Here is a 72089-nt window from a genome sequence, read left to right as displayed (position 1 = left end):
CATTCTGAGATTATAATCACTCTCCAGAATCAGGAGAGGGACACTATTCTCAGATTATATATCACTCTCCAGAATCAGGAGAGGGACACATTCTCAGATTATAATCTCTCTCTAGAATCAGGAGAGGGACACATCATTCTGAGATTATAATCACTCTCTAGAACCAGGAGAGGGACACATCATTCTGAGATTATAATCACTCTCCAGAATCAGGAGAAGGACACATCATTCTGAGATTATAATCACTCTCTAGAACCAGGAGAGGGACACATCATTCTGAGATTATAATCACTCTCTAGAACCAGGAGAGGGACACATCATTCTGAGATTATAATCACTCTCTAGAACCAGGAGAGGGACACATCATTCTGAGATTATAATCACTCTCAAGAATCAGGAGAGGGACACATCATTCTGAGATTATAATCACACTCTAGAACCAGGAGAGGGACACATCATTCTGAGATTATAATCACTCTCTAGAACCAGGAGAGGGACACATCATTCTGAGATTATAATCACTCTCCAGAATCAGGAGAGGGACACATCATTCTCAGATTATAATCACTCTCTAGAACCAGGAGAGGGACACATCATTCTGAGATTATAATCACTCTCTAGAACCAGGAGAGGGACACATCATTCTGAGATTATAATCACTCTCCAGAATCAGGAGAGGGACACATCATTCTCAGATTATAATCACTCTCTAGAACCAGGAGAGGGACACATCATTCTGAGATTATAATCACTCTCTAGAACCAGGAGAGGTACACATCATTCTGAGATTATAATCACTCTCCAGAATCAGGAGAGGGACACATCATTCTGAGATTATAATCACTCTCTAGAACCAGGAGAGGGACACATCATTCTGAGATAATAATCACTCTCCAGAATCAGGAGAGGGACACATTCTCAGATTATAATCTCTCTCTAGAATCAGGAGAGGGACACATCATTCTGAGATTATAATCACTCTCTAGAATCAGGAGAGGGACACATCATTCTCAGATTATAATCACTCTCTAGAATCAGGAGAGGGACACATCATTCTCAGATTATAATCACCTTCTAGAACCAGGAGAGGGACACATCATTCTCAGATTATAATCACTCTCTAGAATCAGGAGAGGGACACATCATTCTCAGATTATAATCACTCTCTAGAATCAGGAGAGGGACACATCATTCTCAGATTATAATCACTCTCTAGAATCAGGAGAGGGACACATCATTCTCAGATTATAATCACTCTCTAGAATCAGGAGAGGGACACATCATTCTCAGATTATAATCACTCTCCAGAATCAGGAGAGGGACACCATTCACAGATTATAATCAAACTAGAATCAGGACAATAGCAGGTGGGCAACATATGAAATACATCTGTAAACCTGTTAGTCAAAATGAGAGGAAAGGTAAACAATCAGAATTTATTTGATTTGTTTGCATGAGTGGGTTGATGCCTATCATCACACCGAATTAGATTAGTCTCATAGCCTAATCCTCTCAGGCATTTAAGAGACCCAAAGAATTTGAGGAATCCTCTTTACTCTCGTCCTGTACTACAAATAGGAGGCCCACTGTGGGCAGGTTGTCAAGTATTACGAATTAAACAGTTCCATAAATATGGATACCCCCCTACTGGTTTCAAATCATAGAGGGTTTGGACACACCTGGACACATCGTCCCAAACCACACCATAGTCAAAAGTTTCTGTTATCTTCATTTTTTACTATTTTCTACAATGTAGAGTAATAGTGAAGACATCAAAACTATGAAATAACACATATGGAATCATGTAGTAACCAAAAAAAGTGGTAAACAAGTCAAAATATATTTTAAAGTTTAGATTCTTCAAAGTAGCCACACTTTGCCTTGATGACAGCTTTGTACCCTCTTAGCATTCTCTCAACCAGCTTCACCTGGAATGCTTTTCCAACAGTATTGAAGGAGTTTCCACATATGCTGCACACTTGTTGGCTGCTTTTCCTTCACTCTGTGGTCCAACTCGTCCCAAACCATCTCAATTGGGTTGAGGTCAGATGATTGTGGAGGCCAGGTCATCTAATGCAGCACGCCATCACTCTCCTTCTTGGTCAAATAGGCCTTACACTGACCAGAGTACCTTCTTCCATATGTTTGGGGAGTCTCCCACATGCCTTTTGGTGAACACCAAACGTGTTCGCTTATATTTTTCTTTAAGCAATGGCTTTTTTCTGTACACTCTTCCGTAAAGCCCAGCTCTGTGGAGTGTACGGCTTAAAATGGTCCTATGGACAGATACTCCAATCTCCGCTGTGGAGCTTTGCAGCTCCTTCAGGGTTATCTTTGGTCGCTTTGTTGCCTTTTGGATAAATGCAGTCCTTACCTGGTCCGTGAGTTTTGGTGGGCGGCCATGTCTCTTCACAGGTTTGTTGTGGTGCCATATTCTTTCAATTTTTTAATAATAGATTTAATGGTGCTCCGTGGGATGTTCAAAGTTTCTGATATTTTTTTATAACCCAACCCTCATCTGTACTTCTCCACAACTTTGTCCCTGGCCCTGTTTGGAGAGCTCCTTGGTCTTCATGGTGCCGCTTGTTTAGTGGTGTTACACACTCTAGGGCCTTTCAGAACAGGTGTATATATACTGAGATCGTGTGACACTTAGATTGCACACAGTTGCGATACTTAATTGGTAATTGGTGGCACCAGATCTTATTTAGGGGCTTCATAGAAAAGGGGGTGAATACACACGCACACACCACTTTTCTGTTTTTATTTATTACAATTTTTTTAAACAAGTTATTTTTTTCATTTCACTTCACCAATTTGGACTATTTTGTGTATGTCCATTACATGAAATCCAAATAAAAATCTATTTACATAGTTTTGTCGGTACTATTTAATGAAGCTGTCTACAGGGAGGAGGTGAGGGCCCTCGGAGTGTGGTGTCAGGAAAATAACCTCACACTCAACGTCAACAAAACAAAGGAGACGATCTCCCTGTAGAGCTGTCTTAGGTGTCTCACAGTACGTCCATTACCATTTATTGCCCTGACCACATCTGCAGTCCTCATGCCTCCTTGCAGCATGCCTAAGGCATGTTCACAAAGATGAGCAGGGACTCTGGGCATCTTTCTTTTGGTGTTTTTCAGATTCAGTAGAAAGGCCTCTTTAGTGTCCTCAGTTTTCATAACTGTGACCTTAGTTGCCTAGTGTCTTAACGACCGTTCCACAGGTGCATGTTCATCAATTGTTTATGATTCATTGAACAAGCATGGGAAACAGTGTTTAAACCCTTTACAATGAAGATCTGTGGAGTTATTATTTGAGAATTATCTTTGAAAAACAGGGTCCTGAAAAAGGGGACATTTCTTTTTTTGCTGAGTTTATAAGCAGAATTCAATCATTCCCATGCAGGAACCCAAAAATGTTTTGCGATTTCAACTGCCCCCTTAGTCACTTTATCTTGGTGCCGGTAATGTTTATACATACAATACTTCAATGGTGCTCCGTGGGATGTTCAAAGTTTCAGATATTTCTTTTATAACCCAACCCTCATCTGTACTTCTCCACAACTTTGTCCCTGACCCTGTTTTGGAGCGCACCTTGGTCTTCATGGTGTCGCTTGCTTGGTGGTGCCCCTTGCTTAGTGGTGTTGCAGACTCTGGGGCCTTTCAGAACAGGTGTATATATGCGGAGATCATGTGATACTTACATAAAGTCCACCTGTGTGCAATCTAACTAATTATGTGACTTCTGAAGGTGATTGGTTGCACCAGATCTTATTTAGGGGCTTCATAGCAGAGTGAATACATATACATGCACCAATTTCTGTTTCTGTTTAAATTTTTGAAACAAGTCATTTTTTTCATTTCACTTCACCACTTTAGAGCTAATATTCTATAAAAAGAGGAACAGGAGCACAAACAGAACATGTTGAGGTGCTGATACTAAGATCCGATGAGATCCTGCCCAAGTCAAGGACTACCCATAACATCAAAGATCACCGCCATATTTTATAGGATTAGCTTCTTTCTCTTTTCCCCCAGACATATGCATTGTTCTTTCAAAGGCCAAACCCACTATTTTCATGTAATCTGACCATCATTTTTATACAGTAATTCTCATCTTTATCAATGAATGCAATAATTCCAGACGCCATTGTATATGTCTCTAGTACTGACACTGATGAACTACAAATCGGTTGCCACAGCGACATAAAATGGTGGTCGCAATAAATCACTAACACAGCCTTACGTATGACAATGAGAGACAGACCAGAAAGACAGAGAGCGACAGAGTGTTAGTCTAGTGGGTGAGACGAATACTGTGGGCTGAGGTGTTTGGTATTCATCACAGAGTAGAACAGAGCAGAGAAAGGCATGTGAAGCTATAGAAGCGTGAGTCATTCCAATCAGACGAGAGAGAACACCACTCTGAACACACTGTGTCGGTCTCCAAAATGGCACCCTATTCCCTTTATCGTACCCTACTTCTGAACAGGGCCCTGGTCAAAAGTAGTGCACTAGAAATGCAATAGGGTGACATTTTGGGGCACATCCTGTGACACACAGACCATGAATATTCAGCAGCAGGCCCTGCAGGGTTCATTAAAGGCTCATCGGACAATACAATACAGAAGCAGGAATAGACACACAATACAATCCGAGCAGGAAGCAGCTCTGAATGTCATAGTGAAGCAGTGTCATGATGACAGACGGCTGGTTGAAAGCAGAATGAATAGCTCTAGTCGTGAGTATTTCTGTCTAAGCAACCCTGCACAAAGCAGCAGATGACCTCCGCTCATCCAAATGAACCTCTAACAGTCTAAGCTGTTGGAGGGGGGGGGGGGGGGGGGGGGGGGGGGGGGTTCTACTAAGCTAACATAGATTTTTTTTTTTAAGATGGTCATAACATGGATAATTTTGCTAATAAATTTTATATTTTAGGAATCAAATATAAATATATAATAAATATATAAAAATGTTATTTTAATATTGAATTTGGCCTTTACTACTAAATGGCAAAAAAAAGACAGCCTAAGCATAAGGTTTTGAATTGTCTGTTTTTTTGGACATATTTAACCCCTTATTTTTGTTGGCACAAAAACTACCTCCAAACTTCCATTCATTAATATGGGTTACCTACAGACATTTTAGTGAGAGTACAGATGTTCGTGATGTCTTATGGTCGGACAAACACAGCTGTAGCTCGAACACCTCCCACCGCAGAGGCGGAAGGCCGACATAGGCGGATGGGGTAGATTTACATATCGCTAGCTTCAACTGATGGATTTTGATGGGGATTTTTTAAAATTATGATACTTAGGATTGACACACTGGTGCCTCAAAAGACATGAGGATTTAAGTTATGAGATATTCAGCATTTGAAGATGTGAGATATTCAGCATTTGAATATGTGAGACTTACCTCAACAGGTGACTAACTGAATACATTGACTCTGATTATACAGTACCTTCGGAAAGTATTCAGACCCCTTGACTTTTCCACATTTTGTTACGTTACAACCTTATTCTAAAATGTATTAAATTGTTTTTCTCCCTCATCAATCTACACACAATACCCCATAATGACATCACAATACCCCATAATGACATCACAATACCCCATAATAATAATAATAATATTATTCATAATATATAATATATTCATATATCATAATAATAAAAAACGGGTTTTTAGACATTTTTGCAACTTTATAAAAACAAAATATATATATTTACATACGTATTCAGACCCTTTACTTAGTACTTTAACAGCGATTACAGCCTTGAGTCTTCTTGGGTATGATGCTACAAGCTTGGCACACCTGTATTGGGGGAGTTTCTCCCATTCTTCTCTGCAGATCCTCTCAAGCTGTCAGGTTGGATGGGGAGCGTTGCTGCACAGCTATTTTCAGGTCTCTCCAGAGTTGATCCATTGGGTTCAAGTCCAGGCTCTGGCTGGGCCACTCAAGGACATTCAGAGACTTGTCCCAAAGCCACTCCTGTGTGATCTTGGCTGTGTGTTTAGGGTCATTGTCCTGTTGGAAGGTGAACCGTCACCCCAGTCTGAGGTCCTGAGCAGGTTTTCATCAAGGATCTCTGTACTTTGCTGCCACCATCATGCTTCACCATAGGGATGGTGCCAGGTTTCCTATATACGTGACGCTTGGCATTCAGGCCAAATAGTTCTATTTCATCAGACCAGAGAATCTTGTTCCTCATGGTCTGAGAGTCCTTTAATTGCCTTTTGGCAAACTCCAAGCTGGCTGTCATGTGCCTTTTTACTGAGGAGTGGCTTCTATCTGGCCACTCTACCATAAAGGCCTGATTGGTGGAGTGCTGCCGAGATGATTGTCCTTCTGGAAGGTTCTCCCATCTGGAGCTCTGTCAGATTGACCATCGGGTTCTTGGTCACCTCCCTGACCAAGGCCCTTCTCCCCCGGTTGCTCAGTTTGGCCAGGCGGCCAGCTCTAGGAAGAGTCTTGGTGGTTCCAAACTTATTCCATTTAAGAATGATGGAGGCCATTGTGTTCTTGGGGACCTTCAATGCTGCAGAAATGTTTTGGTACCCTTCCCCAGATCTGTGTCTCAACACAATCCTGTCTCAGAGCCCTACAGGCAATTCCTTCAACCTCATGGCTTGGTTTTTGTTCCAACATACACTGTCAACTGTGGGACCTTTCCAAATCATGTCCAATCAATTGAATTTACCACAGGTAGACTCCAATCAAGTTGTAGAAACATCTTAACGATAGTCAATGGAAACAGGATGCACCTGAGCTTAATTTCAAGTCTCATAGCAAAGGGTCGGAATATTTATGTAAATAAGGTATCTGTTTTTTATGCATTTGCAGAAATGTCTAAACCTGTTTTCGCTTTGTCATTCTGGGGTATTGTGATGTCATTCTGGGGTATTGTGATGTCTTTCTGGGGTATTGTGATGTCTTTCTGGGGTATTGTGATGTCTTTCTGGGGTATTGTGATGTCTTTCTGGGGTATTGTGATGTCATTCTGGGGTATTGTGATGTCATTCTGGGGTATTGTGTGTAGATTGATGAGGAAAATGTTTTATTTCATCCATTTTATAATAAGTCTGTAACGTAACAAAATGTAGAATAGTCAAGGTGTCTAAATACTTTCCCGAAAGCACTGTCATTTTAAAGGATCTTTGAGACGTATAACTTGATTTAAAGACATTGAAGAAAGCATATTCATTTCTGTGTCAATCAGCACTAGAAAACATGAACCTCCGAACTGAACTGTACAGTGCATATGAATGATCCATCTGTCTCATGACAACTGCAGCCCCTGAGTGAGAAGGTTAGAGGTCAAATCAATGTGTTCTCATGGTCTGTCCCATATATCAGAGGAGCAGAGAGAAGAACATACACACACACACAAATAGATGGAAAGTAAAACAGCATGCTATCAATGATCTTTCCCAGCCTTTTAGATGGGAACATTGAACCACACATACCTCTCTTTCTTGCAGCCGAGCTTGTTTCCTGTATACTGGTCCCCAATATACAATCAGATTGAGTTGGCAGGAGAACACATTCACACGGTTCCCCACAAAGAGGTCCTCCTGGTGAAGGTCCTCCTGGTGAAGGTCATGGCATGTGGTCCCCCTCAACAAGGTGCGCTGGTTTTTCACATCAAACTGGAAAGAAAAGAAAATCCCATTTCTAGCAAATCCCCAAAAAGTAACACAAGGCAGGAGCATTCACTGAGGAAAAATACAGACCTGTTTCATTCTTCAATTCGAGACATTATTGAGCAACAAGTTTTCTCAGAGGAATCTATCAAAATGGGGATATCTTGTAAACAAGGTAGTTAAACATTAAACGAACATGCACTTTGTATGTTACATGTAAATGCCCTGACGTTGTCCCTTCAGCATCAGTGTTGCAACATGTAAACATCAAGTTGAAGGGACAACTTCAGGGTGTTTACAGGTATCTGGATGTGATACCCTGGTTGGTTCCATGGACCCTGCTACATTGTCAAAAAAAAAGAAGCTACTATTCATTTTTATGTATTTAAAGGGGGGCTGAACTTCCCGATTTAGCCTCGGTTTCAATTCCCCTTATTAGGAGATGCGACAGAATGAGATTTGGGTCTTGGAGGTGTGCTTTGATGTAGGTGTCTCGTGTGTGTTTGAACATGCCAAAACAGTACACAGTCACTCACCCCTCTAGATGACTTGAAACAGTCTAACCAGGTCTTGCCTGAAAGTAGCCTAGACTAGCTAGTCAACTTCTTTCACCAATTAGCTTCAGCCGGCCGGTGTGTGACCGTGGCACAGTTGGTTTGACCTTGGATAGCCTTGCACTGGAGCTAGTTAGGGATCGTCAATAAATTACACAATGTAAAATGTGACAATACTTTTTACGTTGCACATATTTTTGTTCTTAAATGTTTTCAATAATTGTATATTAATTGCTACTATTTATAGTTGGTTTGTAGTCATTGAAATTTGGAACTATTGACATAAATTGACTATTGACTATTGACATGTAAAAAAATATTGTCGCCCTGTACATTGTGTGATTTACTGATGGTCCCTAACTATCCCCAAAGGGATATTGAATGTCAAACCAAATTGATCATGGGCATTACGATCTGGTCGCTTGCAACTGTGCTCAGAATTGATGATTACTTGGGTGCTGTCAACTGTAGGCAAGATTGAAACAAACCCAAGCCAAGGAAACCTGTTAAAAGGTACCCTTCCTTTTCCTAATAATCTTGCAAATCAAAATGTTGGATAAGACTGAAAATGATCCTATTTACAGTTTATAGTAAATTTTGACATTAGTGTCACAGGCCGTTTTCCACTAGAGAGGTTTTCCTTAAGTTACTCTTGAAAGTAACTTCAGGGTACACTTTGCACAGTTTATAAATCATACAGGACTGAAGCTCAGACAATAAATATTTAGAGGACAATATGTAGTTGAGATTTAAAAAAGGGCAAGTAGAAAAGGCAAAAAGACACTTTTGGTGCTCACAATCTTCAAAACATCCTCTGGTATCAGTATCCTCCCCACATTCAGCCCCTGGCCTGCCTACTCCCATGGGTCATGTGATTATCTTGCCTAACGCTTACCATCTCCACAGAGCCATCTTTCTGGTAGAACAGCAGCTGATAGCAGCTCAGGAGAGCAACACTTGAGTCATATCACTCTGTCAGGAAGGGAAACAGAGGGATGTAAGACAGTGATCTAACACAGGTTAAGGATGCAGGGTACAAGGGATTAGGGTACAGGACACTAACATAGGTAAACAGTTTACGGTACAACTGTGCAGGAGGACACTGAACTGACCTTATAGACAGGGCCTAAAACGAACACCTGTCAAATGCGGGTAGATTTTGGAATTGGTGGGTAAAGATGTCTATTTCACCAACCACGTTGTGGGTGGTCAGGGCTCAACGGTGCGAGCATTTCACTCGCATTTGTGAATAAAAAGTTAAATATGATGACATTTATAGTAAAATAAATGCTACAGTATTTCTGTTTTGTTTCATAGCTGCTAAATTAAATCGCACAAAGTCAAAGAACTACCAATCCTATAGCCTATCCTGCTTCGCACTGCAACACTGCCTGGCTGGGGGTTGTACGCACCTGAAGAGCTGAGTGAAACATTCATTTTTAGAAGTGCTGTGTACAGGCATAAAAAAAGTTAGTCTAATTTACTTGAAATGAAACTTTGTCCATGTGTTTCTTGGCTATTAACAAATGTTTTGTTCACAAGGTTGTTTTGAGTTTCACCTGTTAGGGAAGAGAAGACAATGCGGCTACTAGTCAGACTCGAGTCGCGTTACCTTCTTCTGTGGTATATGGGCGATCGCCACCTACTGTGCGGGATAGAAACAGGATTCCAAAAAATGGAACAAAATGCCCCCAAAAAATAACCAAGCTAAAAAAATTATGTTTAAAAAAATAAATCCAACTGAAGACCACTCCTGGTCACTCTGACAGACTACTTTTCCCAGCGCATACTTCATCATTCGACACCTCAAAACGGGTCTCCCACATATGCATATTTACTCAACAAACTAATCCCAACAAGTGATTCATTATCATTCATACAAGAATCCTTCTTCCATACACATACAATTTCCTTTGCGTTTCAGTTTTCGATGCTACTGTTGTCCATTCAGAACATTCGTCTTCACCAACTTTACTTGACGCGTTGCTTGATTTGAACTCATCATCCACTTCCGCCATCTTTCAGGCGTATCGGTCCAAAGAGTCGCGTTACCACGGTAACCTCCCACCCTTAAAAATGGGATGTTGAACATTTTTTGTCTCGTCTGTGATCTTTTGGTTAAATGACTCCACAGTGGTCGGGAGGACCAAAACGTTCATTTTAAGGCCATGCTTATAGATCATTACATCTGTTAGCCTGAAGAATTACAAATGAAGGCCTATCATGACAATGTTCAATTATTCAAGATGGTCCAATATAAAGTACATGTCTTTCATACATTCAGTGCTTAGACATCATTGTTAGTCTTGCTTTTGACTTGAGAGGACAAATAGAGTTGGGGAGGCTATTTTTACCCTGCCATCATCAGCATGGTGGTGACAGAGCTCAGCTGACAAAAAAAAAATCCCTCTTTACAAACACAGTCTGGAAGCCATAATCTCCATCACTATACACCAAAGTTATATCAACCCTTGCATTTGGAAAGCTGCTAAGCTATGATATTTGAAGGCTGAATAGGAAGAGCAGGTCATATCTAGTGATGGGGGAAGTTGATACAGTATATATTATTTGTGACAATATATCAATTGTTTGACATCAAGTATTGATTGGCTCTCTGAAAACGTAGTTAAGATGAGCTAGTGCTGGTCGGCTGTAACTCTGCCATAGCTCAGATTTTTTCTCACTCTGCCTTGTTCTCCATCTTGTTTTTAGCTGCTGAGATAAACAAGTTTCCATCACTTATTTCCATGACTGATCAAGCTTTGCTTTCTCATGACTCTCTTGTCCCTCTGCAGCAGACATGATGAAAAATATCTTTGGAACATCAGATCGCTTTCAAACATTCGATAGATCAAGAATCCTTCCTCGGGACTCCCGGGTAGGCGCAGCGGCCTAAGGCACTGCATCGCAGTGCTAGAGGCGTCACTACAGACCCGGGTTCGATCCCAGGATGTATCACAACCGGCCGTGATCGGGAGCCCCATAGGGCGGCACACAGTTGGCCCAGTGTCGTGGGATAGGGGAGGGTTTGGGGGGGGCTTTACTTGGTTCATCGCGCTCTAGTGACTCCTTGTGGCGGGCCGGGTACCTGCAGGCTGACCTCAGTCGTCGGTTGAGCGGTGTTTCCTCCGACATTGGTGCGGCTGGCTTCCTGGTTAAGCGGGCGCGTGTTAAGAAGCACGGTTTCGGAGGACACATGACTCAACCTTCACCTACCGAGACGTTGGGCGGTTGCAGCGATGAGACAAGATTTGAAATTGGGGAGAGATTTTTTTTTTAAATACATTTTTCTTTAAAAATCTGTGCCTCACACAGGGGAGCATTTATCCTTGGGTTTACTATGGCAGAGGGAGACACATTAAGATTATGGCAGAGGGAGTAAAAATAAGGCAGAAGTCACAGGACCGGATTAGATTTTTTTTAAATGTCCCATTGTTGGGATCATAAATAAGAGATGCTAGTGTAGTGAATGTGATCTGCTTTATGGCCCAGAGGTTACACAGTTCAAGGCATTCAATTAACATTTGTAATTTCATTCTGATTGGGTCAAAGTACCTGCTAACATAACACTGAAGATAGCCTTTGTGTTCAGAACAGTGAATCATCACTGACTAATCATAACTAGAGCTGTTGAATTGACAGGATCAATGACTCCCAGTGACTTTACAGAATGTATGGTTTTGTAGGCCTGTGTCTCCTCTCCAAACTGAATCACTGAACTAAAACTAACAGCTGTACTAGCCAGGCCAAGTTGTGATCGCTAGATCCATGTGGTCTCCAGCCAAGCAGAGCAGAGCAGGACCTTCATTTCAGCCAGCTCTGGGAAGAGAAAGACCATCTCAGACACCTGCTGTCTCACAGTACTATCAATGGAAACATCTGTTGCTGCCTGCACTAAACTAAAGCAGATCAATATTCCTCACATAAAGAATCACGTACAGCTATAGGCAAGAAGAAATCGTTACACAGTCAGTAATACAAAAATGCTGCTTATACATTGACAGTGGAGAAAATAAACTTGTTTTAGAAAATTATATTGTTCTGAGGTCACAAGGCGTCTCAAAGTAGAAGTGCTGACCTAAATATGGGGTGCCTCAGTCCTATTCATTATGAACTAAAATGCCGACTTGATCGCAGCTCAGTACTCCTACACTTTGTGAATATGGGCCATCTCAGTACTCCTACTCCGAGACACTTTGTGAATATGGGCCAGCTCAGTACTCCTAATCCGAGACACTTTGTGAATATGGGTCAGCTCAGTACTCCTACTCTGAGACACTTTGTGAATATGGGCCAGCTCAGAACTCCTACACTGTGAATATGGGCCAGCTCAGAACTCCTACACTGTGAATATGGGCCAGCTCAGAACTCCTACACTGTGAATATGGGCCAGCTCAGAACTCCTACACAGTGAATATGGGCCAGCTCAGAACTCCTACACTGTGAATATGGGCCAGTTCAGTACTCCTACACTGTGAATATCGGCCAGCTCAGAACTCCTACACTGTGAATATGGGCCAGTTCAGTACTCCTACACTTTGTGAATATGGGCCAGCTCAGAACTCCTACACTGTGAATATGGGCCAGCTCAGAACTCCTACACTGTGAATATGGGCCAGTTCAGTACTCCTACACTTTGTGAATATGGGCCAGCTCAGAACTCCTACACTGTGAATATGGGCCAGCTCAGTACTCCTACACTGTGAATATGGGCCAGCTCAGTACTCCTACTCCGAGACCCTTTGTGAATATGGGCCAGCTCAGTACTCCTACTCTGAGACACTTTGTGAATATGGGCCAGCTCAGTACTCCTACACTGTGAATATGGGCCAGCTCAGAACTCCTACACTGTGAATATGGGCCAGTTCAGTACTCCTACACTGTGAATATGGGCCAGCTCAGAACTCCTACACTGTGAATATGGGCCAGTTCAGTACTCCTACACTGTGAATATGGGCCAGTTCAGTACTCCTACACTTTGTGAATATGGGCCAGCTCAGAACTCCTACACTGTGAATATGGGCCAGCTCAGTACTCCTACACTGTGAATATGGGCCAGCTCAGTACTCCTACACTGTGAATATGGGCCAGCTCAGTACTCCTACACTGTGAATATGGGCCAGCTCAGTACTCCTACACTGTGAATATGGGCCAGCTCAGTACTCCTACTCCGAGACCCTTTGTGAATATGGGCCAGCTCAGTACTCCTACTCCGAGACACACTGTGAACATATTCATTAGTGTGTCAATGTGCTTCTGAGCTAGTCTACAATCATGCTGGCATACACCCTCTCGTACTCCCTGTTCACCCACGACTTCGTGGCCACGCACGACTCCAACACCATCATCAAGTTTCCTGACGGCACGACGGTGGTAGGCCTGATCACCGACGGCGATGAGACAGCCTATAGGAAGGCAGGAGACATGGCGTTTGGTGCCAGGACAACCTCTCCCTCAACATCAGTAAGACCAAGGAGTGGACTACAGGAAACGGAGATCGCACACCCCCATCCACATCCACGAGTTGTAGTGGAGAGCTTCACTTTCCTTGGCGACGCTAAGGACTTAACATGGTCCACACCACTGCACAGTCGTGAAGAGAGCACAACAGTGCCTCTTCGCCCCCATTTGGCATGGGCCCTCAGATCCTCAAAAAGTTTCTACAGCTGCCCCACTGAGAGAATCTGAGAGTCTGGCTGCATCAACACCTGGTATGGCAACTGTTACCACCCTTGATCGCAAAGAGGGTGGTGCCGTGCGGAAGGCCCAGTAAATCATTGGGGCCGAGCTCCCTGTCATCCATGATCTCTATATCAGGCACAGTCCTCCACAAAGAATGTAAAGGGGCACTGCGCCACCTTGTGGACTGGCTGTGCCACTACGTAAAAAAGAAAAGGGAACTGTGTCAAGAACAGCAACGTTGCTGGGTTTCAATCTCAAGTTTCCTGTGTGTATCAAAAAATGGTCCACCACACAAAGGACATCCAGGCAACTTGACACCTGTGGGAAGCAGTGGAGTCAACATGCTCCACTATCCTTGTGGAACGCTTTCAACTTTTTGTTTCTACACCTGCATTGTTTGCTGTTTGGGGTTTTACATTTCTGTACAGCACTTTGTGACATCAGCTGATGTCAGAAGGGCTTTATAAATACATTTGATTTATTGATTTACACCTTGTAGGAGTCCATCCCCTGACAAATTGAGGCTGATCTGATGGCAACTCAATATTCTGAAGGTGCTCTTAATGTTTTGTCCACTCACACACATCACACACAAAGCGACGCCACACACACACGGGCGTCAGGCAGCCTAGTGGTTAGAGCATTGGACCAGTAACCGAAAGGTCATCAGTTAAAAAATAAAAAAAACACATCCAATTCACACATGCATATAATACACACTGATGACGAGTCACTTTACCCTGCCTTCATGTACATATCTACCTCAAATACCTTAGAATTCACTATATCACAATTCCTGTGGGTCAGAAGTTTACATACACTAAGTTGATTGTGCCTTTAAACAGCTTGGAAAAATCTAAAAAATGATGCCATGGCTTTAGAAGCTTCTGATAGGCTAATTGACATAATTTGAGTCAATTGGAGGTGTACCTGTGGATGTATTTCAAGGCCTCATCTTCAAACTCAGCCAAGAAAAAAGAAATAAAATTGTAGACCTCCACAAGTCTGGTTCATCCTTGGGCGCAATATCCAAATGCCCGAAGGTACCACGCTCATCTGTACAAACAATAGTACGCAAGTATAAACATCATGGGCCCACGCAGCCGTCATTCCGCTCAGGAAGGAGACCCGTTCTGTCTCCTAGAGATGAACGTACTTTGGTGCAAAAAGTACAAATCAATCCCAGAACAACAGCAAAGGACCTTGTGAAGATGCTGGAGGAAACGGGGACAAAAGTATCTGTATCCACAGTAAAATGAGTCCTATATCGTGGGAGGCTTGCAAGACGAAGAACACCATGTCAGCATCATGTTGTGGGGGTGCTTTGCTGCAGGAGGGACTGGTGCACTTCACAAAATAGATGGCATCATGAGGGAGGAAATTTATGTGGATATATTGAAGCAACATCTCAAGACATCAGTTAAAGCTTGGTCACAAATGGGTCTTCCAAATGGACAATGACCCCAAGCAAACTTCCAAAGTTGTGGCAAAATGGATTAAGGACATCAAAGTCATGGTATTGGAGTGGCCATCATAAAGCCCTGATCTCAATCCTTTTGAAAATGTGTGGGCAGAACTGAAAAAGCGTGTGAGAGCAAGAAGGCCTACAAAGTTGATTCAGTTACACCAGCTCTGTTACACCAACTTATTGTGGGAAGCTTGTGGAAGGCTACCCAAAACTGTTGATCCAATTTAAAGGCAACGCTCCCAAATACTAATTGAGTGTATGTAAACTTCTGACCCACTGGGAATGTGATGAAAGAAATAAAAGCTGAAATAAATCATTCTCTCTACTATTATTCTGACATTTCACATTCTTAAAATAAAGTGGTGATCCTAACTGACCTAAGACAGGGAATTTTTACTAGGATAAAATGTCAGGAATTGTGGAAAAACTGAGTTGAAATGTATTTGGCTAAGGTGTATGTAAACTTCCAACTTATACCTCAGCACATTGATCTGGTACTGGTACTCCCTGTATATAACTCAATTTCTGTGTAATTTAGTAATGTCTTATTATTTGCATTGTTGGGAAGAGCTCGTTAGTAAGGATTTCACACTAAACACACCTGTTGTATTTGATACAGTCAGTGCGTTATCACACAGAGTTGGTTAACTGATTGCTTGACAGGCAAGCCTAATTTTAAATCAGTTTATCTCAAACTGTGTCATACTTACTGTACTGATCTCCTAGTTGGACGTGGAAGGATGAGGCCAGCCATGGAAAATAATATGAAAGACAAAATGCATGGTAACAGAATGATGCGGAGACTCGGATGTTTCACTTTAAAAATGTATGTTAAAAAGTCATCCTTGTGAACAGAGTTGAATGGTTGATTTAACTTTGCAATCATTCTTTTTTTTGTTTGGCATACATTTTAAAGTGAACAATCTGTCATCTGCATCATTCTGTTAACATGGAATTGCCCTGAAACCATCCTCTTCCCACAGATGCCTTCGTGGCAGTTATAGAGGATGAATATTGTGCGGCGTTTGTTAGAGGTAGACAAATCTAATTCATAGAACAAACATGTTTCCACTCTATTTCCATTTCTGACCGTCACACATCCTGGACAAAGCATTGTGGGGAAATTACGCCATCTTCCGGTAGGAGAACCAATGATATCAAGGTAGCAAGCAATTTAGTCTAAATGTAGCTAGACAACTATGTCAACTGACTAAACTACTTGTCTAGTTTTGTTGGATGTCACAATTAACAACAACCACACGAGTAAATGTCTGTCTACGTTAGCAGTTCACTTCGCTAACAGTTCACTGATACCCATCTAATTAGCTACCTAAATAAAAAGCTCATCGTAAAACATTTCAAACAGTTTTAGCAAGTAATTTTGTATTACCTACATTAATAAAATAATGAAGGTAAAGCACCGCTAGCGCTAGGTTATCATTATTTTAAAGAAAAGCTAACGTTAGCTAGGTAAGCGTCGTTTAACAACCGTTATCACCATAGCAACATGAGCACGACTATTTTAAACACGGGCAAAAGGGGACTTTATAGCTAGCAACAAATAGATAACTTAAAAAACGTAACGTTATACAAATGTATCTAAATTAATTCCCACAGAATTAACAACTGATACATAAAAAGAAAACGCTAAAATATTTCAGATGTTGATCCTGGGAGTACAACTATGACGACCCTGTTGTCGACGAAGATGATGAATACACTGACAAGATACATCTATCTCCGCACTAAACAATATGGAAGTCCACATAGGCAACATGGCGGGCAATCTAATAAATGAATAGTCGATGAGGGTTGTTGACGTCACCCGCCTGTATTCAACGGATAGAGGTAATATGCTTACTAGCCTCATGTCATGAATATGCATTGCCATCTCGAAAGAACCAATATAGTTTTTTTTTCTTCAAATCAGTACACGCTCGTTACAACTTAAGCATTACGAACCTTCTATTATATCAAATAAACTTCACGTAGCAAATGAGCCATTAATTGTTTTGTTGTTGACCAAATTCGATACTTTCTCATTTACCTCCATACAAAAACTCCTTGCCTGGTAGGCGCAACAACGAAAAACCGCCGCCTGCTGGACGGAGACATATTTTCCCCCGAGTTGTGCCTCTCTGTCTTCCTCTTCCTCTCTAGTTGTGACTAGACGGAGTACAGCTACAACCGGAAGTGTCTTTTTGTAGCTGGTTAATGCCGCATTTCAAAGAACTGGGAACTCGGAAAAATACGAAGTCACGACGGTCAGTGATCTACAGGTCGGAGCTCAACACTTTTTCTGAAAGATGTTAACCAAATTCACTTATCGATCAATGTGTTTACAATCCTTTTCCAACGCGTTTGGTCTATATCTTAACATTAATAAATGTGAACTCATAGCTGTCAAAGATTGTGTGACACCTTCATATTACGGTATTCCAGTAAAAGAAGAACTTCCATATTTAGGCATAACCATTACAAAGGATCAGAAGGATCCTTGTCATGGTCCTTCATTTATAAACATAATTTTTCTCCACACAGATATTATATATGGAATAATTGGGATATATTGTATAAAAATACTTATTTGTTTTTGGAAAATTGGTTTCTAAATAATATCCTGTTGGTGCCAACTGGTAAATGCAGAGGCTCTCTTACTCAGTTATAAGGAATTCTTATCAAATCAAATCAAATTTTATTTGTCACATACATATGGTTAGCAGATGTTAATGCGAGTGTAGCGAAATGAATTTATCCCTTTACAAGGTCCCTGTAACACCTAAAGATTTTGCAATTGTTTTAGATGCCATTCTCTCAGGTGTTGCTCTGTTATTCAGGAACGTGTCAAGACCCTCAGAGCCTACCTTCTATTGACCCTGTTGACTCATCAGTAGGAAAGATTTGTTTATCTTTTGGTCCATTCAACAGAGCGATACAAACCTTGTTTCAGCAGGATGTTGTCACGCCTTATTGGAATGGATTTATTGATAATATCTGTTGGAAAAAAGTTTGGATGTTGCCACAAACATAGCTACTTGTTAACAAAATTAAGGAAGTTTCCTTTAAAATCATTCATAAATATTATCCTGCCAACCTATATGAAGTAGTTTAAGGAAAACATCAACTCAAATTGTACATTTTGTAATGACCACCCAGAAACAGTGTTGCATCTTTTTTGACAATGTATGCATGTAAGAAAACTGTGGCAAGACATCAGTAGATTTATAATTGAGAGATGTACTGCTTGGATTCTTTATCTACGATAGGAATAAGCTGAAACATTTTTATGTAATTAATTTAATTATTCTTTTGGCCAAATTTCATATTCACAAATGTATATTTACAAACAATTTTTTTTTTCTTACCCTACAAAAAGAAATTGAACTGTATTTTAAGACAATTAAATACTCTACTAACAAAAAAGCTGTTCGAATTATAAGTGTCTGTATGTCCCTGAAGGTCCTTGTGTAATGTGATATTGTACTCCCTAGCCCCACCCCCAGCCCCGCCTCTAGCTCAATTGTCCATTGTATATAATCTATATTTTTTTTTATTTTACTTTTTATTTTACCTTTACAGGGTGACAGGTTTGTTTCAAATTCGGTGACATCACTTGCTCTGAGACTTGGAGTAGTTGTTCCCCTTGCTCTGCAAGGGCCGTGGCTTTTGTGGAGCGATGGGTAACGATGCTTCGAGGGTGGCTGTTGATGTGTGCAGAGGGTCCCTGGCTTAAGCCCAGGTAGGGGCAAGGAGAGGGACCGAAGCTATACTGTTACAGTGACACACATCTTCAAGCTTCCTCACTGAATACTGGGGGTCTTCAGGGCTTCCAGAAGCAAGGGCCTTACCTCAGAGTACAGCAACAGTCTCTGTCTCACAGCCATTCTGTCAACATGTATCCAGAAGGAAGGGCCTTACCTCAGAGTACAGCAACAGTCTCTGTCTCACAGCCATTCTGTCAACATGTATCCAGAAGCAAGGGCCTTACCTCAGAGTACAGCAACAGTCTCTGTCTCACATCCATTCTGTCAACATGTATCCAGAAGGAAGGGCCTTACCTCAGAGTACAGCAACAGTCTCTGTCTCACAGCCATTCTGTCAACATGTATCCAGAAGGAAGGGCCTTACCTCAGAGTACAGCAACAGTCTCTGTCTCACAGCCATTCTGTCAACATGTATCCAGAAGGAAGGGCCTTACCTCAGAGTACAGCAACAGTCTCTGTCTCACAGCCATTCTGTCAACATGTATCCAGAAGCAAGGGCCTTACCTCAGAGTACAGCAACAGTCTCTGTCTCACAGCCATTCTGTCAACATGTATCCAGAAGCAAGGGCCTTACCTCAGAGTACAGCAACAGTCTCTGTCTCACAGCCATTCTGTCAACATGTATCCAGAAGGAAGGGCCTTACCTCAGAGTACAGCAACAGTCTCTGTCTCACAGCCATTCTGTCAACATGTATCCAGAAGGAAGGGCCTTACCTCAGAGTACAGCAACAGTCTCTGTCTCACAGCCATTCTGTCAACATGTATCCAGAAGGAAGGGCCTTACCTCAGAGTACAGCAACAGTCTCTGTCTCACAGCCATTCTGTCAACATGTATCCAGAAGGAAGGGCCTTACCTCAGAGTACAGCAACAGTCTCTGTCTCACAGCCATTCTGTCAACATTCATTGTATGTAACCACTTCAGTTCATACAAACTGCTACGGATGAAATCACTGACTTGTATTTACTTTGTCCCATTCTTTAATCTTGTCTGGGATATATGTTTTAGTTGAGACACCTGTATGACATACATTAATACAAATGTATTCACTCTGGACATTAGACTTGTATTTATTTTAGACTAAGTGTATTTGTCTAGATGTTTAAGTTATCACAGACAGAAGCTTGTAAAAATGACCAACATGACAAACATGCTATGAAAAAGTTGTTTTGTATAATCTTTAAATAAAAATTATAATGAGTTGTTTATACAAAACTTTATTGAATTTGGTCATCCTCAAAATATGTCCAATGAAAGTCTGCAGATAGCTGACAGAGTTCCTGGACTAGAGTTCCATAGTCCAGCAGACTCACCTGGGGACAGAGGGATGGACAGGGTGACAGGTTTGTTGATGTGTTGCTCTAGAGGTCCATAGTCCAGCAGACTCACCTGGGGACGGACGGACAGGGTGACAGGTTTGTTAATGTGTTGCTCTAGAGTTCCATAGTCCAGCAGACTCACCTGGGGATGGACGGACGGACAGGGTGACAGGTTTGTTAATGTGTTGCTCTAGAGTTCCATAGTCCAGCAGACTCACCTGGGGGAAAGGGGGAAGTCTGGGAGACTTCTACAGGGAGGAAAGGTCATGAGTTTTGGATTGAGTACAGTAAATCCAATCCAATCACTGGTCCTGGATAATGTGGTAGCATCACACAAGGACTACGTAGGAAGACGGCAACACCCAAAGTCCCCGCCACATACACGGAGCAAGACACGATAATGAAGTTGTCCAACAGGCCTATATCTGATACATGTTCATCTGCCCTTGGTAAGGAGCTATCATTTGTCCCAACATCACAGGCCAATGAATTTGATACAATAATAGACTTTCAAAAGTTTTTCCGCATTTGGATTAATTTTTTGATAATGGGGGTTGCTCCCTCTGCACCTGCCAATGTTAATCTATTGATCGATATTAGTAACCAGACAGGAAACAGTGCTCCCCATTGATAACCTGAATGATAATGGGGGTTGCTCCCTCTGCACCTGCCAATGTTAATCTATTGATCGATATTAGTAACCAGACAGGAAACAGTGCTCCCCATTGATAACCTGAATGATAATGGGGGTTGCTCCCTCTGCACCTGCCAATGTTAATCTATTGATCGATATTAGTAACCAGACAGGAAACAGTGCTCCCCATTGATAACCTGAATGATAATGGGGGTTGCTCCCTCTGCACCTGCCAATGTTAATCTATTGATCGATATTAGTAACCAGACAGGAAACAGTGCTAATGTTTTCCCCATTGATAACCTGAATGATAATGGGGGTTGCTCCCTCTGCACCTGCCAATGTTAAATCTATTGATCGATATTAGTAACCAGACAGGAAACAGTGCTAATGTTTTCCCCATTGATAACCTCAATGATAATGAACCTGACTCTCTACCCTGAGGACATGGACAAGGGAAAATACACATTTGAACAGGAAAAGGACATTTTTACCAACCAAAAGAAATCCCTCTCTTGAAACATATTGACGCTTAGTTGAGAAAGATGTACATCATCTCCTGGCTAAGACTAAAAGAAAAACAAGGTATTCCACAATATGTCCAAAGTAGAGAAAGAATCTCTTACGGAACTGAAACATGACTCCAGTATCATCATAAAACCTAATGACAAAGGAGGGACAACAGTGACACTAAATGCAGATGACTATAAAAAGGAAATTCCGAGACAACTTGGTGATGATGAATTTTTACAAAAGACTCCCAAAGGACACTACTAATCAATTAAAGTCTCTGATCAACGATAAATTGGCTACATTTTGTTTTAATGAAGAGGAAATGACAAAGACAGAATATGAGTATATGAAAGTTTGAATGCCCAACCACACCTGTCCTATACGCTCTACCCTAAATTCACAAGAGCATGACACCACCCATACCAGGCAGGCCCAATGTGAGTAGTAACGGATCTCTAACAGAGAATATCTCTACCTTTGTAGACCATTTTGTGAAACCCTGGGCGAGATCTCTCTCTCCCCACGTATACTAGACACTCTATTGATCTGATCAATATTTTGAAATCTGTGGACCATAAACCTGACAATTCTATTCTGTGTACTTTTGATGTTACCAGTCTATATACTAAAAAACATGAGCCGGCGCACACCCAGAAAAATAGTTTGTGTGGAGGTGCTGACTAACGGCGAATAAATGATAAACTATCAAAATAAAGAAAGTCGCACACTCCACGTCGCACACTCCACGTCGCACACTCCACGTATAAACTCCCAGCAATTAAAGGGTATTTATCAACGTTTCGGCATCACTGTGTCTGTCTTCCCCACCCTGAAGAAGGCACAGTGATGCCCTATAATTGCTGGGAGTTTATACATGGAGTGTGCGACATGGAGTGTGCGACTTTATTGTGATGTCACCAGTCTATATACTAACATCCCCCATCAGACTGGCCTAGAGGCCCTCATGTTCTACCTCAATGAACGTCTCCCTAATGCTCTTCCCAGCACCAATATGTATTGTGAACTTGGATAAACTGGTACTAACCTCCAACTATTTTCTCTTCAGAGGAGACTTTTTCCTCCAGACCAAAGGGACAGTGACGAGGAGCACTATGGCTGCTAATTATGCTAACTATTATGCTAGCTAAACACTATGGCTCCATATTATGCTAACTATTATGCTAGCTAAACACTATGGCTCCATATTATGCTAACTATTATGCTAGCTAAACACTATGGCTCCATATTATGCTAACTATTATGCTAGCTAAACACTATGGCTCCATATTATGCTAACTATTATGCTAGCTAAACACTATGGCTCCATATTATGCTAACTATTATGCTAGCTAAACACTATGGCTCCATATTATGCTAACTATTATGCTAGCTAAACACTATGGCTCCATATTATGCTAACTATTATGCTAGCTAAACACTATGGCTCCATATTATGCTAACTATTATGCTAGCTAAACACTATGGCTCCATATTATGCTAACTATTATGCTAGCTAAACACTATGGCTCCATATTATGCTAACCTACAGTACCAGTCAAAAGTTTGGACACACCGACTCATTCAAGGGGTTTTCTTATTATTACTACATTGTAGAATAATAGTGAAGACATCAATTATGAAATAACACATGTATTCACGTAGTAAACAAAAAAAAGTGTTAAACAAGTCAAAATATATTTAAAATTCTTCAAAGTAGCCACTCTTTGCCTTGATGACAGAGTGCTCTCAGTCCACAACCAGAGACTTAATGGGCTGGAGTGTTCCCAGTCCCAACCAGAGACTTAATGGGCTGGAGTGTTCCCAGTCCCAACCAGAGACTGAATGGGCTGGAGTGTTCCCAGTCCCAACCAGAGACTTAATGGGCTGGAGTGTTCCCAGTCCCAACCAGAGACTTAATGGGCTGGAGTGTTCCCTGTCCCAACCAGAGACTTAATGGGCTGGAGTATTCCCAGTCCCAACCAGAGACTTAATGGGCTGGAGTGTTCCCAGTCCCAACCAGAGACTTAATGGGCTGGAGTGTTCCCTGTCCCAACCAGAGACTTAATGGGCTGGAGTGTTCCCAGTCCCAACCAGAGACTTAATGGGCTGGAGTGTTCCCAGTCCCCACCAGAGACTTAATGGGCTGGAGGGTTCCCAGTCCCAACCAGAGACTTAATGGGCTGGAGTGTTCCCAGTCCCAACCAGAGACTTAATGGACTGGAGTGTTCCCAGTCCCAACCAGAGACTTAATGGGCTGGAGTGTTCCCAACCAGAGACTTAATGGGCTGGAGTGTTCCCAACCAGAGACTTAATGGGCTGGAGTGTTCCCAGTCCCAACCAGAGACTTAATGGTCTGGAGTGTTCCCAGTCCCAACCAGAGACTTAATGGGCTGGAGTGTTCCCAGTCCCAACCAGAGACTTAATGGGCTGGAGTGTTCCCAGTCCCAACCAGAGACTTAATGGGCTGGAGTGTTCCCAGTCCCCACCAGAGACTTAATGGGCTGGAGTGTTCCCAGTCCCAACCAGAGACTTAATGGGCTGGAGTGTTCCCAGTCCCAACCAGAGACTTAATGGGCTGGAGTGTTCCCAGTCCCAACCAGAGACATAATGGACTGGAGTGTTCCCAGTCCCAACAGGAGACTTAATGGGCTGGAGTGTTCCCAGTCCCAACCAGAGACTTAATGGGCTGGAGTGTTCCCAGTCCCAACCAGAGACTTAATGGGCTGGAGTGTTCCCAGTCCCAACCAGAGACTTAATGGGCTGGAGTGTTCCCAGTCCCCACCAGAGACTTAATGGGCTGGAGTCTTCCCAGTCCCAACCAGAGACTTAATGGGCTGGAGTGTTCCCAGTCCCAACCAGAGACTTAATGGACTGGAGTGTTCCCAGTCCCAACCAGAGACTTAATGGGCTGGAGTCTTCCCAGTCCCAACCAGAGACTTAATGGGCTGGAGTGTTCCCAGTCCCAACCAGAGACTTAATGGACTGGAGTGTTCCCAGTCCCAACCAGAGACTTAATGGGCTGGAGTGTTCCCAGTCCCAACCAGAGACTTAATGGGCTGGAGTGTTCCCAGTCCCAACCAGAGACTTAATGGGCTGGAGTGTTCCCAGTCCCAACCAGAGACTTAATGGGCTGGAGTGTTCCCAGTCCCAACCAGAGACTTAATGGACTGGAGTGTTCCCAGTCCCAACCAGAGACTTAATGGGCTGGAGTGTTCCCAGTCCCAACCAGAGACTTAATGGACTGGAGTGTTCCCAGTCCCAACCAGAGACTTAATGGGCTGGAGTGTTCCCAGTCCCAACCAGAGACTTAATGGGCTGGAGTCTTCCCAGTCCCAACCAGAGACTTAATGGGCTGGAGTGTTCCCAGTCCCAACCAGAGACTTAATGGGCTGGAGTGTTCCCAGTCCCAACCAGAGACTTAATGGGCTGGAGTGTTCCCAGTCCCAACCAGAGACTTAATGGGCTGGAGTGTTCCCAGTCCCAACCAGAGACTTAATGGGCTGGAGTCTTCCCAGTCCCAACCAGAGACTTTTTCTGTTTCAATATAGGACACTGAGAGACAACGTGTCCTTTCTCATAGCAGTAATGACAAACTGGCAGATAAGAGAAACCATTTTTCTGTTTCAATATAGGACACTGAGAGACAACGTGTCCTTTCTCATAGCAGTAATGACAAACTGGCAGATAAGAGAAACCATTTTTCTGTTTCAATATAGGACACTGAGAGACAACGTGTCCTTTCTCATAGCAGTAATGACAAACTGACAGATAAGAGAAACCATTTTTATGTGGATATTTATCAAAATAATCTTCAATGACTGCAGCTTTCTCAAAAGTGAGACCCTTGTACTCATAAATGTAGGTAGCAACCCTTTTGTGAAGGACTTTTTTGAACTGTTCGAGAAGTTTGAGTTTCTTTAAATCCTCAAGGTCCTTGACCTCTAGGCTTTTGGGCCTCCCGAGTGGCGCAGTGTTCTAAGGCGATGCAGTTGCTAGCTGTGTCACTAGAGATCCTGGTTCGAGTCCAGTCTATCTTGCAGCACTGGTCCAGCCTCTCCTAGGCTCAGCCAGGACACAGAGGAGACCAGGCCTCAGCTGGGTGGTCTAATCCAACAGTGGAGAGCAGTGGGATACACGTTCCTGGTACGACTAAATCACCTTTGATTGCATCCCAAATGGTTCCTTATACCTTACGTGGTGGTGCTACTTATATGACCAGGGCGCATACGTCTGTGGTCAAAACTAGTGCACTAATATAGGGAATAGGGTGCCATAGGGCTCTGGTTAAAACTAGTGCACTAGATAGGGAATAGGGTGGAATAGGGTGCCATAGGGCTCTGGTTAAAACTAGTGCACTAAATAGGGAATAGGGTGCCATTCGGGATGAAGACCTTGGCTGGACAACATGTCTGTGACCTGACACATCCAATAATTAATGGGGCGTAACCTATATAATTAAGTTACGCACCGATGTCTGTCGTAGTATAAGAAATCCAGGTGATGTTAACTTTTTCACAGTATCGTGCCGATTCCTCAATCGTCTCACGTGAGTACTGAGTGAATATCTTGTATTGATTTAATCATTTCAACATTTGAAAAAAAAAAAAAAGATGAGAGAAAACCAGAGAATAGATTATCATCAATTGCTGAACTGAGTCTGAAGTGGATGAAACCGCTAATGGGTTAAGGGGAATCATTTGACTGTTTATTTAATCTTAATGTAGTCAGGAAAATAGTTGAGAACAGATGATGGAATGTAGCCAGTGTTCTGTCCTCTGTGTGTATTAAATAACCAGGATGCATTGTGGTCCAACCCTGGAGGGTTATGTTGCTTCAGCCCCTGCTCACATAGCATAGCTACGAAGACAGATCCATGGCAATATGCCTGGGACTGATGCTTCAGAGAATGTTAAAATACGGTCACGCGTCTTGTTGACTTTGTGATCTTCAGTGTGAGCTCGTATTACTCTTGTTATGTAAGCACACATTAATATCATGTAATAGAGCCTCACAGTGGAGATGTCCCAATTCCCATAAAACCTGTCGGTCAAACAGGGGAATGGTTCCGATCGTTTTCACACCATTACATTTTTCTCATGGAGAATTTCAGAAACATTTAACATTGACACGGTTATCAAACCATCACGCCAGGGTAAGCCTACACTAAAGAAAATGGCTGTGTTAAAATAAGGGCGCTGTGTTAAAATAAGGGCTGTGTTAAAATAAGGGCTGTGTTTTGTGTAGGCTTACCCTGGCGTGATGGTTTGATAAACATGTAAAAAATCTCCCTTGGACAAGGTGACTCAATGACTCCAGATGTGATACAGCCTGGATTTGAACCAGGTGACTCAATATCAATATATTCAGCTGTATTTACTTTCTGATGCAAAAATGCTAATTAGCATCAAAGTAGACATCATGCAAGACTACGAATCCCAGCATGCTCCTGAACGCCATCTCTACCTGACACCTTTGCTAACAGGTTTTATTTATTGTAACCTTTATTTAACCAGGCAAGTCGGTTAACAACAAATTCTTATTTACAATGACGGCCTTCACCGGACGACACTGGGCCAATTGTTCACCGCCGTCTGGGACTCCCAATCACAGGCCAGATGTGATACAGCCTGGATTTGAACCAGGTACTGCAGTGACTCTTGCACCTCTTGCACGGTGTCTTAGACCACTGCGCCACTCGGGAGTATTGTATCAATTCAGCCTATGCATTCACGCCAGGGTGAGCCTACACGAAACACTGCCCTTATTTTAAGTGTTTCTAAAATCCCCTATGAGAAAAATAAATGGGGGAGGGAACATTTCCTTGTTTGTCCTCTAGGTTTTATGGGTATTATGAATCAAACTGTGGACTCATTATTTGTAAAATTATGACACTTTTTGATATGAATTGATATAAATTGTTATTTATTAAGAAAAAGGAGCAAATCTAAAATCACATTAATAAATAATGATACATTTTACAGTAGTGTTGGGATAAATCTAAATACAAAACCACAGATGCTTGAGCAGGAGACTTAACTGTGGCTTTAGACACAACATGGGACACAATCATGCACTCATCCTTTGTCTCTCACGTTGGACATCAATAACAACACAAAGATAAATCTCTACATCTTGGTAGGTGATTAGCATCCGTTGACTTGATTTCTCAGGTATTTTCTTCGGGAAAAGAACGTCTACACTTAACATAGTTTCACAGGACATCACAATGTGAATTGTACCCACTGTACTGTTTGATTCACGTTTCTACTGTTAGTTTTCCTGTAGCTGGGTTTCTGAAGTCTACCATGGTTGTTTCTGTAGTTAGTTTTATTGTAGCTGGGTTTCTCAACTCTACCATATGTACATCGTTGTTTTTGTAGTTAGTTTTCCTGTAGCTGGGTTTCTGAAGTCTACCATCGTTGTTTCTGTAGTTAGTTTTATTGTAGCTGGGTTTCTCAACTCTACTATATGTACATCGTTGTTTCTACTGTTAGTTTTCCTGTAGCTGGGTTTCTGAAGTCTACCATCGTTGTTTCTGTAGTTAGTTTTATTGTAGCTGGGTTTCTCAACTCTACCATATGTACATCGTTGTTTTTGTAGTTAGTTTTCCTGTAGCTGGGTTTCTGAAGTCTACCATCGTTGTTTCTGTAGTTAGTTTTATTGTAGCTGGGTTTCTCAACTCTACCATATGTACATCTCGGTGGAGTTTGTTTGCAACAACTGTGGGCGGAGTCGCTGTCAGTCGATACAAGGAAAGAGTCTGTGGTTGTATTGGATAAAGGTTTTATTAAAAAGTATGGATATCAGCAAACAAAGAAAGGCACACAGCTACTAACAGCTACAGAGGACAAACAGAGGTACAAGGTAAGGAATTAAGAAAGGCAGCTACAGAGGACAAACAGAGGTACAAGGTAAGGAATTAAGAAAGGCAGCTACAGAGGACAAACAGAGGTACAAGGTAAGGAATTAAGAAAGGCAGCTACAGAGGACAAACAGAGGTACAAGGTAAGGAATTAAGAAAGGCAGCTACAGAGGACAAACAGAGGTACAAGGTAAGGAATTAAGAAAGGCAGCTACAGAGGACAAACAGAGGTACAAGGTAAGGAATTAAGAAAGGCAGCTACAGAGGACAAACATAGGTAGAAAGTAAGGGTTTAACGACGGACAGCGACTCGTTGTAGTTGTCTCCGCTCAACTCCATTGATGTGATGTGCATCGTGGAGTTGAGAAAAACTTGGCTACCAGTAGTCACTGGATTTCAGTCACATTCGCAAACTAACACACTCACTTTAAAGTGTAAAATTAATAGAATTTATTCTTATTCTTCTATTTCTTAAATGGCTTTTAAATGCAATGTTATCAGACATTCTGATTAATAGCAGCAGTCCTCTATACATTGCTAGACGATTAAACGTAGCTTTCACACTAAAGTGTATCAACTTGTATGTTGTACTAACTTTTCATTATAATAATCAGGCAAAATCCTTGATGGAATCTGGATGATGCTAGACGGGGTAAAACAACGCTTTCGTCTCTCTTTTTTTGGGGGTGAAAAACTATTGAGAACGTTTGATATACTAACCAGTATATTTTAGCAGCACTAACTTCACAGCCTTCTCATTGAATCTCAGTCATCTGTGGTATCTTCTTCAACATCGCTCTCAGGTGAGCTCCTGTGTCGGTACTCTGTGGTGTTAGACAGGTGTTTCCAAGCTACGTCCTTCTGGTTACTGGTACCTGTGCTGTTGGAGCGGCCTAGCCGGGCCAAAGCCTGGTGTTTTCCTGAGGTCTTCTCCCTGTCCTCCTGGACCTCTGCTAAGCCCCCCTGGGCCCTCTCAGACCCCTGGTGGTGGAGGTCATGCCTCAGGTTCTCCAGGTTGAGGGCCCAGGGGCCTAGCTTCTGCCAGTTGACCCTCTGGAAAGCCATGATGCAGTGAAGATTCCCTCCCACCTGCCAGGAGAGGAGAGGTTCATGTCAGAAATGCGTAACAGACCCATGAATGGTACCTTCAACGTTTACATTTTAACATAACTATAAAAACTGAGAAGAGGAGAGGTTCACGTCAGAAATGCAGTACTCATACTAGAGCTCTGCTACCCGAGCCCATCGGGCCAACCTGACATTATACATTGGGTTAGGGTAGAGCCTGTTAAATTTTTCATCGATAAGTACGGTATGGCAGGGCTTGGGTATCACTAGCATTGTGAAGCTGTGCCATTTGCTCGTGCTCTGCAGTACAGACATATCTGACTAAGATCATAACCTGGTGCCAGATGAGCTTCAACTAAATAGAAGACAGGAGATATTATTTCACAGATGATAATATTATTCCTCAAGTTTGTCTGAGAGGGATGAAAAGTAACTAACAGCTTGTCTCATGTTTCGTCACTGAGCAGAGCAGCCCAAGCGTAGCCGTTGCTATGGTCACTCACAGACTCAGAGCCACCATGAGCAGAGTGCATGCAGAGCGAGCAGCTCGCAGGAAGCCAGTGACAGACAGAGGAGTAGCTAATGGATTTACTTACAGAGGAAGTTATTTCTGATTTCTGGTTTCGGGCAGGGCCTTAAATTTGGCAAAAGCAATCAGGCCTGGGCAGGGGTCTGAATGTCGCGGGCATGGGTAGGGCTTAAAATACATGCCAGTTCTGGGCTCTAACGCATCCTCATCCCATTGTTAGCATAACTGGTATCCTAACAACTAACAAAACTATAAACTGAAACGAAAATGAAAACCTTTTTGGTTTTGCGGCACTGAATTCCCCTCTCCGTGTGACGAATATCAAGGTATTCTGGATTTTGTGTGTTCAGATCTGTAACAATATCAGCCCACCTAAAAACAACAGCAAGATACAGAAGTGAAACAGTAATCGACTAAATACAAATCTACTAAAGAAGACGACAACGTTGTACAACAACAACAAAAATACTGCAATTTTTTGTAAACATTAGAAGTCAGAAAGGATCGTACTTTTTACAGTGAATAGCAGGGTGTTTCCTGCTTGGTTCACCAATCAGGATCCAGTGTTCCATTTCATTAGTTGGTAATGTACCCCTTAGAAGTAAACAAGAACAAGTTAACACGGTACGTGGATGACAGTAGGAGGTACGTGGATGACAGTAGGAGGTACGTGGATGACAGTAGGAGGTACATGGATGACAGTAGGAGGTACGTGGATGACAGTAGGAGGTACGTGGATGACAGTAAGAGTTACGTGGTTGACAGTAGGAGTTACGTGGTTGACAGTAGGAGGTACGTGGATGACAGTAGGAGTTACGTGGATGACAGCAGGAGGTACGTGGGTGACAGTAGGTGTTACGTGGGTGACAGTAGGAGTTACGTGGATGACAGTAAGAGTTACGTGGTTGACAGTAGGAGGTACGTGGATGACAGTAGGAGGTACGTGGATGACAGTAGGAGGTACGTGGATGACAGTAGGAGGTATGTGGATGACAGTCGGAGGTACGTGGATGACAGTAGGAGGTACGTGGATGACAGTAGGAGGTATGTGGTTGACAGTAGGAGGTATGTGGATGACAGTAGGAGGTACGTGGATGACAGTAGGAGGTATGTGGTTGACAGTAGGAGGTATGTGGATGACAGTAGGAGGTACGTGGATGACAGTAGGAGGTACGTGGTTGACAGTAGGAGGTACGTGGTTGACAGTAGGAGGTACGTGGGTGACAGTAGGAGATACGTGGTTGACAGTAGGAGATACGTGGTTGACAGTAGGAGGTACGTGGTTGACAGTAGGAGGTACGTGGTTGACAGTAGGAGGTACGTGGTTGACAGTAGGAGGTACGTGGTTGACAGTAGGAGATACGTGGTTGACAGTAGGAGATACGTGGTTGACAGTAGGAGATACGTGGTTGACAGTAGGAGTTACGTGGTTGACAGTAGGAGGTACGTGGTTGACAGTAGGAGGTACGTGGTTGACAGTAGGAGTTACGTGGTTGACAGTAGGAGTTACGTGGGTGACAGTAGGAGTTACATGGTTGACAGTAAGATAAAATCGAAAATAATAAAAGGTAATGAATTAGGCCTAAACGATGACCTGTTAGAAAGTAAATGCACGCAGGGATATGAAAATAATGTACCTGTAGGCCTTGGCTGCTTTGAAAGGTGTGGCCTCGAAGCCCACAGGACAGAAGTAGTGGTTCTGACAGTGGTAAATATAGGCCATGGTTTCATCTCTTAACCCCAGGGTCAACTTCAACAACGCCCCCTCAGCTGGAACAGGGAGGACAAATATCCAATTCAAACACACTCCATTTAAAATTAAAAAACCTGAATCATGCAGACAGTCTGAACTACTGTATGCTTTTTCATCTATTCAGTTTCATTGTCAAAAAAAAAAACGATTTCTTTATATAACAGACAAACTGGATGACAAACTAAAGTCAAGGCCAGCCCCAAGCCACAATTGCTAGATTGACTGACATTTGAAAACATTTTACTCTTTGTATTTCCAAAGCTGAGGCCAGCTTGTTACATCATAGCCAATTTGTTAGTAGAGAGGGGAGAGTAGACAAACTCACCAGTCTCTCCCGCTGTCTTGTGTTTCCCGTGGGGTTTGTACAGAATATAGGAACATCCTCGGACACGAAAATTGTCATTGATTTGCCTGAACCATCTGTTCACAAAGATAAAATAAATATATATATAATAATAATAATCTGTAGCCATAAGTTGTGTGCACCTTGTTTCTAATGTCAGTATTTCTGAGTACTGTACCTCATCAGAGTCGCATTGCCTGTAAAGGGACCAAACTTAATCTCCTCAAAAGGAGGCTGGAAGCCTAGGATCTGAAGAGCCCCCTCCTGGGAGATGGGTGGGAGACTGAAAATACACACAATAACAATCAAATAGCTGTTAATCCTCTTAGTTATGACACATTCAGAATGATACTACACGCTATAATGTGATGGAAACATTTGTCTTGGTGTGTACAAATCTTTTGTATTTACCTATATAACAAGTATAAAATATGGAGTCTGTTCCCCCAACGAGCGGTGATCCCATTGCCACACGTACAGAGCTACAGACGACGATAAAATGCCTACCTCCCTGCTCCTAGTGTGCTGTACAGAAAGTTCCAGCAGGAAACTAATGAAGATATCCCACATGACGTCTTGTACTGGGGGCGGCTGATACAGTACCTAGAGAACGGAGGGAGGGAGGGAGGGAGGGAGGGAGGGAGGGAGGGAGGGGAGGGGAGGGGAGGGAAGGGAGGGAGGGAGGGAGGGAGGGAGGGAGGGAGGGAGGGAGGGAGGGAGGGAGGGAGGGAGGGAGGGAGGGAGGGAGGGAGGGAGGGGAAGGGAAGGGAGGGAGGGAGGGAGGGGAAGGGAAGGGAAGGGAAGGGAGGGAGGGAGGGAGGGAGGGAGGGAGGGAGGGAGGGAGGGAGGGAGGGAGGGAGGGAGGGAGGGAGGGAGGGAGGGAGGGAGGGAGGGAGGGAGGGAGGGATGGAGGGAGGGGAGGGAGGGAGGGAGGGAGGGAGGGAGGGAGGGAGGGAGGGAGGGAGGGAGGGAGGGAGGGAGGGATGGAGGGAGGGGAGGGAGGGAGGGAGGGAGGGAGGGAGGGAGGGAGGGAGAGAGAGAGAGAGAGAGAGAGAGAGAGAGAGAGAGAGAGAGAAAAGCATGACACTAATGAATGTCTCGTCCACTTGCAGTAATTTCTGGCTCTGTCCGAAATGGCACCACATTCCCTATAGAGTGCACTAGCTTTAACCAGAGCCCTATTATGGCTACAGTATAATGAGCTGTGTGTTACCTCAGTAGTTACAGTATAATGAGCTGTGTGTTACCTCAGTAGTTACAGTATAATGAGCTGTGTGTTACCTCAGTAGTTACAGTATAATGAGCTGTGTGTTACCTCAGTAGTTACAGTATAATGAGCTGTGTGTTACCTCAGTAGTTACAGTATAATGAGCTGTGTGTTACCTCAGTAGTTACAGTATAATGAGCTGTGTGTTACCTCAGTAGTTACAGTATAATGAGCTGTGTGTTACCTCAGTAGTTACAGTATAATGAGCTGTGTGTTACCTCAGTAGTTACAGTATAATGAGCTGTGTGTTACCTCAGTAGTTACAGTATAATGAGCTGTGTGTTACCTCAGTAGTTACAGTATAATGAGCTGTGTGTTACCTCAGTAGTTACAGTATAATGAGCTGTGTGTTACCTCAGTAGTTACAGTATAATGAGCTGTGTGTTACCTCAGTAGTTACAGTATAATGAGCTGTGTGTTACCTCAGTAGTTACAGTATAATGAGCTGTGTGTTACCTCAGTAGTTACAGTATAATGAGCTGTGTGTTACCTCAGTAGTTACAGTATAATGAGCTGTGTGTTACCTCAGTAGTTACAGTATAATGAGCTGTGTGTTACCTCAGTAGTTACAGTATAATGAGCTGTGTGTTACCTCAGTAGTTACAGTATAATGAGCTGTGTGTTACCTCAGTAGTTACAGTATAATGAGCTGTGTGTTACCTCAGTAGTTACAGTATAATGAGCTGTGTGTTACCTCAGTAGTTACAGTATAATGAGCTGTGTGTTACCTCAGTAGTTACAGTATAATGAGCTGTGTGTTACCTCAGTAGTTACAGTATAATGAGCTGTGTGTTACCTCAGTAGTTACAGTATAATGAGCTGTGTGTTACCTCAGTAGTTACAGTATAATGAGCTGTGTGTTACCTCAGTAGTTACAGTATAATGAGCTGTGTGTTACCTCAGTAGTTACAGTATAATGAGCTGTGTGTTACCTCAGTAGTTACAGTATAATGAGCTGTGTGTTACCTCAGTAGTTACAGTATAATGAGCTGTGTGTTACCTCAGTAGTTACAGTATAATGAGCTGTGTGTTACCTCAGTAGTTACAGTATAATGAGCTGTGTGTTACCTCAGTAGTTACAGTATAATGAGCTGTGTGTTACCTCAGTAATTACTGTATAATGAGCTGTGTGCTATATTACCATCTCCTGAGGTCCAGGACTTTCCTCTGTTTGATCTCGTCCTGCGAGGCGTGGAGAGGAAGGTCCTGCAGGTTCCTACTGCCCCCTGAAGACTTCATCTTCTTCGTACCGACTCTCTTTATGTTGCCTGAAAATAGGACACAAAGTTAAAGCAATCGTTCATACAGACAGACACTAAAAGTAGGCTATATCTGTCAAGCGTTCATCAGGTCTGAATATAATCAAGCAGTGTGGCGTACTAATGTTCCTAGAGTTCTAATTGTTTCTGAGAACAACACGGTACTTAGTTGTTCCATTTCTTTCAACAACAAAAAATACTCCGCTGGGTAATCTAGTCACTGTGAAGAGTAATCTCTCTTGTAGTCACTGTGAAATAAACACAGTTCCCTCATTCACCCTCTCCCTACAGAAACACTGATTCTTTAGGTGGTGTCTCTGCCTGTCCTACTAGCACTCTGGACAGTGGTGTCTCTGCCTGTCCTACTAGCACTCTGGACAGTGGTGTCTCTGCCTGTCCTACTAGCACTCTGGACAGTGGTGTCTCTGCCTGTCCTACTAGCACTCTGGACAGTGGTGTCTCTGCCTGTCTGTGGTGTCTCTGCCCATCTGTGGTGTCTCTACCTGTCCTACTAGCACTCTGGACAGTGGTGTCTCTGCCTGTCCTACTAGCACTCTGGACAGTGGTGTCTCTGCCTGTCCTACTAGCACTCTGGACAGTGGTGTCTCTGCCTGTCCTACTAGCACTCTGGACAGTGGTGTCTCTGCCCGTCCTACTAGCACTCTGGACAGTGGTGTCTCTGCCCGTCCTACTAGCACTCTGGACAGTGGTGTCTCTGCCTGTCCTACTAGCACTCTGGACAGTGGTGTCTCTGCCTGTCCTACTAGCACTCTGGACAGTGGTGTCTCTGCCTGTCCTACTAGCACTCTGGACAGTGGTGTCTCTGCCTGTCCTACTAGCACTCTGGACAGTGGTGTCTCTGCCTGTCCTACTAGCACTCTGGACAGTGGTGTCTCTCTCTCTCTCCTACTAGCACTCTGGACAGTGGTGTCTCTGCCTGTCCTACTAGCACTCTGGACAGTGGTGTCTCTGTCTGTCCTACTAGCACTCTGGACAGTGGTGTCTCTACCTGTCCTACTAGCACTCTGGACAGTGGTGTCTCTGCCTGTCCTACTAGCACTCTGGACAGTGGTGTCTCTGCTCGTCCTACTAGCACTCTGGACAGTGGTGTCTCTGCCTGTCCTACTAGCACTCTGGACAGTGGTGTCTCTACCTGTCCTACTAGCACTCTGGACAGTGGTGTCTCTCTCTGTCCTACTAGCACTCTGGACAGTGTTGTCTCTCTCTGTCCTACTAGCACTCTGGACAGTGTTGTCTCTGACTGTCCTACTAGCACTCTGGACAGTGGTGTCTCTGCCTGTCCTACTAGCACTCTGGACAGTGGTGTCTCTACCTGTCCTACTAGCACTCTGGACAGTGGTGTCTCTCTCTGTCCTACTAGCACTCTGGACAGTGTTGTCTCTGCCTGTCCTACTAGCACTCTGGACAGTGGTGTCTCTCTATCACAGGTGAAGGATCTTTTAAACGAACAAAAATAGTTCTACAAGAGGAAAAAGTAGCTGTTCTGGAAAGAGCCAAGAACTTGAGATAAACGTACATCTTCATCAACGAGGACTATCCTGAAGCTGTTTGCCAGAAGAGGAAAGAACTGATTCCAGCCATGAAAGCTGCCAGAGCGCGTGGGGACATTGCTTACATCTGCTATGACAGGTTCATTGTCCCCCCTCCCTCCCAGAAGCCTGTGGGTTCGTTGCGTCAACCCCACACCACACACACCCTTAAACTGACCGACTGCTGAATAATGTGGTTCTTTTCCATATTATGTCTTTGATCAGCTCCCCAGGAAAGGGCTGAAAGTAGCCCATATTAATATATGATGCCTTAGAAATAAGGTTCATGAAATCAATAACTTGCTAAAAATCTGATACCATTCATATATTAGACTTTTTTTTTTTTTTTACTCATTTACATAATTCATTTGATGATACAGCAGTAGCAATATAGGGATTCAACATCTATAGAGACAGAAATGTTTATGGGAGAGGTGTCGCTGTATACATATATATATATATATTCAGAGCCAAAGAGAAGATCCCATGTCAAGTGTTATTTAAGTGTTGTGGTTGCCATGTCAAGTGTTATTTAAGTGTTGTGGTTGCCATGTCAAGTGTTATTTAAGTGTTGTGGTTGCCATGTCAAGTGTTATTTAAGTGTTGTGGTTGCCATGTCAAGTGTTATTTAAGTGTTGTGGTTGCCATGTCAAGTGTTATTTAAGTGTTGTGGTTGCCATGTCAAGTGTTATTTAAGTGTTGTGGTTGCCATGTCAAGTGTTATTTAAGTGTTGTGGTTGCCATGTCAAGTGTTATTTAAGTGTTGTGGTTGCCATGTCAAGTGTTATTTAAGTGTTGTGGTTGCCATGTCAAGTGTTATTTAAGTGTTGTGGTTGCCATGTCAAGTGTTATTTAAGTGTTGTGGTTGCCATGTCAAGTGTTATTTAAGTGTTGTGGTTGCCATGTCAAGTGTTATTTAAGTGTTGTGGTTGCCATGTCAAGTGTTATTTAAGTGTTGTGGTTGCCATGTCAAGTGTTATTTAAGTGTTGTGGTTGCCATGTCAAGTGTTATTTAAGTGTTGTGGTTGCCATGTCAAGTGTTATTTAAGTGTTGTGGTTGCCATGTCAAGTGTTATTTAAGTGTTGTGGTTGCCATGTCAAGTGTTATTTAAGTGTTGTGGTTGCCATGTCAAGTGTTATTTAAGTGTTGTGGTTGCCATGTCAAGTGTTATTTAAGTGTTGTGGTTGCAGGTTCACCTGGCTCACCTGAAGCCTATCATTTAAGGGTGTTGCTATAGGCTACCAAGAGTTCACAGTCAGTATCTAGATAACGTGTGTGAAATGCTTGATAGTGTATGTGATGTAAACAGAGGTCTACTTTCTTGAGGACCTGAATATTGACTGGTTTTCATCAAGCTGTCCCCTCAAGAGGAAGCTTCTCACTGTACCCAGTGTCTGTAATCTGGTTCAGGTTATTAATCATGTCTAAGAGGTCTGGAGAGGTCTGTCTAATAAAGAGATGGGGAGAGGTCTGTCTGTAGTAAAGAGATGGGGAGAGGTCTGTCTGTAATAAAGAGATGGGGAGAGGTCTGTCTGTAGTAAACAGATGGGGAGAGGTCTGTCTGTAATAAAGAGATGGGGAGAGGTCTGTCTGTAATAAAGAGATGGGGAGAGGTCTGTCTGTAGTAAAGAGATGGGGAGAGGTCTGTCTGTAATAAAGAGATGGGGAGAGGTCTGTCTGTAGTAAAGAGATGGGGAGAGGTCTGTCTGTAATAAAGAGATGAGGAGAGGTCTGTCTGTAATAAAGAGATGGGGAGAGGTCTGTCTGTAGTAAAGAGATGGGGAGAGGTCTGTCTGTAATAAAGAGATGGGGAGAGGTCTGTCTAATAAAGAGATGGGAAGAGGTCTGGCTGTAATAAAGAGATGGGGAGAGGTCTGTCTGTAGTAAAGAGATGGGGAGAGGTCTGTCTGTAATATAGAGATGGGGAGAGGTCTGTCTGTAATAAAGAGATGGGGAGAGGTCTGTCTGTAATAAAGAGATGAGGAGAGGTCTGTCCGTAATAAAGAGAAGGGGAGAGGTCTGTCTGTAATAAAGAGATGGGGAGAGGTCTGTCTGTAGTAAAGAGATGGGGAGAGGTCTGTCTGTAATAAAGAGATGGGGAGAGGTCTGTCTGTAATAAAGAGATGGGGAGAGGTCTGTCTGTAGTAAAGAGATGGGGAGAGGTCTGTCTGTAATAAAGAGATGGGGAGAGGTCTGTCTGTAATAAAGAGATGGGGAGAGGTCTGTCTGTAGTAAAGAGATGGGGAGAGGTCTGTCTGTAATAAAGAGATGGGGAGAGGTCTGTCTGTAGTAAAGAGATGGGGAGAGGTCTGTCTGTAATAAAGAGATGGGGAGAGGTCTGTCTGTAGTAAAGAGATGGGGAGAGGTCTGTCTGTAATAAAGAGATGAGGAGAGGTCTGTCTGTAATAAAGAGATGGGGAGAGGTCTGTCTGTAGTAAAGAGATGGGGAGAGGTCTGTCTGTAATAAAGAGATGGGGAGAGGTCTGGCCATAATAAAGAGATGGGGAGAGGTCTGTCTGTAATATAGAGATGGGGAGAGGTCTGTCTGTAATAAAGAGATGGGGAGAGGTCTGTCTGTAATAAAGAGATGAGGAGAGGTCTGTCCGTAATAAAGAGAAGGGGAGAGGTCTGTCTGTAATAACAAAGTGTACTGACATGTGACCTACTGGTTGTGTGTATGTACTGACATGTGACCTACTGGTTGTGTGTATGTACTGACATGTGACCTACTGGTTGTGTGTATGTACTGACATGTGACCTACTGGTTGTGTTTATGTACTGACATGTGACCTACTGGTTGTGTGTATGTATTGACACGTGACCTACTGGTTGTGTTTATGTACTGACACGTGACCTACTAGTTGTATGTATTGACACGTGACCTACTGGTTGTGTGTGTGTACTGACATGTGACCTAATGGTTGTGTGTATGTACTGACATGTGACCTACTGGTTGTGTGTATGTACTGACATGTGACCTACTGGTTGTGTTTATGTACTGACATGTGACCTACTGGTTGTGTGTATGTACTGACATGTGACCTACTGGTTGTGTGTATGTATTGACACGTGACCTACTGGTTGTGTTAATGTACTGACACGTGACCTACTAGTTGTATGTATTGACACGTGACCTACTGGTTGTGTGTGTGTACTGACATGTGACCTAATGGTTGTGTGTACTGACATGTGACCTACTGGTTGTGTGTACTGACATGTGACCTACTGGTTGTGTGTACTGACATGTGACCTACTGGTTGTGTGTGTATCTGATAGATGTAATGTCTTTTTCATTATTTGTCGGACCCCAGTAAGACTAGCTGTCAGATCCTTAAAAAAATGTAATCAAATGCCTATCTGTGGTTTCACTGCCTATCTGTGGTTTCACTGCCTGTCTGTGGTTTCACTGCCTGTCTGTGGTTTCACTGCCTGTCTGTGGTTTCTCTGCCTGTCTGTGGTTTCACTGCCTGTCTGTGGTTTCTCTGCCTGTCTGTGGTTTCACTGCCTGTGTTGAAGAGGAGTATCATGAGTAGGGTTTCAAAATTCTGGGAAACATTCAAATTTCCTGGTTTTCCAGAATTCCTGGTTGGAGGATTACAGATGTCCTTCTTATTCCTACCTGTTTCCGGAGAATATTCTGGGATTATGGGGAAAACAGGGAATTTATTGAAAGTTCATGGAATTTTGCACCTCTAATCATAAGTATTCACCCCGCTTGGATTTCTTTCAAATTTTGCTGTGTTACAAAGTGGGAATAAAATAGATTTAATTGTGATTTTTTTTGTGTGTGTCATCGATCTACTACATAAAATACTCCATAATGCCAAAGTAAAAAGAAAATTCTAGAAATGTTTACAATTTAATTAAAATGTAATAACACAAATGTGGTTGTTGCATAAGTATTCACCATCTTCCTTTAGGCCTAAATCAGTTCAGGAGTACAATTTGGCTCAACAAATCTCATCAGAAGTTACATGGATCCACTCTGTGTGAAAAAACAGGGGTTGATATTATTTTTTTAATGACTACCCCCCTTCTTCTGTCCCCCATACATACAACATCTGTAAGGTCCCTCGGTCAAGTATTGCATTTCAAGCACAGATTCAACTACAAAGACCAGGAAGCTTTTTTCAAACGCCTCATAAAGAAGGGCCGTGATTGGTAGATGAGTAACAATGACAAAATCAGATATTGAATATCTTTTTTACGTCTGGTCAAGTTAATAATTATGCTGTGGATGATGTATTTAACCACACAGACACATCAAAGATACAGTCGTCCTTCTGAACTGAGCTACAGAACAGGAAGGAAACTGCTCAGGGATGTTACAATGAGGCCATTGGTGATTTTAAAACTGCTACGAAGTTGTGATATGAGAAATGGTTCAGCAACATTATTGTGTCTCCATAATAACGACCTAAATGAGTGAAAAGCAGAATAAAAATATTCCAAGACATGCATCCTGTATGAAACAAGGCACTAAAGTAAAAATACGGAATACACTTTGCAAAGCCTTAAGTAAATGTAAAGCCTAACGTTTGGGGCAAATCCAATACAACACGTCACTGAGTAAATGCCTCCTTATTTTCAAGCGTGATGTTGGCTGCATCATGGTATGGGTATGCTTGACAATGGCAAAGACTGGGGTGTTTTTCAGGATGAAAATAAATGGGATGGAGCTAAGCACATACAAAATCCTAGAGGAAAACCTGCTTCAGTATGCTTTTATACCAGACAATGGGAGATGAATTCACCTTTCAGCAGGACAATAACCTAAAACACAAGGCCAAATCTACACTGGAGTTGCTTACCAAGAAGACAGTGAATGTTCCTCAATTCTGAGTGGCCAAGTCACAGTTTTGACTTAAATCTTCTTGAAATCCCCCCCCCCCCCCTGTGGTTGTGCCATGGTGGAGATCTTTGTGGGCTATACTCAGCCTTGTCAGCCTTGTCTCAGGATGGTAAGTTGGTGGTTGAAGATATCCCTCTAGTGGTGTGGGGGCTGTGCTTTGGCAAAGTGGGTGGGGTTATATCCTTCCTGTTTGGCCCTGTCCTGGGGTGTCCTCGGATGGGACCACAGTGTCTCCTGACCCCTCCTGTCTCAGCCTCCAGTATTTATGCTGCAGTAGTTTATGTGTCGGGGGGCTAGGGTCAGTTTGTTATATCTGGAGTACTTCTCCTGTCCTATTCGGTGTCCTGTGTGAATCTAAGTGTGCGTTCTCTAATTCTCTCCTTCTCTCTTTCTTTCTCTCTCTCGGGGGACCTGAGCCCTAGGACCATGCCCCAGGACTACCTGACATGATGACTCCTTGCTGTCCCCAGTCTACCTGGCCGTGCTGCTGCTCCAGTTTCAACTGACCTGAGCCCTAGGACCATGCCCCAGGACTACCTGACATGATGACTCCTTGCTGTCCCCAGTCCACCTGGCCGTGCTGCTGCTCCAGTTTCAACTGTTCTGCCTTGTTATTATTCGACCATGCTGGTCATTTATGAACATTTGAACATCTTGGCCATGTTCTGTTATAATCTCCACCCGGCACAGCCAGAAGAGGACTGGCCACCCCACATAGCCCGGTCCTCTCTAGGTTTCTTCCTAGGTTTTGGCCTTTCTAGGGAGTTTTTCCTAGCCACCGTGCTTCTACACCTACATTGCTTGCTGTTTGGGGTTTTAGGCTGGGTTTCTGTACAGCACTTTGAGATATCAGCTGATGTACGAAGGGCTATATAAATACATTTGATTTGAAGAATACTGGGTAAATATTGCACAATCCAGGTGTGCAAAGCTCTTAAGAGACTTACCAAAGAACACTCACAGACGTAATCGCTGCCAACTGGTTTCTAACATGTATTTACACAGGGGGGTGAAAACTTATCTAATTAACGTATATTAATGTTTTATTTTTCATTCATCTTAAAATAATGTTAGGGGTGAATACTTACGATACCCACGGTACCAACAACAGATGGTCTGAACACCAGTTACGGGCACATATTTCTCAGTAACAGATGAATCAGCATGAGAATAATACTAAGTAATTCATAGCATATTCATGAGACTAAAAACATACTGGATATTATGTCTCCAAAAGCAAGCAGAACCCCTGTTTTATATATGATTTAGGTTATTGATTTTGCTTACTTGTCCTGGGCTTTCGAGTTAGCACAGCATCAAAGTTAGTGGTATCAATCTCCCAAGCCAGGATAGGCTTGGTGTTGCTGCAGGACACCCCCTCCATGTCAAAGTCTTCGTCTGAAGCCTCCTCTACACCTGCAGGCTGCCCCTGACCCTGAGACAGGTCCACAGTGTTGGACTTCACTAATGGGGCCCCGCTGCCATCCTGCTTGCTGTGGGCCACCTCTCTGGGGGTGCTGGGGAGCCGGTAGAGAGAGGCAGCCTGGTTGAGGAGGGCGTAGTCTGAGCAGACCGTGTAGAACTTCTCTCTGGAGTGAGTGACAGGGCAGGTCCATGGGAGCTGGAGCTCAGCACTGGAGGCTCTCCGGGTCCTCAGGGAGTCCCGGGTGAGAGTGGTCAGCAGGCCGCGTTGGTCATCCTCTCTGTCAGGGGGTGGGGGTCGCTGGGACAAGGGCATAGCCTGGTCGCCTGGCTGACTCCCAGATACATTAGGTCCTGAACTATCCCCACTGTTAGGCATTGAAGAGAGGACTGAGATGTTGGATGAGAGAATTGTTTAAAGTTGAAGTGGTTGGTCTGTTTAGAGGGATGTCATCTATGCTGCAGAAAGGGTTAAAAATATAGATTTATTAAAACTTCAAATTGGGTTTAAAGTTATCGACCAGGAATTGTGTTTTTGGGCTTATAAAGGTAAAGTGTTGAAAGGTAATTCATAGTCAGTAACTAACATTGAATTGAAGGTATCCCAAAGGCCAGCAGATGGCGATGTTGAGTAATTTAATCTTACCGTCCAGATGGAATCTATCCAGCTGGCTATGCAGCTGGCTATGCACTCGTATCCCCCATGGACTGGTTTGTACATTAAACATTAAACATTCAGGCTGTAAGGGTGAAATGTTCCTCCTTAACTCAATTGAATGGGGAGAAGGTCGGAAAAAAACGGGGAAATTTGCATACTTTTTTATAAAACACTATTTTCCACCACCATGCTAAAGTGGCTAATGCTACTTCCTGATGTTGCGTATCGTGTTCAGCCAATCAGACCAGGGGTGGGAAAAAAACTGACTGCTGCAACCTGATTGGCTGAACGTAATATGCAACATCCAGGACTAACATTAGCTACTCTAGCATGGTGGTGCTTCATAAAGAAAGCATGGGGACTCCTGAGTGGCGCAGCGGTCTAAGGCACTACATGTTAGTGTTGAGGCTTCACTACAACCTGGGGTTCGACCCCAGGCTGTGTCACAACCGGCCGTGACCGGGAGTCCCATAGGGTGGTGCACAATTGGCCCAGCGTCGTCTGGGTTAGTGGAGGGTTAGACCGGGGGGTTTTCCATGGCTCATCGCGCTCTAGCGATTCCTTGTAGCGGGCCGGGCACATGCAAGCTGACTTCAGTCGTCAGTTGAACAGTGTTTCCTCCAACACATTGGTGTGGCTGGCTTCCAGGTTAAGAAGCAGTGTGGCTTGGCGGGTGATGTTTCAGTCCTTCGCCTCTCCCAAGCCCGTTGGAGAGTTGCAGCGACGAGACAAGATCGTAACTACCAATTCGATATATTTTTTTTACTCCTTAAATCTAGTTAAGGAGGAAAACTACACCCTTGCAGCCTCAATGGAACATATTTGATGTACAACCCGGTTCAGGGATAGGTGCGTTCCCATTGAATGAATGGTAAGATGAAACGCCTCAATATCGTCATTTGCCAGCCTTTTGGCTAACTTTACGGCAAGCCGTGATATTAATTCAGGCATAACCTGATCTACAGTAGCATGAACACTTGATAAGGATAATGTTTGGACATTGAGTACAAAACACACTTAGGACTGGTGTAAATGTTTTTTTTTACGTTCAATCATAGAGACAAAGATAAGAATATGTATTTTTCGCCCACTAGGCTAGATGGCCGTCACCATCACCACCTGTCATCTCAGAAGATGGCAGCAAAAACATGCAGTAGCATCGGACACTCTAAAATGTGCACGCAATAAACCTGTAACATTTGGTACACATACCTTGCATTGTGTCGTGGATTTTTAACTTGGTAGTTAACTAGGTAGCCACATAGTATGAATTTCTCCTGGTGGGATAAATACCCTGTTGTATATTGACGTCCTCCTTCCGCTGTACAGTAATGATGAACTAACCCATTACGTAACTAGGGGTGCTCAACCCGTAATCTTCCAAATTATTTTCTCACAGACAGTTCTAAATTCACGCTTTGCTATAAAAAAAAAATCAAATGAAAATGGAAGTTTAAAATTGTTCAATTTATAGGGATTTCACATTACTGACCCTATTTCTTCATAATTTACACACAATATTCGGCGTTCACGAAGGGTCATCAACCCCTAACCAGCCATCCGGTTCTTTTTAACCAATCAGAATAAGCCCTTTGCCTATGTGGGGTGCACTTGATTTACCTCGCTGGTATTGAACGCCGTTTTACACTATTCGGAGCGTCAAATAAGCTTGTTGACCAACCAGGACCTGAATATGACTATCACGCCATGTAATAATTTAACACGTTCATTCATTGTTTACGTAATTATATTACACATTGATTAGACTATCACTCGTATTTCATATGTCACAACGATTCACTGATACGTGTGCTATGATGCCGGTAAAGTTTGGTTTCGCTCACCGGCCGCTGCCTTACGACCGCAGACACACTCCCCCAAACTATGGACGATGCTGGCTATAAAAAAGCTAGCTAGCTAATGGACACAAACAATATTCTTCCCCCAAAAACATAGCAAAACGACATGATCTGTTTCAGTAGCTATAGTTAGCTAGCTAACTATCTATCTAGGTGTCATCATCTAAAATATCCCTTATTTATAAAACAGTTCTAATTTGATGAATGGTCAGACCCCACCTATGTGAAGCTAGCCACAATAAGGATTAGCCTAAATAGTGGAATTTGCTGTTCGCCTTAAAAAAAAATCTTCAACCGATCGCTACCTGCACCTACCCGCCTGTCCAACATCACTACTCTGGACGGCTCTGACTTAGAATACGTGGACAACTACAAATACTTAGGTGTCTGGTTAGACTGTAAACTCTCCTTCCAGACCCATATCAAACATCTCCAATCCAAAGTTAAATCTAGAATTGGCTTCCTATTTCGCAACAAAGCATCCTTCATTCATGCTGCCAAACATACCCTTGTAAAACTGACCATCCTACCAATCCTCGACTTTGGCGATGTCATTTACAAAATAGCCTCCAATACCCTACTCAACAAATTGGATGCAGTCTATCACAGTGCAATCCGTTTTATCACCAAAGCCCCATATACTACCCACCATTGTGACCTGTACGCTCTTGTTGGCTGGCCCTCGCTTCATACTCGTCGCCAAACCCACTGGCTCCATGTCATCTACAAGACCCTGCTAAGTAAAGTCCCCCCTTATCTCAGCTCGCTGGTCACCATAGCATCTCCCACCTGTAGCACACGCTCCAGCAGGTATATCTCTCTAGTCACCCCCAAAACCAATTCTTTCTTTGGCCGCCTCTCCTTCCAGTTCTCTGCTGCCAATGACTGGAACGAACTACAAAAATCTCTGAAACTGGAAACACTTATCTCCCTCACTAGCTTTAAGCACCAACTGTCAGAGCAGCTCACAGATTACTGCACCTGTACATAGCCCACCTATAATTTAGCCCAAACAACTACCTCTTTCCCAACTGTATTTAATTTTTATTTATTTATTTATTTTGCTCCTTTGCACCCCATTATTTTTATTTCTACTTTGCACATTCTTCCATTGCAAAACTACCATTCCAGTATTTTACTTGCTATATTGTATTTACTTTGCCATCATGGCCTTTTTTGCCTTTACCTCCCTTCTCACCTCATTTGCTCACATTGTATATAGACTTGTTTATACTGCATTATTGACTGTATGTTTGTTTTTACTCCATGTGTAACTCTGTGTCGTTTTATCTGTCGAACTGCTTTGCTTTATCTTGGCCAGGTCGCAATTGTAAATGAGAACTTGTTCTCAACTTGCCTACCTGGTTAAATAAAGGTAAAATAAAAAAATAAAAAAATAAAAATATATATATAGAATATAAAATATATATATATATTCTATTGAACCTTAATTTAACTAGGCAAGTCAGTTAAGAACAAATTATTATTTACAATAACGACCTAACCCGGACGACGCTGGACCAATTGTGCGCCCCCTTATGTCTAATAGAAAGTGTTACAAATGAATACGAATAGTGGAATCATGCCTTAATGGAATAGATCATGCGAAACGAGGTTGGATTGTTGTTACATAAATACAACAAAAGACAATCATTTGTTAATTTGACAAAAATCTGTTGAAATCACACTGTGGATGTATTCGACTTTAGAATTGCATCGAAGGCATGCTTGTTTCACTGTACAGCCTTACCCTATGGATTGTGGATCAATGACATTGGGTATCAGTTTACCCAGTGACACCCACAGAACATTAGCGTCGTAGCTCTGATTGCAGGACTCTGAAACCACTGTGAATTGAGCCACATGTATTGTACCCGTCAACCTACTATATGTATTGAACAATATTCCAGAGAAGAAACAATACCAAGTGTATTTTCTGGAGTCTGATAACTCTGAGGAGGACTTTCCCACAGTCAAAGTGCCACAATAAGATCTACGACGCTAATATTTGCGTAAAAAGTTGTGTTCTGTGGGTGTTAAGGAGCAGACTGATACACTATTTTATTGCTCCATAAATTCCAGCCCTCTAACCTTGTTAAATATTATCTAGTCTAAATATGGCATGATTCCATCAATTGTGTAACCTGCGTAACTTTCAAAGAGGAACTTTTATTTTGAAGGAAAACGGCAAAATCCACTATTGTGGATAATCCTTATTGTGGATAGCGTCACAGCACGGTTCCGGTTCCGATTCACGCCTCTAGACAGATGAAGCTAACTGGCTGCTTATAACGTTAGCTGTGGTCAACAGTGTTAAGTAGCTGGATAGCTAGTTATTTTCATGAAATGAACTTCGATTTCAACAGGGGAACAACAAGTGGCTACCTAGCTAATACTTACTCTCATGGATTCCTAAATCTTTGCTAAAAAATATTGAAAATGACTGCAGTTTCTACTGGTCATTGCTTTCAGGCTGGTTGCATCGATGCTAGCTAGGTACCAAGCTAAAGCTAGCTAGCTACCCCCAGAGGTTGCTAAAAACATCTGTATCAAACATATTTCCAAACAGTTTTGATCCTGACCTTATTTCAAATGCTCACACAGATGTTTTCCCATTCGGTGGAACAAATAATGCGTTATTACCAACGTGGTATTGTAAACACATTGTCGCCGGTGTGGGTGCTTGTTTGTAGAATTTTTTTGTACAACTTTGACAGTGCTGGTGGCGCTTGGCTTTCACACACAGCATTCTATAATAGAATCGTGTTATTTGACATGTCAAATTATTATTTGATGTATCTTTTTTTGACAAGCATTTGACCTCCTGAACAGGCAGTTAAGTTAACCCACTGTTCCTAGGCCGTCATAGAAAATATGAATTTGTTCTTAACTGACTTGCCTAGTTAAATAAATGCTAAATGCTGTGTTCGAATTTCTTTTATTTAAATTTATTAACAACAAATCAATACAGGAAGTACATGAGGGAACACAAGTATATATGGATAGTATACAATGGACAATTGAGCTAGGGGGTACAATATCACATGACACAAGGACCTTAAGGGACATACTTATAATTCTAACATAATTTTTGTTAGTGGAGTATTTAATTGTCTTAAAATACAGTTCAATTTATTTTTGTAGGGTAAGATTCTTTATTTTTTTTTGTAAATTTACATTTGTGAATATGACATTTGGCCAAAAGAATAATGAAATTAATTACATAAAAATGTTTCAGCTTATTCCTATCGTAGATAAAGAATCCAAGCAGTACATCTCTCAATTATAAATCTACTGATGTCTTGCCACAGTTTTCTTACATGAATACATTGTCAAAAAAGATGCAACACTGTTTCTGGGTGGTCATTACAAAAGGAGCAATTTGAGTTGATCTTTTCCTTAAACTTCTTCATATACCTGTAGTGGTTGGCAGGATAATATTTATGAATAATTTTAAAGGAAACTTCCTTAATTTTGTTAACAAGTTGGTATGTGTGTGGCAATATCCAAAGTTTTTCCCTTTTTATCAATTAATCCATTCCAATAAGGTGTGACATAAGGTCATACAACATCCTGCTGAAACAAGGTTTGTATCGCTCTGTTGTTGAATGGACCAAAAGATAAACAAATCTTTCCTACTGATGAGTCAACAGGGTCAATAGAAGGTAGGCTCTGAGGGTCTTGACACGTTCCTGAATAACATAGCAACACCTGAGGGAATGGCATCTAAAACAATTGCAAAATCTTTAGGTGTTACAGGGACCTTCTAAAGTGCTAAGAATTCCTTATAACTGAGTAAGAGAGCCTCTGCATTTACCAGTTGGCACCAACAGGATATTATTTAGAAACCAATATTCCAAAAACAAAGAAGTCTTTTTATACAATATTCTTTCCCAATTATTCCATATATAATATCTGTGGAGAAAAATTATGTTTATAAATTAAGGACCCTGACAAGAAAACCTGCTGATGAAAAGCAGAACATTTCACTGGAACTTTGTCAATATTATAATTTGCAAAACAACATGAAGTTAAGGCCACCAAAAGTAGAGAAGACATGATGAGGAATAAAATTCCAGATAGAAGTGGGTCTTCTTAGGAATTGTTTTATCTAGGACATACATCCCGCTAGGGGAACGTTTGGCCGGAAATTGCCTGATATGTCATTATTAAAAGTAGGGGGGTAGCCTTAATAGGTTAAAAGTATTATTTAAGGTAGTAAAGTCCAGAGAACTCAGTCCACCATTCTCATAAGTGTTCATTACAACAGTTTTCCTAATGTAATAGGTACGGTTTCTCCAAAGAAAGTTGAAAAGCATCTGGTCTATCTCCTTGCTTATTTTACTGTCAAGATATAAAGATAGAGCACCATATGTTAGTCTAGAGATACCTTCAGCCTTGGTTATTAGGACTCTACCTTTTAAAGATAAGTCCCTCTGTAGCCATTGATTTAGTTTCTTCTGGGGTTCTTTAATGAGAGTGTTAAAATGTAGTAAGCCTCTAGACTTCTGATCCTTTGTAATGGTTATGCCTAAATATGGAAGTTCTTCTTTTACTGGAATACCATAATATGAAGGTGTCACACAATCTTTGACAGCTATGAGTTCACAGTTATTAATGTTAAGATATAGACCAAACACATTGGAAAAGAATTGTATCACAATGATCGATATGGGAATTTGGTTAACATCTTTCAGAAAAAGTGTAGTATCAGCCAGCTGGCTTATAATAATGTCTTTACCAGCTATAGAAATACATTGTACAGGACTATTATTTAAAGAATTTGTAATACGTTGGATGACTAATAAAAACAGGTACGGAGAGATAGGACAAACTTGCCTAATTCCTCTTTTTAACTCAAATCTAAGTGAGGTGCCATATTTCAGTTTGATAGAGCTGTTACCATTTGCATAGAGAGTCTTAATAGCCTTACAGAACAAATCCCCAAAGCCAAGTCTCTCAAGGGAGTGGAAGAGAAACTGATGCTCTACTGTGTCAAATGCTTTATAAAAATCTAAAAACAATATGAAGCTATCCTCAGTTATTAGGTCTGAGTAGTGAAGTACGTCTAATACTAGTCTGACATTGTAAGAAATATGTCTGTTCCTCATGAAGCCAGACTGTGTTTCATCAATGATTGCATCCAGGACTTCTTTAATTCTTTTTGCAAGTAGTAAGGCTAATATCTTATAGTCAATATTAAGAAGACAAATTGTACGCCAGTTATCGATGAACAGCGCTTCTTTTTTAGGCTTCGGTATCAGTGTTATTAACCCCTGACTCATTGTAGGAGGGAGAACATTGTTTTTAATACTCTCTAAAAAGACTTCAAATAGGAAGGGAGCTACTTGTTCAGAAAATAATTAGTTAAATTATAAAGTAATTCCATCAATTCCTGGTGATTTATTGTTCTTTAGATGTTTGATAGACTCTATAATCTCTTCAACTTTGATGGGTTCCTCACAGTGTTTAGATTCTATATCACTGATAGAGTGAACATTATTCAGTGAGTTAAAAAACATATCTGTGGATTCCTGACAGTACGTAGAGCTATACAATTTTCTGTAAAAATTGCTACAGTATTTAGCTAATTATCTGTGGTCATCTGTAATAACACCATCAATGTTTAACTTATAGATAGTGTTATTTGTAGAGTGAAATTTCTCAAGTCTAAAGAAATAGGATTACATTTTTTCCTAGATATAATAAAGGCTCCTTCTGCTTTTAATCCATATATATTATACAGTTGATTTATTCTATATTATCCAGCTTATTTAATCTCTATATATTATCCAGTTTATTTAATCTATATATATTATCCAGTTTATTTAATCTCTATATATATTATCCAGTTTATTTAATCTCTATATATATTATCCAGTTGATTTAATCTCTATATATATTATCCAGTTTATTTAATCTCTATATATATTATCCAGTTTATTTAATCTCTATATATATTATCCAGTTTATTTAATCTCTATATATATTATCCAGTTTATTTAATCTATATATATTATCCAGTTTATTTAATCTCTATATATATTATCCAGTTTATTTAATCTCTATATATATTATCCAGTTTATTTAATCTATATATATTATCCAGTTTATTTAATCTATATATATTATCCAGTTTATTTCATATATATTATCCAGTTTATTTCATCTATATATACTATCCAGTTGATTTAATCTCTATATATATTATCCAGTTTATTTAATCTATATACATTATCCAGTTTATTTCATCTATATATACTATCCAGTTTATTTCATCTATATTATCCAGTTTATTTAATCTATATATATTATCCAGTTTATTTCATCTCTATATATATTATCCAGTTTATTTAATCTATATACATTATCCAGTTTATTTCATCTATATTATCCAGTTTATTTAATCTATATATATTATCCAGTTTATTTCATATATATTATCCAGTTTATTTCATCTATATATACTATCCAGTTGATTTAATCTCTATATATATTATCCAGTTTATTTAATCTATATACATTATCCAGTTTATTTCATCTATATTATCCAGTTTATTTAATCTATATATATTATCCAGTTTATTTCATATATATTATCCAGTTTATTTAATCTATATATATTATCCAGTTTATTTAATCTATATATATTATCCAGTTTATTTCATATATATTATCCAGTTTATTTAATCTATATATATTATCCAGTTTATTTAATCTCTATATATATTATCCAGTTTATTTAATCTCTATATATATTATCCAGTTTATTTAATCTATATATATATTATCCAGTTTATTTAATCTATATATATATTATCCAGTTTATTTAATCTCTATATATATTATCCAGTTTATTTAATCTATATATATTATCCAGTTTATTTAATCTCTATATATATTATCCAGTTTATTTAATCTCTATATATATTATCCAGTTTATTTAATCTATATATATTATCCAGTTTATTTAATCTCTATATATATTATCCAGTTTATTTAATCTCTATATATATTATCCAGTTTATTTAATCTCTATATATATTATCCAGTTTATTTAATCTATATATATTATCCAGTTTATTTCATCTATATATACTATCCAGTTGATTTAATCTCTATATATATTATCCAGTTTATTTAATCTATATACATTATCCAGTTTATTTCATCTATATATACTATCCAGTTGATTTACTCCATATTTATATTATTGCCACTCTCATTTTCACATCCTTGATTTCACCACATGCAAATTCCACAGTCTTTATCAAGGCTTCAATAACCATGGTGTTCGCGCCAACCATTTTCTCAATGGCGTCAGACCTGGAGTTGAGTAAGGAGAGGGTAGCCATGATGTCAGAGTTCATGTTGGGTTCTTTGGAAGGTGGAGGTTTGCACGGAGTAACCGGTAAAGAGGGGAATTCGTCATCTTCAACAGCATTCGAAAGCATGATATTATCCATAGGCCAAGCGTAGTTATGGCAGATGTCTATAAGCACGTTTCTCTCTTGTTGATTAGCAATAGAAGGGCTAGTTTCTTTCTTTTTTTTGGTCACGACTTCGCATGGACATGCCGAAATAAATTATCCAATTTTTATTCCAGTCACAGGAAAGTTCTTATATCTTGAACAAATAAAAACAGTAATAGTAATGACTGTAAACTTGTTTTTGTTTCACAATCTTTCGGAAGTTTGGTGCGGAGCTCAGTTAAAAAAGCGTCTGTTCAAGCCGCCATCTTGACCTCAGACCACTGCTTGTATTCTTCGTATTTTGGCGAATGTAGTTGAACTTTTGACATACTAAACTATATCCATGCTACGACCAATAAGCATACTACATACTCAATTTAAGTCACTAATAGTACTGTCAGTGCGGTTAGTCTGAGTATTCAAACACAGCCTATGTCTTGGCCAATAAGAGCCTTTGAAGATACCAGGCAGACATTATCATACTCCTGCTTTCGGGGCTTGGAATAATGTAAGTGAATTAAACGATATCCCCACATTAAAATAGCTAACTTGTCAACGATGCCACGATGTGTGGTATATGGATACAGCCAGCACCAATTTAAGGGATGTGGGAATGAAAGCTGGTTGAGAGAATGCCAAGAGTGTGCAAAGCTGTCATCAAGGTAAAGGGTGGCTACTTTGAAGTATCTCAAATATAAAATATATTTTGATTTGTTTAACACTATTTCGGTAACTACATGATTCCATGTGTTATTTCATTGTTTTGATGTCTTCACTATTATTCTATAATGTAGAAAATAGTAAAAATAAAGAAAAACCCTTGAATGAGTAGGTTTGTCCAAACTTTAGACTGGTACTGTAGATACAGTGGTGATTTCACAATGTAAATCATGGTGGGGTAAACACTATAACGGTGACAAACGGTGCCCATAAACTGTTAGGACCTACATAAAGCTGTCCCAACGGCAGAGTCCCAGCAGCAGAGTCCCAACGGCAGAGTCCCAACGGCAGAGTCCCAACAGCAGAGTCCCAACGGCAGAGTCCCAACAGCAGAGTCCCAACAGCAGAGCCCCAACAGCAGAGTCCCAACAGCAGAGTCCCAACAGCAGAGCCCCAACAGCAGAGCCCCAACGGCAGAGTCCCAACAGCAGAGTCCCAACGGCAGAGTCCCAACAGCAGAGTCCCAACAGCAGAGCCCCAACGGCAGAGCCCCAACGGCAGAGTCCCAACGGCAGAGTCCCAACGGCAGAGTCCCAACAGCAGAGTCCCAACGGCAGAGCCCCAACGGCAGAGCCCCAACGGCAGAGTCCCAACGGCAGAGTCCCAACGACAGAGCCCCAACAGCAGAGCCCCAACAGCAGAGTCCCAACGGCAGGGTCCCAACAGCATTTCTCATCCTGTCCTCAACGTTGGCATAGCTACTCAGTGTATGGATTCTGTGGAAATTACATTGACATAGCTACTCAGTGTATGGATTCTCCTAACATTATGTTAGCTACTCAGTGTATGGATTCTCCTAACATTACGTTAGCTACTCAGTGTATGGATTCTCCTAACATTATGTTAGCATAGCTACTCAGTGTATGGATTCTCCTAACATTATGTTAGCATTGCTACTCAGTGTATGGATTCTCCTAACATTACGTTAGCTACTCAGTGTATGGATTCTCCTAACATTATGTTAGCTACTCAGTGTAGGGATTCTCCTAACATTACATTAGCATAGCTACTCAGTGTATGGATTCTCCTAACATTATGTTAGCTACTCAGTGTATGGATTCTCCTAACATTACATTAGCATAGCTACTCAGTGTATGGATTATCCTAACATTACATTAGCATAGCTACACAGTGTATGGATTCTCCTAACATTACATTGACATAGCTACTCAGTGTATGGATTCTCCTAACATTATGTTAGCTACTCAGTGTATGGATTCTCCTAACATTACGTTAGCTACTCAGTGTATGGATTCTCCTAACATTACGTTAGCATAGCTACTCAGTGTATGGATTCTCCTAACATTATGTTAGCTACTCAGTGTATGGATTCTCCTAACATTACGTTAGCTATTCAGTGTAGGGATTCTCCTAACATTACGTTAGCTATTCAGTGAATGGATTCTCCTAACATCACATTAGCATAGCTACTCAGTGTATGGATTCTCCTAACATTATGTTAGCATAGCTACTCAGTGTATGGATTCTCCTAACATTACGTTAGCTACTCAGTGTATGGATTCTCCGCACATTACGTTAGCTACTCAGTGTAGGGATTCACCTAACATTACGTTAGCTACTCAGTGTAGGGATTCTCCTAACATTATGTTAGCTACTCAGTGTATGGATTCTCCTAACATTATGTTAGCTACTCAGTGTATGGATTCTCCTAACATTATGTTAGCATAGCTACTCAGTGTATGGATTCTCCTAACATTATGTTAGCATAGCTACTCAGTGTATGGATTCTCCTAACATTATGTTAGCATAGCTACTCAGTGTATGGATTCTCCTAACATTACGTTAGCTACTCAGTGTATGGATTCTCCTAACATTATGTTAGCTACTCAGTGTATGGATTCTCCTAACATTACATTAGCAAAGCTACTCAGTGTATGGATTATCCTAACATTACATTAGCATAGCTACACAGTGTATGGATTCTCCTAACATTACATTGACATAGCTACTCAGTGTATGGATTCTCCTAACATTATGTTAGCTACTCAGTGTATGGATTCTCCTAACATTACGTTAGCTATTCAGTGTAGGGATTCTCCTAACATTACGTTAGCTATTCAGTGAATGGATTCTCCTAACATCACATTAGCATAGCTACTCAGTGTATGGATTCTCCTAACATTATGTTAGCATAGCTACTCAGTGTATGGATTCTCCTAACATTACGTTAGCTACTCAGTGTATGGATTCTCCGCACATTACGTTAGCTACTCAGTGTAGGGATTCACCTAACATTACGTTAGCTACTCAGTGTAGGGATTCTCCTAACATTATGTTAGCTACTCAGTGCATGGATTCTCCTAACATTATGTTAGCTACTCAGTGTATGGATTCTCCTAACATTATGTTAGCATAGCTACTCAGTGTATGGATTCTCCTAACATTATGTTAGCATAGCTACTCAGTGTATGGATTCTCCTAACATTATGTTACCTACTCAGTGTATGGATTCTCCTAACATTATGTTAGCATAGCTACTCAGTGTATGGATTCTCCTAACATTATGTTAGCTACTCAGTGTATGGATTCTCCTAACATTATGTTAGCATAGCTACTCAGTGTATGGATTCTCCTAACATTATGTTAGCATAGCTACTCAGTGTATGGATTCTCCTAACATAATGTTAGCTACTCAGTGTATGGATTCTCCTAACATTATGTTAGCTACTCAGTGTATGGATTCTCCTAACATTACGTTAGCTACTCAGTGTATGGATTCTCCTAACATTACGTTAGCTACTCAGTGTATGGATTCTCCTAACATAATGTTAGCATAGCTACTCAGTGTATGGATTCTCCTAACATTATGTTAGCTACTCAGTGTATGGATTCTCCTTGCATTATGTTAGCATAGCTACTCAGTGTATGGATTCTCCTAACATTATGTTAGCATAGCTACTCAGTGTATGGATTCTCCTAACATTATGTTAGCATAGCTACTCAGTGTATGGATTCTCCTAACATTATGTTAGCATAGCTACTCAGTGTATGGATTCTCCTAACATTATGTTAGCTACTCAGTGTATGGATTCTCCTAACATTATGTTAGCTACTCAGTGTATGGATTCTCCTAACATTATGTTAGCATAGCTACTCAGTGTATGGATTCTCCTAACATTATGTTAGCATAGCTACTCAGTGTATGGATTCTCCTAACATTATGTTAGCTACTCAGTGTATGGATTCTCCTAACATTATGTTAGCTACTCAGTGTATGCATTCTCCTAACATTACGTTAGCTACTCAGTGTATGGATTATCCTAACATTACGTTAGCTACTCAGTGTATGGATTCTCCTAACATTATGTTAGTATAGCTACTCAGTGTATGGATTCTCCTAACATTATGTTAGCTACTCAGTGTAGGGATTCTCCTAACATTATGTTAGCATAGCTACTCAGTGTATGGATTCTCCTAACATTATGTTAGCATAGCTACTCAGTGTATGGATTCTCCTAACATTATGTTAGCATAGCTACTCAGTGTATGGATTCTCCTAACATTATGTTAGCATAGCTACTCAGTGTATGGATTCTCCTAACATTATGTTAGCTACTCAGTGTATGGATTCTCCTAACATTATGTTAGCTACTCAGTGTATGGATTCTCCTAACATTACGTTAGCTACTCAGTGTATGGATTCTCCTAACATTACGTTAGCTACTCAGTGTAGGGATTCTCCTAACATTACGTTAGCTACTCAGTGTATGGATTCTCCTAACATTATGTTAGCTACTCAGTGTATGGATTCTCCTAACATTACATTAGCATAGCTACTCAGTGTATGGATTCTCCTAACATTATGTTAGCATAGCTACTCAGTGTATGGATTCTCCTAACATTATGTTAGCATAGCTACTCAGTGTATGGATTCTCCTAACATTATGTTAGCTACTCAGTGTATGGATTCTCCTAACATTATGTTAGCTACTCAGTGTATGGATTCTCCTAACATTATGTTAGCTACTCAGTGTATGGATTCTCCTAACATTATGTTAGCATAGCTACTCAGTGTATGGATTCTCCTAACACTATGTTAGCTACTCAGTGTATGGATTCTCCTAACATTATGTTAGCATAGCTACTCAGTGTATGGATTCTCCTAACATTATGTTAGCATAGCTACTCAGTGTATGGATTCTCCTAACATTACGTTAGCATAGCTACTCAGTGTATGGATTCTCCTAACATTATGTTAGCATAGCTACTCAGTGTATGGATTCTCCTAACATTATGTTAGCTACTCAGTGTATGGATTCTCCTAACATTATGTTAGCTACTCAGTGTATGGATTCTCCTAACATTATGTTAGCTACTCAGTGTATGGATTCTCCTAACATTATGTTAGCATAGCTACTCAGTGTATGGATTCTCCTAACATTATGTTAGCTACTCAGTGTATGGATTCTCCTAACATTATGTTAGCTACTCAGTGTATGGATTCTCCTAACATTATGTTAGCTACTCAGTGTATGGATTCTCCTAACATTATGTTAGCATAGCTACTCAGTGTATGGATTCTCCTAACATTATGTTAGCTACTCAGTGTATAGATTCTCCTAACATTATGTTAGCATAGCTACTCAGTGTATGGATTCTCCTAACATTATGTTAGCATAGCTACTCAGTGTATGGATACTCCTAACATTATGTTAGCTACTCAGTGTATGGATACTCCTAACATAATGTTAGCTACTCAGTGTATGGATTCTCCTAACATTATGTTAGCTACTCAGTGTATGGATTCTCCTAACATTACGTTAGCTACTCAGTGTATGGATTCTCCTAACATTACGTTAGCTACTCAGTGTATGGATTCTCCTAACATTATGTTAGCATAGCTACTCAGTGTATGGATTCTCCTAACATTATGTTAGCTACTCAGTGTATGGATTCTCCTAGCATTATGTTAGCATAGCTACTCAGTGTATGGATTCTCCTAACATTATGTTAGCATAGCTACTCAGTGTATGGATTCTCCTAACATTATGTTAGCATAGCTACTCAGTGTATGGATTCTCCTAACATTATGTTAGCATAGCTACTCATTGTATGGATTCTCCTAACATTATGTTAGCTACTCAGTGTATGGATTCTCCTAACATTATGTTAGCTACTCAGTGTATGGATTCTCCTAACATTATGTTAGCATAGCTACTCAGTGTATGGATTCTCCTAACATTATGTTAGCTACTCAGTGTATGGATTCTCCTAACATTATGTTAGCTACTCAGTGTATGGATTCTCCTAACATTACGTTAGCTACTCAGTGTATGGATTCTCCTAACATTACGTTAGCTACTCAGTGTATGGATTCTCCTAACATTATGTTAGCATAGCTACTCAGTGTATGGATTCTCCTAACATTATGTTAGCTACTCAGTGTATGGATTCTCCTAACATTATGTTAGCATAGCTACTCAGTGTATGGATTCTCCTAACATTATGTTAGCATAGCTACTCAGTGTATGGATTCTCCTAACATTATGTTAGCATAGCTACTCAGTGTATGGATTCTCCTAACATTATGTTAGCATAGCTACTCAGTGTATGGATTCTCCTAACATTATGTTAGCTACTCAGTGTATGGATTCTCCTAACATTATGTTAGCTACTCAGTGTATGGATTCTCCTAACATTATGTTAGCATAGCTACTCAGTGTAGGGATTCTCCTAACATTATGTTAGCATAGCTACTCAGTGTAGGGATTCTCCTAACATTATGTTAGCATAGCTACTCAGTGTAGGGATTCTCCTAACATTACGTTAGCTACTCAGTGTATGGATTCTCCTAACATTACGTTAGCTACTCAGTGTAGGGATTCTCCTAACATTACGTTAGCATAGCTACTCAGTGTATGGATTCTCCTAACATTATGTTAGCATAGCTACTCAGTGTATGGATTCTCCTAACATTATGTTAGCTACTCAGTGTATGGATTCTCCTAACATTATGTTAGCTACTCAGTGTATGGATTCTCCTAACATTATGTTAGCATAGCTACTCAGTGTAGGGATTCTCCTAACATTATGTTAGCATAGCTACTCAGTGTAGGGATTCTCCTAACATTACGTTAGCTACTCAGTGTATGGATTCTCCTAACATTACGTTAGCTGCTCAGTGTAGGGATTCTCCTAACATTACGTTAGCATAGCTACTCAGTGTATGGATTCTCCTAACATTATGTTAGCATAGTCCTGACCTTCTGGAGTGGCCCAGTCAGTCCTGACCTTCTGGAGTGGCCCAGTCAGTCCTGACCTTCTGGGGTGGACCAGTCAGTCCTGACCTGCTGGAGTGGCCCAGTCAGTCCTGACCTTGTGGGGTGGACCAGTCAGTCCTGACCTTCTGGAGTGGCCCAGTCAGTCCTGACCTTCTGGAGTGGCCCAGTCAGTCCTGACCTTCTGGGGTGGACCAGTCAGTCCTGACCTTGTGGAGTGGACCAGTCAGTCCTGACCTTCTGGGGTGGACCAGTCAGTCCTGACCTTGTGGGGTGGACCAGTCAGTCCTGACCTTGTGGGGTGGACCAGTCAGTCCTGACCTTCTGGGGTGGACCAGTCAGTCCTGACCTTATGGGGTGGACCAGTCAGTCCTGACCTTCTGGGGTGGACCAGTCAGTCCTGACCTTGTGGGGTGGACCAGTCAGTCCTGACCTTCTGGGGTGGACCAGTCAGTCCTGACCTTCTGGAGTGGCCCAGTCAGTCCTGACCTTCTGGGGTGGACCAGTCAGTCCTGACTTTCTGGGGTGGACCAGTCAGTCCTGACCTTCTGGGGTGGACCAGTCAGTCCTGACCTTCTGGAGTGGACCAGTCAGTCCTGACCTTCTGGGGTGGACCAGTCAGTCCTGACCTTGTGGGGTGGACCAGTCAGTCCTGACCTTCTGGGGTGGACCTGTCAGTCCTGACCTTCTGGGGTGGACCAGTCAGTCCTGACCTTATGGGGTGGACCAGTCAGTCCTGACCTTCTGGGGTGGACCAGTCAGCCCTGACCTTCTGGGGTGGACCAGTCAGTCCTGACCTTCTGGAGTGGACCAGTCAGTCCTGACCTTCTGGGGTGGACCAGTCAGTCCTGACCTTCTGGGGTGGACCAGTCAGTCCTGACCTTCTGGAGTGGCCCAGTCAGCCCTGACCTTCTGGGGTGGATCAGTCAGTCCTGACCTTCTGGGGTGGACCAGTCAGTCCTGACCTTCTGGAGTGGCCCAGTCAGTCCTGACCTTCTGGGGTGGACCAGTCAGTCCTGACCTTCTGGGGTGGACCAGTCAGTCCTGACCTTCTGGAGTGGACCAGTCAGTCCTGACCTTCTGGGGTGGACCAGTCAGTCCTGACCTTGTGGGGTGGACCAGTCAGTCCTGACCTTCTGGAGTGGCCCAGTCAGTCCTGACCTTCTGGAGTGGACCAGTCAGTCCTGACCTTGTGGGGTGGACCAGTCAGTCCTGACCTTGTGGGGTGGACCAGTCAGTCCTGACCTTGTGGGGTGGACCAGTCAGTCCTGACCTTCTGGAGTGGCCCAGTCAGTCCTGACCTTCTGGGGTGGACCAGTCAGTCCTGACCTTCTGGAGTGGACCAGTCAGTCCTGACCTTCTGGGGTGGACCAGTCAGTCCTGACCTTCTGGGGTGGACCAGTCAGTCCTGACCTTCTGGAGTGGACCAGTCAGTCCTGACCTTCTGGGGTGGACCAGTCAGTCCTGACCTCAACCCGATTGAGATACCGTGGCATGACCTCAAGAGAGCAGTTCACACCAGACATCGCAAGACTATTGCTGAACTGAAACAGTTTTGTAAAGAGGAATGGTCCAAATTCCTCCTGACCTTTGTGCAGGTCTGATCCGCAACTACAGAAAACGTTTGGTTGAGGTTATTGCTGCCAAATCAGGGTCAACCAGTTATTAAATCCAGGGGTTCACATACTTTTCCCACAATGAACTGTGAATGTTGACACGGTGTGTTCAATAAAGACATGAAAATGTATAATTGTTTGTGTTATTAGTTTAAGCAGACGGTGTTTGTCTATTGTTGTGACCTAGATGAAGGTCAGATCAAATTTTATGACCAATTTATGCAGAAATCCAGGTATATCCAAAGGGTTCACATACTTTTTCTTGACACTATGTGATTTGACTCTCTCTACTCTCACACATTTTTACTCTGTTGATGACATCTCTCCGTTTGACACTGTTGGTGGCATCTCTCCGTTTGACTCTGTTGTTGACATCTCTCCGTTTGACTCTGTTGTTGACATCTCTCCGTTTGACTCTGTTGTTGACATCTCTCCATTTGACTCTGTTGGTGACATCTCTCCATTTGACTCTGTTGGTGACATCTCTCTGTTTGACTCTGTTGGTGGCATCTCTCCGTTTGACTCTGTTGGTGGCATCTCTCCGTGTGACTCTGTTGGTGGCATCTCTCCATTTGACTCAGTTGGTGGCATCTCTCCGTTTGACTCAGTTGGTGGCATCTCTCCGTTTGACTCTGTTGGTGACATCTCTCCGTTTGACTCTGTTGGTGACATCTCTCCGTTTGACTCTGTTGATGACATCTCTCCGTTTGACACTGTTGATGACATCTCTCCGTTTGACTCTGTTGTTGACATCTCTCCGTTTGACTCTGTTGATGACATCTCTCCGTTTGACTCTGTTGTTGACATCTCTCCGTTTGACTCTGTTGTTGACATCTCTCCGTTTGACTCTGTTGATGACATCTCTCCGTTTGACTCCGTTAGTGGCATCTCTCCATTTGACTCTGTTGGTGACATCTCTCTGTTTGACTCACTTCCTTAACCTCTCTCTCTCCGAAGGAGGTTCCAGACAGAGGTCCTACAGTCCCCCATGCTGCAGAACCATACGCAACAACTGCGTTTCCAGGGTGGCCCCACCAGGGCCCCAGGAGACCCCAGTTAAAGCCGTCATGTCTCCAGACCCAGCCTGAACCTGACGCAGCAGGGGCCTGAGCTCCATCCTGTCTCTAGACCCAGCCTGAATTTTACGCAGCAGGGGCCTGAGCATCCTGTCTCTAGACCCAGCCTGAACCTGACGCAGCAGGGGCCTGATCTCCATCCTGTCTCCAGACCCAGCCTGCACCTGACGCAGCAGGGGCCTGACCTCCATCCTGTTTCCAGACCCAGTCTGAACCTGATGCAGCAGGGGCCTGAGCATCCTGTCTCTAGACCCAGCCTGAACCTGACGCAGCAGGAGTTTACATGGCTCATCGCAGTCTAGCGACTCCTTGCCTTGTGTCGGGCTGAGCACCTTCAGGCTGACTCGGTCGTCAGTTGAACAGTGTTTCCTCTGACACTTTGGTGCGGCTGGCTTCCGGGGTTAAGCGGGCGGTTGTTAAATAGCATGGTTTGGCGGGTCATGTTTCGGAGGACGCATGTTGAACTCAATCTTCACCTCTCCCGAGCTCATTGGGAAGTTGCAGTGAGGAGACAAGATCTTAATAGGATTTGATGAAATTGGAGAGAGAGAAAAAAAAGAGACATAGCAACTCTTTCAAATGAATAGCGACAAGCAAAATCACGTCCTCCAAAGTGGGTGTACAGCGACTTCTGAAAGTGACCCTTTGACCTTTTCCAAATTGTGTTACGTTACAGCCTTATTCTAAAATGGATTACAGTTTTCCTCATCAATCTACACACGTTACCCCATAATGACAAAGCAAAAACAGGTTTCTAGAACATTTTGCTAATTTATTAACAAAAAACTGAAATATCACATTTACATAAGTATTCAGACCTTTTACTCAGTACTTTGTTGAAGCTCTTTTGGCAGTGATTACAGCCTTGATTCGTCTTGGGTAGGACGCTACAAGCTTGGCACACCTGTATTTGGGGAGTTTCTCCCATTCTTCTCTGCAGATCCTCTCAAGCTCTGTCAGGTTGGATGGGGAGCGTCGCTGCACAGCTATTCTCAGGTATCTCCAGAGATGTTAGATCGGGTTCAAGTTCAGCCTCTGGCTGGGCCACTCAATGACATTCAGAGACTTGTCCCAAAGCCACTCTTGCATTGTCTTGTCTTTGTGCTTAGGGTCGTTATCCTGTTGGAAGGTGAACCTTCGCCCCAGTCTAAGGTCCTGAGCGCTCTGGAGCAGGTTTTCATCAAGGATCTCTCTGTACTTTGCTTCGATCCTGACGTCTCCCAGTCCCTGCTGCTGAAAAACATCCCCACAGCATGATGCTGCCACCACCATGCTTCACCGTAGGGATGGTATCAAGTTTCCTCCAGACATGACGCTTGGCATTCAGACCAAAGAGTTCAATCATGGTTTCATCAGACCAGATAATCCTCTTTCTCATGGTCTGTGGTCATCCTGTCTGGGTTGGCGCCCCCTCCCCCCCCCCCCCTTGGGTTGTGCTATGGCGGAGATCTTTGTGGGCTATACTCAGCCTTGTCTCAGGATGGTAAGTTGGTGGTTGAAGATATCCCTCTAGTGGTGTGGGGGCTGTGCTTTGGCAAAGTGGGTGGGGTTATATCCTTCCTGTTTGGCCCTGTCCGGGGGTGTCCTCGGATGGGGCCACAGTGTCTCCTGACCCCTCCTGTCTCAGCCTCCAGTATTTATGCTGCAGTAGTTTATGTGTCGGGGGGCTAGGGTCAGTTTGTTATATCTGGAGTACCTCTCCTGTCCTATTCGGTGTCCTGTGTGAATCTAAGTGTGCGTTCTCTAATTCTCTCTTTCTCTCTCTCTCTCGGAGGACATGAGCCCTAGGACCATGCCCCAGGACTACCTGACATGATGACTCCTTGCTGTCCCCAGTCCACCTGACCGTGCTGCTGCTCCAGTTTCAACTGTTCTGCCTTATTATTATTCGACCATGCTGGTCATTTATGAACATTTGAACATCTTGGCCATGTTCTGTTATAATCTCCACCCGGCACAGCCAGAAGAGGACTGGCCACCCCACATAGCCTGGTTCCTCTCTAGGTTTCTTCCTAGGTTTTGGCCTTTCTAGGGAGTTTTTCCTAGCCACCGTGCTTCTACACCTGCATTGCTTGCTGTTTGGGGTTTTAGGCTGGGTTTCTGTACAGCACTTTGAGATATCAGCTGATGTACGAAGGGCTATATAAATAAATTTGATTTGATTTTGATTTGGTCTGAGAGTCTTTAGATGCCTTTTGGCAAACTCCAAGCTGGCTGTCATGTGCCTTTTACTGAGGAGTGGCTTCTGTCTGGACACTACCAAAAAGGCCTGATTGGTGGAGTGCTGCAGAGATGGTTGTCCTTCTGGAAGATTCTCCCATCCCCAAAGAGGAATTCTAGAGCTCTGTCAGAGTGACCATCGGGTTTTTGGTCGCCTCCCTGACCAAGGCCCTTCTCCCCCTATTGCTCAGTTTGGCCAGGCGGCCAGATCTAGGAAGAGTATTGGTGGTTTCTTCCATTTAATAATGATGGAGGCCATTGTGTTCTTGGGGACCTTCAATGCTGCAGACATTTTTTAATAACCTTTCCCAGATCTGTGGCACAATCCTGTCTCGGAGCTCTATGGGCAATTTCTTTGACCTCATGGCTCAGTTTTAGCTCTGACATGTGCTGTCAACTGTGGGACCTTATATAGACAGGTGTGTGCCTTCCCAAATCATGTCCAATCAATTGAATTTACCACAGTTGGACTCCAATCAAGTGGCAGAAACAAGGAAGATAAATGGAAACAGGATGCACCAGAGCTCAATTTCGAGTCTCATAGCAAAGGGTCTGAATACTGAATATGTAAAGTAAATAAGGTATTTCAGTTTTTTATATTTAATACATTTGCTGAAGAAAAAACCCAACTGTTTTTTGCTTAGTCGTTATGAGGCATTGTGTGTAGATTGCCGAGAATTAAAACAAATATTTGAGCCATTTTAGAATAAGGCTGTAACGTAACAACATGTGGAAAGAGTGAAAGGGGTCTGAATGCTTTCCGAAGACACAGTACAGTATATACAGATATGTCTCGTCATTGTGCATAAAGAATATTTCCATATGTTTCTCACTTAAAGATGCGTTGTAAAGGTTTTATATCATTTCAGCCAGTAGTTTTGAAAGTAGCACTCAGGAGCCAATGGTGGACGACGTCATCTATATCGTTCTCTGTAATGGAGCCAATGGCTCATCATCTATATTGTTCTATATAATGGAGCCAATGGTGGACGACGTCACCTATATCGTTCTATATAATGGAGCCAATGGTGGACGACGTCATCTATATCGTTCTCTGTAATGGAGCCAATGGCTCATCATCTATATCGTTCTCTGTAATGGAGCAAATGGTGGACGACGTCACCTATATCGTTCTATATAATGGAGCCAATGGTGGACGACGTCATCTATACCATTCTATGTAATGGAGCCAATGGTGGACGACGTCATCTATATCGTTCTATATAATGGAGCCAATGGTGGACGACGTCATCTCTATCGTTCTATATAATGGAGCCAATGGTGGACGACGTCATCTATATCGTTCTATGTAATGGAGCCAATGGTGGACAACGTCATCTATATCGTTCTATATAATGGAGCCAATGGTGGACGACGTCATCTATATCGTTCTATATAATGGAGCCAATGGTGACGACGTCATCTATATCGTTCTATAAAATGGAGCCAATGGTGGACGACGTCATCTATATCGTTCTAGGTAATGGAGCCAATGGTGGACCACGTCATCTCTATTGTTCTATATAATGGAGCCAATGGTGGACGACGTCATCTCTATCGTTCTATATAATGGAGCCAATGGCTCATCATCTATATCGTTCTATATAATGGAGCCAATGGTGGACGTTGTCATCTATATCGTTCTATAGAATGGAGCCAATGGTGGACGACGTCATCTCTATCGTTCTATATAATGGAGCCAATGGTGGACGACGTCATATATATCGTTCTAGGTAATGGAGCCAATGGTGGACCACGTCATCTCTATCGTTCTATATAATGGAGCCAATGGTGGACGACGTCATCTCTATCGTTCTATATAATGGAGCCAATGGTGGACCACGTCATATATATCGCTCTAGGTAATGGAGCCAATGGTGGACCACTTCATCTCTATCGTTCTATATAATGGAGCCAATGGTGGACCACGTCATCTATATCGTTCTATATAATGGAGCCAATGGTGGACCACGTCATCTATATCGTTCTATATAATGGAGCCAATGGTGGACCACGTCATCTATATCGTTTGATATGTTGCTTCTTCATTCCCCTTTATATGATGTTACCAATTCCAGTTCGTACAATATGTTAACGGATACGTAAGCGCTTAAGATCCCGTGAAACTCTTTTTCAATCTCATCAGGAAACCTTACACAACTTTTATTTTTTATGTCAAGGGCAGAGATTTAGAGAGTCAAGGAGAGAGAGAGAGACCCGGAGGAGGGTTTAAAGAGAACACAGTACCTTGACCAATCAGGGAATAATCATTTGCAGTAATACGAGTGGTTTTCTATACTGATTTTTACTGATGATTTGAATGATGTCCAGGTTATAAATACACTGCTGGGGCTCCTAGTCCTGATTATTATGAGTGCTTATGTTCAATTAGCAGACCCAATTGAACACCGTGTAATTGTGTTGATTACATACAGTATGACGGTGACTGTCCTCTCCTGTTTTCTATGTTGAGAACTCGGTAGTGTGTGTTGTAGCCGAGGACAGACACATTTTTTTTTTAAGGACTACGCTCCTCAGCGGTCCCATTCTGTGAGCTTGTGTGGCTTACCACTTTGCTGCTGAGCCGTTGTTGCTCCTTTATAGCAGGGCAGAAATTTGACGGAATGACTTGTTGAAATAGTGGCAACCTATGACGGTGCCATATTGAAAGTCACCGAGCTCTTCAGTGCAGGCCATTCTACTGCCAATGTTTGTCTATGGAGATTGCATGGCTGAGGGCTAGATTTGTGTGGCTGAAATAGCTGAATCCACTAATTTGAAGGTGGGTCCACATTATGCTGTATATATTTGGGAGCTTTAAAGCTGTTTCCTAATTTTTTTGTCAAAGTTTGATGTGGTGATACAAGAACGGATCATTAATTAATTAATTGATATTAGGGCTCAAACTTTTAATTGAGTGAATTTGTAATCTTCACATTTTAATTGATTTATATATTTAATTGATTTAAATATATATACATATATATATATATATATATATAGTGTACATTGTAAACTACTGCAGGCCTCTCATTCAGCTCAGGCAGAAATGAAGCCGAGTCTAGAGGTGTCTGAACAAGCCTTTTAAACAGTACATGAGTATGTTGAGTACTGATGATCGCGTGGGTTCGAGAACACACCACTCTACCCTCAATGGGATGGAGACATGACAAAAGATGAGATGACAAAAGATGCTACCATGGTAACTCATACGCATGGAGTTAATTTCTGTTGTTCTGCTCAGAACACAACAGGAGAGGTAAAACACACCCACCTCCAGGTGTTCAACAGCATGGGTAATGTGGTTACTGGATGTATGTATTTGTTTCTATAGCCAGGTTCTTCTTCCTCTGGTCCACATCAGTAGCAGAACACTTTACAGTACACCAGGTTAGTCCTCTGGTCAGTCCTCTGGTCAGTCCTCTGGTCAGTCCTCTGGTTAGTCCTCTGGTCAGTCCTCTGATCAGTCCTCTGGTTAGTCCTCTGGTCAGTCCTCTGGTTAGTCCTCTGGTCAGTCCTCTGGTCAGTCCTCTGGTCAGTCCTCTGATCAGTCCTCTGGTTAGTCCTCTGGTCAGTCCTCTGGTCAGGCCTCTGGTCAGTCAACCTTGAGGACAACAAAAGCAGACTACAGGAGGTTCTGCTAACCTATGAAAGGTCAGTCTCTCTGTGTAACCTATGAAAGGTCACATTCTCTCTATGTAAACTATGAAAGGTCACAGTCTCTCTGTGTAACCTATGATTTGTCAGTCTCCCTGTGTAACCTATGAAAGGTCAGTCTCTCTGTGTAACCTATGAAAGGTCAGTCTCTCTGTGTAACCTATGATAGATCAGTCTCTCTGTGTAACCTATGATTTGTCAGTCTCTCTGTGTAACCCATAAAAGGTCACAGTCTCTCTGTGTAACCTATGAAAGGTCAGTCTCTCTGTGTAACCTATGAAAGGTCAGTCTCTCTGTGTAACCTATGAAAGGTCACAGTCTCTCTGTGTAACCTAGGATTTGTCAGTCTCTCTGTGTAACCTATGAAAGGTCAGTCTCTCTGTGTAACCTATGATTTGTCAGTCTCTCTGTGTAACCTATGAAAGGTCAGTCTCTCTGTGTAACCTATGAAAGGTCAGTCTCTCTGTGTAACCTATGAAAGGTCACAGTCTCTCTGTGTAACCTATGATTTATCAGTCTCTCTGTGTAACCTATGAAAGGTCACAGGCTAAATAAGCCCTTATAGATGTTTAGGACTGCTGTCGTTGTATGTCCTCCTCCACCACAGTATTATATACTGGATCCCAGGTTTTGGACTATGCCTTTTTAACTTTGCACCCAAAGACTGTTGATTTATAAACTATTGAGTTGACAAATTCCTGATTCTTTGGTGGATTAAGGTGAACGGAAAATGTTTGCCTGTCTGGCTCTTGTCCGCCAGAGATTTGGAGGTGAGATCATCATGCCCAGGGATCATCATGCCCAGGGATCATCATGCCCAGGGATCATCATGCCCAGGGATCATCATGCCCAGGGATCATCGAGCCCAGGGATCATCATGCCCAGAGATCATCATGCCCAGGAATCATCATGCCCAGGGATCATCATGCCCAGGGATCATCATGCCCAGGGATCATCGAGCCCAGGGATCATCATGCCCAGGGATCATCATGCCCAGGGATCATCGTGCCCCCCTGATCCAGGTTCTGGAGTCTCTAAGCAGGCCTGTAGACCAGGAGGACCTGGCTCTCCTGGGGGACCAGGTCACTGCCTGTCCGGCCCTGTCCGGGGTTGTCGTCAGACGGGGCGACAGTGTCTCCTGACCCCTCCTGTCTCAGCCTCCAGTATTTATGCTGCAGTAGTTTATGTGTCGGGGGGCTAGGGTCAGTCTGTTATATCTGGAGTATTTCTCCTGCCTTTTCCAGTGTCCTGTGTGAATGTAAGTATGCTCTCTCTAATTCGCTCTCTCTCTTGGAGGACCTGAGCCCTAGGACCATGCCTCAGGACTACCTGGCATGATGACTCCTTGCTGTCCCCAGTCCACCTGGCCATGATGCTGCTCCAGTTTCAACTGTTCTGCCTGCGGCTATGGAACCCTGACCTGTTCACCGGACTTGCTACCTGTCCCGGACCTGCTGTTTTCGAGTCTCTAGAGACAGCAGGAGCGGTAGAGATACTCTGAATGATCGGCTATGAAAAGCCAACTGACTTTTACTCCTGAGGTGCTGACTTGCTGCACCCTCGACAACCACTGTGATTATTATTATTTGACCCTGCTGGTCATCTATGATGTCACGAACCGGCTCGAAGCCCGTAACAAAAGGGAGACAAAGTGGAGATAAGGAATAACAAAATATATTTATTAACTGAAGTAACGTAAATACAATTAACAACGGTGTGTGTTTAGTCAGTAGTGTAAGTGAGTGTGTGTTTAGTCAGTAGTGTAAGTGAGTGTGTGTTTAGTTAGTAGTCAGTAGTGAGTGAGTGTGTGTTTAGTCAGTAGTCAGTAGTGTAAGTGAGTGTGTGTTTAGTTAGTAGTGTAAGTGAGTGTGTGTTTAGTTAGTAGTGTAAGTGAGTGTGTGTTTAGTCAGTAGTCAGTAGTGTAAGTGAGTGTGTGTTTAGTCAGTAGTCAGTAGTGTAAGTGAGTGTGTGTGTGTTTAGTTAGTAGTCAGTAGTGCAAGTGAGTGTGTGTTTAGTCAGTAGTCAGTAGTGTAAGTGAGTGTGTGTTTAGTCAGTAGTCAAAGTGAGTGTGTGTGTGTTTAGTTAGTAGTGTAAGTGAGTGTGTGTTTAGTCAGTAGTGTAAGTGAGTGTGTGTTTAGTCAGTAGTGTAAGTGAGTGTGTGTGTGTTTAGTTAGTAGTGTAAGTGAGTGTGTGTTTAGTCAGTAGTCAGTAGTGTAAGTGTGTGTGTGTTTAGTCAGTAGTGTAAGTGAGTGTGTGTTTAGTTAGTAGTGTAAGTGATTGTGTGTTTAGTCAGTAGTGTAAGTGAGTGTGTGTTTAGTCAGTAGTGTAAGTGAGTGTGTGTTTAGTCAGTAGTGTAAATGAGTGTGTGTTTAGTCAGTAGTGTAAGTGAGTGTGTGTTTAGTCAGTAGTGTAAGTGAGTGTGTGTTTAGTCAGTAGTGTAAGTGAGTGTGTGTTTAGTCAGTAGTGTAAATGAGTGTGTGTTTAGTTAGTAGTGTAAATGAGTGTGTGTTTAGTTAGTAGTGTAAATGAGTGTGTGTTTAGTTAGTAGTGTAAATGAGTGTGTGTTTAGTTAGTAGTGTAAATGAGTGTGTGTTTAGTTAGTAGTGTAAATGAGTGTGTTTAGTTAGTAGTGTAAATGAGTGTGTGTTTAGTTAGTAGTGTAAATGAGTGTGTGTTTAGTTAGTAGTGTAAATGAGTGTGTGTTTAGTTAGTAGTGTAAATGAGTGTGTGTTTAGTTAGTAGTGTAAATGAGTGTGTGTTTAGTTAGTAGTGTAAATGAGTGTGTGTTTAGTTAGTAGTGTAAATGAGTGTGTGTTTAGTTAGTAGTGTAAATGAGTGTGTGTTTAGTTAGTAGTGTAAATGAGTGTGTGTTTAGTTAGTAGTGTAAATGAGTGTGTGTTTAGTTAGTAGTGTAAATGAGTGTGTGTTTAGTTAGTAGTGTAAATGAGTGTGTGTTTAGTTAGTAGTGTAAATGAGTGTGTGTTTAGTTAGTAGTGTAAGTGAGTGTGTGTTTAGTTAGTAGTGTAAATGAGTGTGTGTTTAGTTAGTAGTGTAAATGAGTGTGTGTTTAGTTAGTAGTGTAAATGAGTGTGTGTTTAGTTAGTAGTGTAAATGAGTGTGTGTTTAGTTAGTAGTGTAAATGAGTGTGTGTTTAGTTAGTAGTGTAAATGAGTGTGTGTTTAGTTAGTAGTGTAAATGAGTGTGTGTTTAGTTAGTAGTGTAAATGAGTGTGTGTTTAGTTAGTAGTGTAAATGAGTGTGTGTTTAGTTAGTAGTGTAAATGAGTGTGTGTTTAGTTAGTAGTGTAAGTGAGTGGTCGCGTGTATACATATGATAATGAGGGGTGTTGAAAGGTGCCAACGCAAACCAACCCATATAGCCACAAAAATGTCACAACCAAAATCTGTCTGTGTCTGCATGGAGAGAGTCTCCCCAATGAATGTGGAAGAGGTCTATTTATCCCCGGGACACACCCGGGCCCCGGTGTTTCCCATGGAGCTGACGACCCTCCCAACTCCGCCCACCAGCATCCTAATAAGGAAACAAGAACAAAGAGAGAATACGGCAGACAGAGTGGGAGGGTCGTCACAATGAACAGTTGAACATCTTGGCCATGTTGTGTTATAATCTCCACCCGGCACAGCCAGAAGAGGACTGGCCACCCCTCATAGCCTGGTTCCTCTCTAGGTTTCTTCCTAGGTTCGGGCCTTTTCTAGCCACCGTGCTTCTACACCTGCATTGCTTGCTGTTTGGGATTTTAGGCTGGGTCTCTGTACAGCACTTTGTGACATCAGCTGATGAAAGAAGGGATTTATAAATCAATTTGATTGATCACCATGGGACAACACCTTCCTTCAACAGGCTGAACTGCCACACACTGAGAAGTGTGGTGTCTAGTGGGCTCCATGTTGTGGCGTCCATGTTGTGGCCTCCATGTTGTGGCCTCCATGTTGTGACCTCCATGTTGTGGCCTTCATGTCTCCATGTTGTGGCCTCCATATTGTGTCCTCCATGTTGTGACCTCCATGTCTCCATGTTGTGGCCTCCATGTTGTGGGCTCCATGTTGTGGCCTCCATGTTGTGGC

At 42.2% G+C, this 72089-nt stretch overlaps 1 protein-coding gene across 2 annotated transcripts; it reads right to left on the bottom strand.

Moving 5' to 3' along the window:
• Nucleotides 1–27483: 27483 nt before the first annotated feature.
• Nucleotides 27484–44684, bottom strand: LOC109881390 (basic immunoglobulin-like variable motif-containing protein). 2 transcript variants are annotated; one of them, XM_031838158.1, is made up of 10 exons: nucleotides 44359–44684; nucleotides 42354–42947; nucleotides 34546–34672; nucleotides 32645–32740; nucleotides 32316–32420; nucleotides 32120–32214; nucleotides 31679–31811; nucleotides 30552–30635; nucleotides 30317–30413; nucleotides 27484–29533 (listed from the first exon to the last, which is right to left on the bottom strand). In XM_031838158.1, the coding sequence occupies exons 2-10, from the start codon at nucleotides 42865–42867 to the stop codon at nucleotides 29210–29212; spliced, it is 1575 nt and encodes a 524-aa protein (XP_031694018.1). In that variant the 5' UTR covers nucleotides 42868–42947; nucleotides 44359–44684; the 3' UTR covers nucleotides 27484–29209. The 2 variants fall into 2 exon arrangements, with proteins under 2 accessions (XP_031694018.1, XP_031694017.1); XM_031838157.1 differs by having other exon boundaries at nucleotides 42354–42942; nucleotides 44359–44683.
• Between the last annotated feature and the right edge of the window lie 27405 nt (nucleotides 44685–72089).

This window comes from Oncorhynchus kisutch, linkage group LG13 (genome assembly GCF_002021735.2).
Source record: "Oncorhynchus kisutch isolate 150728-3 linkage group LG13, Okis_V2, whole genome shotgun sequence".
NCBI classification, from domain to species: Eukaryota; Metazoa; Chordata; class Actinopteri; order Salmoniformes; family Salmonidae; genus Oncorhynchus; species Oncorhynchus kisutch.
This window is presented reverse-complemented; position numbering and strand designations above follow the sequence as displayed.

Coding starts and splice junctions, on each gene's coding strand:
- LOC109881390 (XM_031838158.1), bottom strand. CDS start 42,867: ATGCCTAACAGTGGGGATAGTTCAGGACCTAATGTATCTGGGAGTCAG. Junction 30,636..31,678: donor AAAGCAGCCAAGGCCTACAG/GTACATTATTTT, acceptor TTTACTTCTAAG/GGGTACATTACCAACTAATG. Junction 30,414..30,551: donor CCTGCTATTCACTGTAAAAA/GTACGATCCTTT, acceptor TGTTGTTTTTAG/GTGGGCTGATATTGTTACAG.